The sequence below is a fragment of the Triticum aestivum genome, chromosome 5B (assembly GCF_018294505.1).
Source record: "Triticum aestivum cultivar Chinese Spring chromosome 5B, IWGSC CS RefSeq v2.1, whole genome shotgun sequence".
Lineage (NCBI taxonomy): Eukaryota > Viridiplantae > Streptophyta > Magnoliopsida > Poales > Poaceae > Triticum > Triticum aestivum.
In genome coordinates, this window is record NC_057807.1 from 713,233,122 (window position 1) to 713,304,875 (window position 71,754).

At 43.8% G+C, this 71,754-nt stretch overlaps 4 protein-coding genes across 6 annotated transcripts; 3 read left to right on the top strand and 1 right to left on the bottom strand.

Annotated features, from left to right (window-relative positions):
• The first annotated feature begins 18,473 nt into the window (after positions 1-18,473).
• Positions 18,474-24,739, top strand: LOC123114499 (uncharacterized). 2 transcript variants are annotated; one of them, XM_044535990.1, is made up of 10 exons: positions 18,474-18,734; positions 19,597-21,749; positions 22,203-22,438; positions 22,521-22,601; positions 22,872-23,024; positions 23,267-23,430; positions 23,536-23,683; positions 23,770-23,892; positions 24,094-24,181; positions 24,316-24,739. In XM_044535990.1, the coding sequence occupies exons 2-10, from the start codon at positions 19,703-19,705 to the stop codon at positions 24,504-24,506; spliced, it is 3,231 nt and encodes a 1,076-aa protein (XP_044391925.1). In that variant the 5' UTR covers positions 18,474-18,734; positions 19,597-19,702; the 3' UTR covers positions 24,507-24,739. The 2 variants fall into 2 exon arrangements, with proteins under 2 accessions (XP_044391925.1, XP_044391924.1); XM_044535989.1 differs by having other exon boundaries at positions 19,597-22,438.
• A 5,648-nt stretch (positions 24,740-30,387) lies between these two features.
• On the top strand, positions 30,388-37,441 carry LOC123114500 (transcriptional corepressor LEUNIG_HOMOLOG). 2 transcript variants are annotated; one of them, XM_044535991.1, is made up of 17 exons: positions 30,388-30,561; positions 30,709-30,806; positions 31,303-31,430; positions 32,208-32,449; positions 32,525-32,594; positions 32,693-32,798; positions 33,178-33,227; positions 33,307-33,507; positions 33,589-33,780; positions 33,868-34,077; positions 34,163-34,289; positions 34,374-34,483; positions 34,913-35,062; positions 36,119-36,274; positions 36,368-36,496; positions 36,597-36,794; positions 36,935-37,441. In XM_044535991.1, the coding sequence occupies exons 1-17, from the start codon at positions 30,527-30,529 to the stop codon at positions 37,076-37,078; spliced, it is 2,346 nt and encodes a 781-aa protein (XP_044391926.1). In that variant the 5' UTR covers positions 30,388-30,526; the 3' UTR covers positions 37,079-37,441. The 2 variants fall into 2 exon arrangements, with proteins under 2 accessions (XP_044391926.1, XP_044391927.1); XM_044535992.1 differs by having other exon boundaries at positions 32,525-32,591.
• On the bottom strand, positions 37,414-37,990 carry LOC123114501 (uncharacterized). The gene has a single exon (XM_044535993.1). The coding sequence runs from the start codon at positions 37,950-37,952 to the stop codon at positions 37,533-37,535; it is 420 nt and encodes a 139-aa protein (XP_044391928.1). The 5' UTR covers positions 37,953-37,990; the 3' UTR covers positions 37,414-37,532.
• A 24,793-nt stretch (positions 37,991-62,783) lies between these two features.
• On the top strand, positions 62,784-70,520 carry LOC123114502 (COP1-interacting protein 7). Its single transcript, XM_044535994.1, has 13 exons — positions 62,784-63,232; positions 63,519-63,698; positions 63,806-63,926; positions 64,022-64,064; positions 64,659-64,711; positions 64,816-64,877; positions 65,188-65,340; positions 65,740-65,936; positions 66,319-67,826; positions 68,393-69,340; positions 69,560-69,935; positions 70,017-70,073; positions 70,232-70,520. The coding sequence occupies exons 1-13, from the start codon at positions 63,174-63,176 to the stop codon at positions 70,288-70,290; spliced, it is 3,816 nt and encodes a 1,271-aa protein (XP_044391929.1). The 5' UTR covers positions 62,784-63,173; the 3' UTR covers positions 70,291-70,520.
• The last annotated feature ends 1,234 nt before the right edge of the window (positions 70,521-71,754 follow it).

The window sequence follows — 71,754 nt, forward strand, 5'->3', positions numbered from 1 at the left end:
AGACCCTCGTCCTGGTTCATGTATCTGCAGCTGCAAGCTAGTCCCCGTATTATCAACCGAGGTCCTTTTCAGCGATCCCCCAAACATACTATTCTCCTCTTCCATCGACAGCCTTCCCTCCGTTCTCCCCATCGCAGCCAAAACGGGGCTAGCACCCCCGACTGCTGCAGTCTGGTTCCCGACCTGCACATTGCCTTGCACATTCCACCCATCCCCTTCATGTGATCTCGCCTCCGAGCCATAAGTATGTTCGTGGGTCTGCGGTGTGCGTGCATTGAAACGCCAGCTATGGTCCAAGTTGAATTGCTCCCTTCCCCTCCCGCGACCCTGTTGGGGAACGTAGCAGAAATTCAAAATTTTCCTACGTGTCACCAAGATCTATCTATGGAGAGACCAGCAACGAGTAGAAAGAGAGTGCATCTACATACCCTTGTAGATCGCTAAGCGGAAGCGTTCAAGTGAACGGGGTTGAAGGAGTCGTTCTCGTCGTGATTCAAATCACCGATGATCAAGTGCCGAACGGACGGCACCTCCGCGTTCAACACACGTACAGCCCGGTGACGTCTCCCACGCCTTGATCCAGCAAGGAGAGAGGGAGAGGTTGAGGAAGACTCCATCCAACAGCAGCACAACAGCGTGGTGGTGGTGGAGGAGCGTGGCAATCCCGCAGGGCTTCGCCAAGCACCACGGGAGAGGAGAAGAACTTGGGAGAGAGGGAGGGGCTGCACCAAAGGCATAAGGTGTGTTTGGGAGGCCCTCCTACCCCACTATATATAGGGATCCCAGGGGGGGTGCGCCAGCCCCTAGGAGATCCAATCTCCAAGGGGGCGGCGGCCAGGGGAGGAGTCCTCCCCCCCCCCCAAGGCACCTAGGAGGTGCCTTCCCCTGCTGGGACTCTTCCTTTAGGGTTTCCCCAGGCGCATGGGCCTCTTGGGGCTGGTGCCCTTGGCCCATGTAGGCCAAGGCGCACCCCCTACAGCCCATGTGGCCCCCCGGGGCAGGTGGCCCCACCCGGTGGGCCCCCGGGACCGGTGGTCCCGGTACAATACCGATGACCCCGAAACTTGTCCCGATGGCCGAAACAGGACTTCCTATATATAAATCTTTACCTCCGGACCATTCCGGAACTCCTCGTGACGTCCGGGATCTCATCCGGGACTCCGAACAACATTCGATAACCACATACAAGCTTCCTTTATAACCCTAGCGTCATCGAACCTTAAGTGTGTAGACCCTACGGGTTCGGGAGACATGTAGACATGACCGAGACGTTCTCCGGTCAATAACCAACAGCGGGATCTGGATACCCATGTTGGCTCCCACATGTTCCACGATGATCTCATCGGATGAACCACGATGTCAAGGACTTAACCAATCCCGTATTCAATTCCCTTTGTCTATCGGTATGTTACTTGCCCGAGATTCGATCGTCGGTATACCGATACCTTGTTCAATCCCGTTACCGGCAAGTCACTTTACTCGTTCCGTAACACATCATCCCGTGATCAACTCCTTGGTCACATTGCGCATATGATGATGTCCTACCGAGTGGGCCCAGAGATACCTCTCCGTTTACACGGAGTGACAAATCCCAGTCTCGATCCGCATAAAACAATAGATACTTTCGGAGATACCTGTAGTGCACCTTTATAGTCACCCAGTTACGTTGTGACGTTTGATACACCCAAAGCACTCCTACGGTATCCAGGAGTTACACGATCTCATGGTCAAAGGAAGAGATACTTGACATTGGCAAAGCTCTAGCAAATGAACTACACGATCTTTTGTGCTAGTCTTAGGATTGGGTCTTGTCCATCACATCATTCTCCTAATGATGTGATCCCGTTATCAACGACATCCAATGTCCATAGCCAGGAAACCATGACTATCTGTTGATCACAACGAGCTAGTCAACTAGAGGCTTACTAGGGACATATTGTGGTCTATGTATTCACACGTGTATTACGATTTCCGGATAATACAGTTATAGCATGAATAAAAGACTATTATCATGAACTAAGAAATATAATAATAACACTTTTATTATTGCCTCTAGGGCATATTTCCAACAGTCTCCCACTTGCACTAGAGTCAATAATCCAGTTCACATCGCCATGTGATTAACACTCACAGGTCACATCGCCATGTGACTAACACCCAAGAGTTTACTAGAGTCAGTAGTCTAGTTCACATCACTATGTGATTAACACTCAATGAGTTTTATGTTTGATCATGTTGCTTGTGAGAGAGGTTTTAGTCAACGGGTCTGAACCTTTCAGATCCGTGTGTGCTTTACAAATCTCTATGTCATCTCCTAGATGCAGCTACCACGCTCTATTTGGAGCTATTCCAAACAACTGTTCTACTTGGAGCTATTCTAAATTATTGCTCCATTATATGTATCCGGTCTCTCTACTCAGAGCTATCCGGATAGGTGTCAAGCTTGCATCATCGTAACCTTTGCGACGAACTCTTTTACCACCTCCATAATCAAGAAAATTCCTTAGTCCACTAGTTACTAAGGATAACTTTGACCGCTGTCCTGTGAGCCATTCTTGGATCACTCTTGTACCCCTTGACTGACTCATGGCAAGGCACACTTCAGGTGCGGTACACAGCATAGCATATTGAAGAGCCTACGTCTCAAGCATAGGGGACGACCTTCGTCCTTTCTCTCTATTCTGCCGTGGTCGAGCTTTAAGTCTTAACTTCGTACCTTATAACTCAGGCAAGAACTCCTTCCTTGACTGGTCCATCTTGAACACCTTCAAGATCATGTCAATGTATGTGCTCATTTGAAAGTATTATTAAACATTTTGATCTATCCTTATAGATCTTGATGCTCAATGTTCAAGTAGCTTAATCCAGGCTTTCCATTGAAAAACACTTTCAAAATAACCCTATATGCTTTCCAGAAATTCTACGTCATTTCTGATCAACAATATGTCAACAACATATACTCATCAGAAATTCTATAGTGCTCCCACTCACTTCTTTGGAAATACAAGTTTCTCATAAACTTTGTACAAACCCAAATTTTTTGATCATCATCAAAGCATACATTCCAACTCCGAGATGCTCACTCCAGTCCTTAGAAGGATTGCTGGAGCTTTGCATACTTATTAGTATCTTTCGGGATTGACAAAACCTTCCGGTTGTATCACATACAACCTTTCCTCATTAAAATCGTCGAGGAAACAATGTTTTGACATCCTATCTGCAAGATTTCATAAATAATGCAGTAATCGCTAATATAATTCCAACAGACTCTTAGCATCGCTACGAGTGAGAAAATCTCATCGTAGTCAACTCCTTAAACTTGTCGGAAAACATCTTAACGACAAGTCGAGCTTTCTTAATGGTGACATTTACCATCATTGTCCGTCTTCCTTTTGAAATCCATCTGTACTCATTAGCCTTACGACCATCGAGCCGTTCTGCCAAAGTCTACACTTTGTTTTCATACATGGATCCTCTCTCGGATTTTATGGCCTCAAGCCATTTGTCGGAATCCGGGCCCACCATCGCTTCTCGATAGCTCGTAGGCTCATTGTTGTCTAGCAACATGACTTCCAAGACAGGATTACGTACCACTCTCAAGTAGTACGCATCCTTGTCATCCTACGAGGTTTGGGAGTGACTTGATCTGAAGTTTCATGATCACTATCATAAGCTTCCACTTCAATTGGTGTAGGTGCCACGGGAACAACTTCCTGTGCCCTGCTACACACTGGTTGAACAGACGGTTCAATAAACTCATCAAGTCTCCACCATCCTCCCACTCAATTCTTTTGAGAGAAACCTTTCCTCGAGAAAGGACCCGATTCAAGAAACAATCCATATTGCTTTCGGATCTGAATTAGGAGGTATACCCAACTGTTTTGGGTGTCCTATGAAGATGCATTTTATCCTCTTTGGGTTCGAGCTTATCAACCTGAAACTTTTTCACATAAGCGTCGCAGCCCCAAACCTTTAAGAAACGACAACTTAGGTTTCTCTAAACCATAATTCATACGGTGTCATCTCAACGGAATTACGTGGTGCCCTATTTAAAGTGAATGTGGTTGTCTCTAATGCCTAACCCATGGAAAATAGTGGTAATTCGATAAGAGACATCATGGTATGCATCATATCCAATAGGGTGCAACTATGATGTTCGGACACACCATCATACTATGGTGTTCCAGGCGGTATTAATTGTGAAACAATTTCCACAATGTCTTAATTGTGTGCCAAAACTCGTAACTCAGATATTCATCTCTATGATCATATCATAGACATTTTATCCTCTTGTCACAATGATCTTCTACTTCACTCTGAAATTACTTGAACCATTTAATAATTCAGACTTGTGTTTCATCAAGTAAATATTCTCAACATCTACTCGAATCATCTGTGAAGTAAGAACATAACGATATTCACTGCATGCCCCAGCACTCATTGGACTGCACACATCAAAATGTGTTGCTTCCAACAAGTTGCTATCTTGTTCCATTTTACTGAAACCGAGGCTTTTCAGTCATCTTGCCTATTTGGTATGATTTGCATATCTCAAGTGATCCAAAATCAAGTGAGTCCAAACGATCCATCTGCATGGAGTTTCTTCATGCATATATACCAATAGACATGGTTCGCATGTCTCAAACTTTTCAAAAACGAGTGAGTCCAAAGATCCATCAACATGGAGCTTCTTCATGCGTTTTATACCATTATGACTTACATGGCAGTGCCACAAGTAAGTGGTACTATCATTACTATCTTATATCTTTTGGCATGAAAATGTGTATCCCTACGATCAAAATTCAATAAACCATTCCTGTAGGTGCAAGAGCACTTATTCAGGTTTAATACTAATCTTGATGGTAGAGGGAGCGTGTGATGTTAGATCACATCAAACTTGGAAACACTTCCAACACATATCGTCAGCTCACCTTTAGCTAGTCTCCGTTTTATTCCGTAGCTTTTATTTCGAGTTACTAACACTTAGCAACCGAACCGGTATCTAATACCCTGGTGCTACTAGGAGTACTAGTAAAGTACACATTAACATAATGTATATCCAATATACTTCTATCGACCTTGCCAGCCTTCTCATCTACCAAGTATCTAGGGTAATTCTGCTCCAGTGGTTGTTCCCTTTATTACAGAAGCACTTAGTCTCGGGTTTGGGTTCAACCTTGGGTTTCTTCACTAGAGCAGCAGCTGAATTGCCGTTTCATGAAGTATCCCTTTGTTCCCTTGCCCTTCTTGAAACTAGTGTTCTCACTGACCATCAACGATTGATGCTCCTTCTTGATTTCTACTTTCGTGGTGTTAAACATCGCGAATACCTCAAGGATCATCATCTCTATCCTTGATATGTTATAGTTCATCACGAAGCTCTAGCAGCTTGGTGGCAATGACTTTGGAGAAACATCACTATCTCATTTGGAAGATCAACTCCCACTCGATTCAAGTGATTGTTGCACTCAGACAATCTGAGCACAAGCTCAACGATTGAGCTTTTCTCCCTTAGTTTGCTGGTTAAGAAAATCGTCGGAGGTCTTATACCTCTTGACGTGGGCACGAGCCTGAAATCCCAATTTCAGCCCTCGAAACATCTCATATGTTCCGCGACGTTTCGAAAACGTCTTTGGTGCCTCTACTTAAACCATTTAATTGAACTATCACGTAGTTATCAAAACGTGTATGTACGATGTTCGCAACATCGACAAACGACGTTGGGGTTCAGCACACTGAGCGGTGCATTAAGGACATAAGCTTTCTACTGATCGCATAATCGCTACTATCAACTTTCAACTATATTTTCTCTAGGAACATATCTAAACAGTAGAACTAAAGCGCGAGCTACGACATAATTTGCAAAAGGTCTTTTGACTATGTTCAAGATAATTAAGTTCATCTTATGAACTCCCACTTAGATAGACATCCCTCTGGTCATCTAAGTGATCACATGATCCGAGTCAACTAGGCCGTGTCCGATCATCACGTGAGACGGACTAGTCATCATCGGTGAACATCTTCATGTTGATCGTATCTACTATATGACTCATGCTCGACCTTTCGGTCTCCGTGTTCCGAGGCCATGTCTGCACATGCTAGGCTCGTCAAGTTAACCCTAAGTGTTTTCGCTGTGTAAAACTGTCTTACACCCGTTGTATGTGAATGTAAGAATCCATCACACCCGATCATCACGTGGTGCTTAGAAGCGACGAACTGTAGCAATGGTGCACAGTTAGGGGAGAACACTTCTTGAAATTTTGTAAGGGATCATCTTATTTACTACCATCGTCCTAAGTAAACAAGATGCATAGTCATAATAAACATCACATGCAATTATATAGTTGTGACATGATATGGCCAATATCATATAGCTCCATGATCATCTTGTCACCGGCATGACACCATGATCTCCATCATCGTGTCTTCATGAAGTTGTCACGCCAACGACTACTTCTACTTCTATGACTAACGCGTTTAGCAATAAAGTAAAGTAGTTTACATGGCGTTCTTCAATGACACGCAGGTCATATAATAAATAAAGACAACTCCTATGGCTCCTGCCGGTTGTCATACTCATCGACATGCAAGTCGTGAATCCTATTACAAGAACATGATCAATCTCATACATCACATATCATTCATCACATTCTTCTTGGCCATATCACATCACATAGCATACCCTGCAAAAACAAGTTAGACGTCCTCTAATTGTTGTTTGCATGTTTTACGTGGCTGCTATGGGTTTCTAGCAAGAACGTTTCTTACCTACGCAAGACCACAACGTGATATGCCAATTGCTATTTACCCTTCATAAGGACCCTTTTCATCGAATCCGTTCCGACTAAAGTGGGAGAGACTGCCACCCGCTAGCCACCTTATGCACCAAGTGCATGTCAATCGGTGGAACCTGTCTCACGTAAGAGTACGTGTAAGGTCGGTCCGGGCCGCTTCATCCCACAATATCGTCGAAACAAGATTGGACTAGTAACGGTAAGCATATTGAACAACATCAACACCCACAACTACTTTGTGTTCTACTCGTGCAAAGAATCTACGCAATAGACCTAGCTCTGATGCCACTGTTGGGGAACGTAGCAGAAATTCAAAAATTTCCTACGTGTCACCAAGATCTATCTATGGAGAGACCAGCAACGAGTAGAAAGAGAGTGCACCTACATACCCTTGTAGATCGCTAAGCGGAAGCGTTCAAGTGAACAGGGTTGAAGGAGTCGTTCTCATCGTGATTCAAATCACCGATGATCAAGTGTCGAACGGACGGCACCTCCGCGTTCAACACATGTACAGCCCGGTGACGTCTCCCACGCCTTGATCCAGCAAGGAGAGAGGGAGAGGTTGAGGAAGACTCCATCCAACAGCAGCACAATGGCGTGGTGGTGGTGGAGGAGCGTGGCAATCCCGCAGGGCTTCGCCAAGCACCACGGGAGAGGAGAAGAACTTGGGAGAGAGGGAGGGGCTGCACCAAAGGCATAAGGTGTGTTTGGGAGGCCCTCCTACCCCACTATATATAGGGATCCCAGGGGGTGCGCCAGCCCCTAGGAGATCCAATCTCCAAGGGGGCGGCGGCCAGGGGAGGAGTCCTCCCCCCCCCCAAGGCACCTAGGAGGTGCCTTCCCCTGCTGGGACTCTTCCTTTAGGGTTTCCCCAGGCGCATGGGCCTCTTGGGGCTGGTGCCCTTGGCCCATGTAGGCCAAGGCGCACCCCCTACAGCCCATGTGGCCCCCCGGGGCAGGTGGCCCCACCCGGTGGGCCCCCGGGACCCTTCCGGTGGTCCCGGTACAATACCGATGACCCCGAAACTTGTCCCGATGGCCGAAACAGGACTTCCTATATATAAATCTTTACCTCCGGACCATTCCGGAACTCCTCGTGACGTCCGGGATCTCATCCGGGACTCCGAACAACATTCGATAACCACATACAAGCTTCCTTTATAACCCTAGCGTCATCGAACCTTAAGTGTGTAGACCCTACGGGTTCGGGAGACATGTAGACATGACCGAGACGTTCTCCGGTCAATAACCAACAGCGGGATCTGGATACCCATGTTGGCTCCCACATGTTCCACGATGATCTCATCGGATGAACCACGATGTCAAGGACTTAATCAATCCCGTATTCAATTCCCTTTGTCTATCGGTATGTTACTTGCCCGAGATTCGATCGTCGGTATACCGATACCTTGTTCAATCCCGTTACCAGCAAGTCACTTTACTCGTTCCGTAACACATCATCCCGTGATCAACTCCTTGGTCACATTGCGCATATGATGATGTCCTACCGAGTGGGCCCAGAGATACCTCTCCGTTTACACGGAGTGACAAATCCCAGTCTCGATCCGCATAAAACAATAGATACTTTCGGAGATACCTGTAGTGCACCTTTATAGTCACCCAGTTACGTTGTGACGTTTGATACACCCAAAGCACTCCTACGGTATCCAGGAGTTACACGATCTCATGATCAAAGGAAGAGATACTTGACATTGGCAAAGCTCTAGCAAATGAACTACACGATCTTTTGTGCTAGTCTTAGGATTGGGTCTTGTCCATCACATCATTCTCCTAATGATGTGATCCCGTTATCAACGACATCCAATGTCCATAGCCAGGAAACCATGACTATCTGTTGATCACAACGAGCTAGTCAACTAGAGGCTTACTAGGGACATATTGTGGTCTATGTATTCACACGTGTATTACGATTTCCGGATAATACAGTTATAGCATGAATAAAAGACTATTATCATGAACTAAGAAATATAATAATAACACTTTTATTATTGCCTCTAGGGCATATTTCCAACAGACCCTCCATCGGATAACCTCCTCTTCCTCTCTGAGATTATGCAGCCCCTTTCCTGCTGGTCGTGTTCTCACGTTATCTGCATATAAGAAGTCCCCCCACTCAAAAGCCTTTTCATCATGTACACCATCGCCGCATTCCTCATGCCAGTGCCCAAACTCTCCACAGTTGTAGTAGAAAATTGGCAGCTTTTCATACTTTACTTGATACTTAACTCTCTCTACACCTTTCTTCCCTGTCACAAATCTCTTGATCTTTGCATTAACATCAATCTTGACTCTAACTCTCACGTATTCGTCGAAGAATCCTGCCGGCAGCTTGAGCTGCACCTCCTTAACCTCGCCAATTCGCGACGCAAGACCCTTTACTGCCGGCTCAATGAGAAAATTGTCAGGTAGGCGATGGATCTGAGCCCACACCTCAATCTTGTCCAGCTTGAAAGAGTCAGGGTTTTTGAATCCATCATACTCCTCCAAGATCACTGCCTGATCCCTGAACAGCCATGGACCATCCAGCGTCGCTTTCTTCCAATCTTCAAGACAACCGAACTGTGTCGTAAACAAGTTGTCTTTGATCTTCCTCCAAACGACCGTCTTGGCCGGATTCTAGGCTGCCCTCATATCTCCATACAGTGTGTTAGGGCTAAAAGTTTTTGCTGTGTGAACCCTCACAATCGCCAGCACCTCGCCGATTCCATCATATCTGGGAGCTCCTCTTCCCACACAAAATCGTCATCTTCTTCCTCCTGCAAAGTGAGGCGGGCTAATAGTTTCTCCGTCGTCTCCTTCCCCTTCTCCCTTTGAGATCCCCCACCATCCGCCATGGCCACTTGCCGATCTGCCGGAGATTCAGTGCCGCCTTCGAGCGGCGCCGTCCCCCGCCCTGACAGGAGGCACCCTCAGCACAAGGACCCGATCGCAGCCGACTTCAGCAGCCGGAGATAGGATTCCGGTGAAAATCGCCGAAAGACGTCGAAACCCTAGTTCTCGACTAGGGGAATTACACCAGATGGGATCGCAGCATCTGAGAGGAAGAAAGAAATGGGGGCTGCACCCCTTGTCCAATTCGGACCAGAGGCCTTATGTGAGCACCTGGGAACGCCCTCACGTCGGGAGGAACCCACATGGGCTGGCCCAGCCGTGCGGGAGGCAAAGGCTTGTTTTCTTTTTGTGTTTTCTGTTATCTTTTTTGCTTTATTTTTGTACTTTTTTTATGTTTTAAATATTCTACATATATATACAAAAAACACTCTTCAAAAGCACATTTAAAAAATGTTGAACATGTATTTGAAGAATATTCAACAAGTATTAAAAAAATGTCGAAGGATTATTTGAAAAATATTGAACAAGTAACTGAAAATTATGAATAAGTGTTAAGAATGTTGAGCAAGTATTTGAAGATGTTGAATAAGTAGTAAAAATTGTTGAATGAGTATTTGAAAAAGTTGAACAGGTATTTAACAAATGTTGAATAAGTATTTGAAATCTTGAAGAAGTATTTTAAAATGTTGAATAAGTATTAAAAAATGTTGAAAGAGTATTTTAAAAATGTTGAACATGTATTTGAATTTTTTTAATAATTATTAAAATATTGGAAAAGTATTTTAAAAATATTAAATAAGCATTCATACAATGTTGAACGTGCATACAAAAAATGTTGATCACTTATTAAAAAAATGTTTTTGACATATACGAAAATGTAGAGCGAAAACCATTAAGAAAAGAAAAACCAAAATTGGAGAAGAAAAAAGAAAGCCAAACAAAACATGGAGAAGGAAAAAAGAAAACTAAAGAAATACAACAAAGAAGGAAATAAAAAACCAATGAAAAAAATGGAGAAAAAAACTGAAAATAGAACGGAGAATAAACAGTGAAAACGCGGCTTGTTTCATGTTAAAAATAGTGGCCTACTAATACTCGCTCCGTTCCTAAATATAAGTCTTGTTAACAGATTTCACTATAGACTACATGCAGAGCAAAATGAGTGAACTTGTACTCTAAACGGGGGTATGCATCCAACTTGTTTGCTCATGAAGACCTCGGGCATTTGAGCAAGCCCATCATCGGGCTATACAAGCCAAGTTCTATAATGAAAAATTCTCACTAGTATATGAAAGTGATAACTCAGGAGACCTTCTGTATGAAGAACGTGGTACTACTTTGAAGCACAAGTGTGGTATAAGGATAGTAGCATTGCCCTTCTTTCTTTTTCCTCATTTTTTAGTGGCCTCTTTTTGGCCTTTTTTTATTAAGTCCGGAAACTCAGCTCGACTTCAACAGTATTATGGGGTAGGCTGGGGGCATTTGCCTCCCTCCCCTCCCAGCGCACTTCACCATGTTATATTTATTGAATAGTTCTTATAATCATTATTTATGTCACGTAATACGTAATCACATGTACATGCCCCCCCCCCCAATGTTGTTTGGTGTCCTTGTGGGCTTGGCTGCAACCACGATGGCTCCTAAAGTACTTGGCATAGGAAAGCGACACAATGGCACGGTGAAATCTATGAAGACACCCTTACCGTAAATCTGAGAAAAGTTTGATACCTGAACCATAACTCAACCAAACTCACGTGAGCTGGCTTGACACTTGAACCTAAACTAAACCCACGATAGCTGATCTTCATATCAACAATCTGAGGTTGATGCTTTATCCTTTTGTTCAAGTGCATCTGTAAGCTCATGCACAAGTGCAATGGGTGCGAATAGTATTTGATTTCATCATCTCAGTGTTTGTTGGTAAGTTGCACTTGAACAACACATGCTCAAGAAAGTCATGGTTATTTCATCTTGTTTATCATATCATTGGTTGAAGCAAACAAGATTAATTGTCACAAGCAGAGTATTTCCTGCTAACAGATAATGGCTATGCTTTTTCTAATTAGTGTATCGTGTACATACCCACCCACAATATTTCTTAAGCAAGTTGCAACTTGGATAATGGAATCCAAACCTAAATGGAGCCCTCGTCTGGGACAAAGGAGGATTTCTTCCGAGAAATGAGCTGATTTTTGTTCTTGCCATTACACATGACATTATTATTATTAGGTAAATAATTTGAACAGAAACAAACTCGATTATTCCTTGCATCCATGGAATAGTTAAGCGACTTACAAAATGAATTAGTAGTACTCCCACCACAAATAGACAAACACAAGTACTAGTATAGTGTACATATAAAGAAAAGCATGGAACGCATCAATGCTCGTCGAATTCGTAGCCGGTCGTGGTCACCATCGAATGTGCGTGCGTTAGGCAGCAGCGGTACGCGGCAGAGTGTGCACACTACTGTTAATTAATTTGCAAACTACTGTAATGGACAGATGCAAACTGAAATTGAACCTGAACCGAACATGTACACAAATCGAAGTGGTTCTTTGTTGAGGAATAAAGACCCGATTGTTGTTGTTGTTGTTGCCGGAGCACCTTGCCGGCTTGCCGCAGGAGGACCAGGACCTAGTCAACAGAAAAGAAACAGGCTGGTCAGAGAGAGAGAGAGAGAGAGAGAGAGAGAGAGAGAGAGAGAGAGAGAGAGAGAGAGAGAGAGAGAGAGAGAGAGAGAGAGAGAGAGAGAGAGAGAGAGAGAGAGAGAGAGAGAGCTGCCGGCGGAGGGAGGTGGCGCGACGGAGACGGCCCGGCGACCTCAACCCTAGCGGACGGGGAGGGGCGGCAGCACCGATGGGAGGGCCGGCTCGGGCTAGCTCATGGTCGGAACTGTTGTGCCAAGGAGGGGGCGGTGCCGGAGGGTGACGGCCGGTGGGTGGAGGGTGGGAGGCGGGCGGCATCGCAAGGAAGGGGGCGGCGAGGGGGGAGAGAAAGGGGGGCGGCGGTGCAGGGGAAGAGACAAGGGGCTAGCGCATGGGAGCCTCGGAGGCAACGAACCAATACAACGAACCGGGTTCTACCCACAGTTTCTAGCCCATAATGCATCAAACGGTTTCAGCCCATAACCAACTATACCCAAACTAGTTCCTCTCCTTACCGAAACCAAACCAAACTTAAGAAAGCCTCAGCCCAAAAAGACCTAAACCAATCAAGCCCATAATAAAAACCAACCCATTTAACCCAGTTTTTCTAAAACCACTCCCAGATTTACCTTTACGGCCAACTATAGTTTTATCATGAGTGTCAAATCTCATGCACCCGGGATTTTATCTTTGGAGACACCAAGGCCATCTTCCAAGATAGCCTCATCTACACCCACCAGCCGGCCGCCGGCCACGATGTTGTCGTCATTGCCCACAGTTGTTTTGAACATGACGGTGGTTCAAGGCTCGTCTTTCGGAATTGCTCAGCGACCACATCGCCTAGGGAGAGCCTTGACGGTGTCCAGACCTTCCTAGGCCGGCCCTAGAAGGGCCATGCTTGGGTCATCTACATGTTATGCTCCATTAACTCGATCGTTGACGTGGCCGGATGGGTTGTGTGGGACAACAACAACCCCGAGAAACCCGTCAAAGGCGGCGCGAAGCCCGGCCATGAGGGCCACATATACTACGGCGAGTACCAAAACCATGGCATCGACGCCAATGTCAGCCACCATGTCGAGTGTTGTGTCTTCTACAAGCTCAATTAAGCCAACGAATAGCAAACAGCCATGTGGCGACCACCTGACAAGTTGGTCCCACACATGGGACCACGTGGCAAAGCCAACGAATAGCAAACAACCACGTGGCAACCACCTGACAAGCTGGTCCCACTCCCTACGACGAGGGGACGCGTTGCCGAGAGCCGCTCTCGACAAAGCCAACGAATAGCAAACAACCACGTGGCGACCACCTGACAAGTTGGTCCCACACCCTTTTTGAATCACATCAGTGGAGTAGAACAACATTAATCAGTCAACTACTTGAGAGCTCTTCCTCCATCAAAACATGGTCCTTCAGAATCCCAGCGAGCTTGGTCCAAAAGAAACTGCTCCCTGGAATCTGTCGCTTCCTTGAGCTCTGCCTCATCTTTTGCATTTGTGAAATAAATTGATCTTGTGTGAGATTCGGCAAGTTCGAAACAACAATGTAAGCCTTGCACACATGATAACCAATAACAGACATGTGGATGTCAGCGGGATGTTATGACACGACTAAATTGCCTCCTTCAATAGATATTTTTCAAGTTATGTACTCCTTCTGTTCCTAAATATAAGTCCTTTTAGAGATTTCACTGTGGGCTACATATGGAGCAAAATGAGTGAATCTGCACTCTAAAATATGGCTTTATATATCCGTATGAAGTCCATATTAAAATCCCTAAAAGGACTTATATTTAGAAACAGAGGGAGTAAGTAGTAGAAACAGAGAAAAGATCCAATAAGAAAATTTCATTCCATGAAAGGCAAGCCCCTTTAGTTAGTTCTTAGATCTACAAGTTCAGTTTCTAAGAGTTGACAAGATTAGCTACAACTACATACGTTTTTGCCCTTGGAAAACTGTATAGAATAGAAAGAAAGAAATTAGCTAATCCATGGTATAATCCATTTGGGCACAATAGAAAATAGTTGAAAAAGATGTGAAATGTATAAACGCACTGCCAACATGAGTCTAGCCAACTTCAGGCATCCCATGACGTTACTAGGAAGATCCAAAAGACTTGAAGTATACTCCAAGACGCTGGATCCGTGGAGAACTCTACCCCTCGTACTTAGTCGACTAGGATCATGCACCCTAGTACCCCCCCCCCCCCCTGTTAACTACATAAACGGAGGATCTTGTCTCGTAGACAACAAAAAGAAATTTCTTGGTAGGTACATGTACTCTATACAACACTCCAACCTAATAAACATGGAGGATGTAGGGTGCCATCTCTTCGGAGAGGCCAAACCTGGATAAAACCCTATGTCTTTGTTACCCTCGCTTCTAGATTTAGGTTCAATCACTGGCCCATGTAGCTTTCCCGTGCACGTGCTCAAGAAAGGAAACTCATGTTTGCTAAAAAAAAGTTTGCAGCTTTCGGCTCCACCAAAACTGGATATCAATTATTTATCTTAAACAAATTTTTAATGCAAAAAAAATATGAATTTTATTCTTTCCATAAACTTTTAAAATATTCATGAATTTTAAAAATGTTCATGTATTTGAAAACATATTCCAAAAGTTCATGAACAAATGTTCACGAATTTTTAAAAATACCAAATATTAATATAATTTTAACAAATTTTTAAAAAACATATACTTAAAAATATTCATGAATTAAAATTTTCCATAATTATTTGAAAATTTTAACACTTTAATAATTGTTCGTGATTGTTTCCTAACAATTCAGAAAATATTAGTGAATCTTAGAAAAAAATTCATAAATTATAAAAATTATTCATGAAGTAGAAACTGTGAAAAAAAATTAAACACAAAAGACAAATAAAATATGAAAATAAATGGTAAAAATTTAAAGAAAAGGCACTAACTAGAAAATTGCCAATCTGCTCCTCTCATATCGAATGGCAGACTGCATCCCCGAGTGTAGAAAGACAAATAAGCCCACATGATCAAGCAATAAAGTGGCGCTGTTTCTCAAAAGACAAAAAAGCCACGAAACATCCACAAATACAAGAGGGAAAAAACCCCCATCTGTGAAAAATGGAGCGAGGTGTTCCAAAAAAAATTGGTGCGAGAAGGCATATATCAGCTATCTTCCAAAAAAGTTTCAGAAATTTACGAATATACGGGGTAGGGGTCTTCTTCTCCAAACAATAATGTTTTGTTGGCCCGTTGAAATAAAAAGGGATAATGTTGCTGATTACATACATTATCTGCTTCGGCACTGATTACTTAGTACGTTTTCACATATTATTAGTATACTCCAACAACAAATGGTTTGTTTCTTTTGGCGCGGGAACAACACATGTTTTTTTTGGCGCCGGAACATCAAATGGGTTAACATATGATTTTCCTGAGGATGGATTAATATATGATTAGTGCTACCTACCGGGCATCTCCTCAGTTTTGAGTAGTACTCCATAAGTAGTAGTACCTACTTGTGCTTAACATTTTTGTTTGTTTTGCAGGCAGTATAATGCATACAGAAGATGTACTACATATAGTAAAAAGAAGTATTGAGGGACAAATTTTTCTCCCCTAGCCCGAGACAGCTAGGGTAAACCCCATCCTCCAGACTTTACCAGTGAGCCCGTGGATTCGCCATCACTTTTGAGGAGTGGTGTAATCACTTTAGCTTCCTCAACAACCATGATGGCATCCATTATGTTTATGAGTTTACTAAACCGCACCCGAGGTAATCCTTCTACCAGATGAGTCGCCATGGCTCAAGGCAAAGAGCTAGTTGCATTGAAAGTCCCACTATACGTTATTTCTATTATGTTATCACTAACTCATTGTAGGCATGGGGAGAAGTTTCTAATGTGAACGATGAGAACATGCTAGTTCTTGGGAAAGTAGCAAACCTTGATGTCGGTTATTCTCCCAACATAGAGGAAATACTTTTGCTACACCTCGCACATCAAGCAAATCATGCGCAAGAAAATATCATCTGTGAAGGCGTGATTACCATGTTGGCCAACTTCCTTGTCCTCAATTACAAACACCTTCATCCCATTGTCGGTAACAACCTTGCTAATATTCGTGTTCTTATTTGGAATGGTAGTAGTTCATCTGGTGGTCATTGCATCAAAATTCCTTTTGTTATTTTAATTTACATGAATTTTAAAATGTTCATATATTTTAAAATAATAATGAACTTTTATACTGTCCATATTTAAAAAAAATCATTCACACATTAATAATTGTTCATGAATTTAGTTCTTTTCCTAAGAATTGAAAAAATATTCATGGTTTTTAAAAATATTCATGAATTAGAAACTGTGTGAAAAATGAAATACAAAAAACAAATGAGGGAATAAAAAGAAAAAAATAAGAGAAAAGAAAAGGCGCTAAATAGAAGATCGACAAACTGCTCCTCCCATACCTAATGTTAGACTACACCCAAGTGCACAAGGATAAATAAGCCCACATGAACAAGCAATAAAGTGGCGCTTTTTCTCGAAAAGAAAAAAGCCCACGAAACATCCACAGAAGAAGTGTGAAAAAAAACACCCCATATATGCAAAATTGTGATAAGGCAGAAAATCTTGCCTCTGGATCGTAAACCTCGTATTGAACCCGCAAAAAGAAACCGCGGCAAGGCGTGCGTTGGCCGTCGGTGTATTACTAGGTCGCAGAAATTTATGAAGGTATGGGGTGGGAGTCGTCTTCTTCTCCAATTAATTAAGCACGATAATGTTTGTTGTCTGACCCTGAAAAAAAAGATTACGTTTGCTGCTGATTACACACATAAAATAATTATTTGGTTCGGAACTGGTTACTTACTTATTCATATATTAATATTATTAGCAGTATATGTACTGCAGTATACCCCAACAGCAAATGGGTTACTTTATGATTTCTTTTTGAGGATGGATTAATATATGATTAGTGCTACCTACCGGGCATCTCCTCATGTTTGAGTAGTATAAGTAGTAGTACCTACTTGTGCTTAACATTTTTGTTTTGTTTTGTTCTGTTTTGCACGTACTATAACGCATACAGAAGATGTACTACATATAGTAAAAAAAAAGTAGTTAGGGACAAAAATTTCTCCGCTGGTCCCAGATGGCTAGGGCAAACCCTCTCCTCTAGGCTTCACCGGTGAGCCCATGAATTCGCCTCTCCTCTGCCTAACACTCCGGCAGCCGGTGGCGAGGAGGGAAATGCCAGTGCCTTTGCTCTTGTTAATAGATTATCAGGCTAGAGGTTTTTAGTCCTCGCGGGTGCGGTGCTTTTTCGTCGAGTTTGTCTTCCGGGCTTTGATCCTCTCGAGTCCGTTCGTTTGGACGTAGTCGCCGGAGTTAGCTTACGATTTCTTTTTTAGGATGGATTAATATATGATTAGTGCTACCTACCGGGCATCTCCTCGTTTCGAATACTAATAGCGTTACCTACTTCTGCTTAACCTCTTTTTTTCGCATGTAGTACACCGTATACAGACAATGTATTGGCAATACAACAAACAGTACAAATAATAAACATTACATTCAGATTCGTAGAGAATCTAGCGATGACTACAAGCACTGAAAGCGAGCCGAAGACAGGGCAGTTGCTTATTAGGTTTGCTGTCAGTAAAGATAATTTTTTTTTGAAGGAGATGACAATGGACGATGTTACTGCTACTAGAGATTGAGGAAAAGTGATTAACAAAAACACCTTGGGTTTCGTGATGATGCGCTTTACCGATCAACTACGCCTTCTTCTTATGGTGTACCAGTGCATATAATAAAGTAATTAGTCGATGGATGGATCGCTTGAAGATTTAGCAATTAAGACAGAAGACGTTAATCACCTGCATAGTAATACAGAAAGGAATCTGCTAAGCACCGAACAACAACGTTCGGTACGAGCCCATGACAACCCCGAACGCTTTCGACGACGAGTGAGTCTAGTGACACGACATGAGAATGACAACTTTCGTGTTTTCGTTTATTTTTCGACGTAAAAATTGCCGCGCTTGCCCCTGACTCGCCATCCTCTCGCTCCATCTCCGAAGAATTGAAATGTCAGTTTGTCATGCTTAAAATCCGAACGTTTCTTACTGCGGCACCGCAGGAAAAACAGAGGAAATAATAATAATGAGAAGAGAAAAGGAAAGAAAAGAAAAGATGCCTCCTGCCTGCCTGCCTGCCTCTCCAGTCCTCCTCTTGGTCTTCATCCCCTTCCTTCCTTCCTCCTCCCCCTCTGCCGTCTGTGCATCCAATTTCAAATCCGCTCCTCCTCCTCTCCGGCCACCCGGCCTCAAGCGCGCCCACCACCAGTTCTCGCCTCGCCGCCGCCGCCGCCGCTCGTCTCTGGTGGAGCGGACCGGCGACTTGGCGGCGCGGAGCGGAGCGGAGATCCACCCCGTCCGGACCTGCAACTTCCTTGGACGGTAAGGAACCCTAGCTTTCTTGGATGGTATTTTCTGACCGCTAATCCCAGCTTTCTTCGGGTCAATAGATATTCCCCTGATTGCCGCCCCCACCACCATCCCATGTTTATCCACCTAGGGTTTACTCCTCTTCTTCTACCTTATCTGCATCTGTATCTACTGTGTCTATGTATGTATTTTCTCCCCACTCGCCATGCTAATTTAATTTGGGGGCAATCCTAATAAAACCACCGATGGATTCATTCATTCATTCTTGTTTAATCCCCTTCCACCACCAATCTGCATACACACACTCCAGCAACCCATGCTTACTTGACTTTGACTCCAATCCATTCATGGCAGACTGACTCACTTGCTTTGATTGCTTGCTTCCTTGCACACATCAATCCACCCACTGATTTTTTCACCTGATACCTTTTTTCCTATGTATGTATTTATATCTATCTATGCATGCAACCTACTCCATTCCTACCAAGCAAATGGAAACAAACTGTGGAAGGAACATTACCCAATCTAGTCTAGTGTATAAGTTACATACAGACTTGTATAGTTTCAGGTTTCCCCTCTTCATCCATTTCCTAGTGTATGTATACAGACTTGTGTACCTTGTTGCCAATACTCTATTTTTTCAGTGGAACATTATCTCTTGCTTGCTTGCTTGCTTGCACACACTCTGATACTACTTGTGTAGTTTGATTGATGTATGCTTTCTATGTCTGTATGGAACCTAAACAAATACGCCGTACAAGGAAATGGTCAAATGGAAGGCTTGTGTTGTTCCAGCTGTTCCTTGCAAATGATTAAGGACCTTGTTTGTTTTTTGGCTGCAACTGACATACATTCTTATGCCTGTTTACTCCAGGTCAGGCTCACGTTTCCCCTCCTGCCCGCTGACTCTTCGACGCACTGCTCGCAAACAGAAATGAAGCGTCAATGATATGAACCGCAACAACAGTTGACAGAGCGCCATGGATCCCAGAAGGGACGCAGCTGCTGGCTCTGCGCCCCAGAGAGCCATGCACGCGCCACTGGTTTCGTCGTCCACCGCTCCTCCCCGTGTTCCAGAGTACCTTGTGCCGGGCGCTGTCAAGCCCGTCCTCAACTACTCTATCCAGACCGGGGAGGAGTTTGCCCTCGAGTTCATGAGGGACCGCGCCATGTCCCAGAAGATCCTGGCCCCTGGTGCGTCCGGAGATCAGAATGCTGCGACAAGCGGTTATATGGACTTGAGAGGGATGCTTGGTGCCAGCCACACGGCATCAGAAACTGGACCTGATATATTCATGCTTCAACCCATTGTTGATTCGCGGCACAAGGAGCCCGAGAGAAAACCTGTTGCTGCTCAGGTTCAGAATAGGAGCAGGCACTCGTCGACCAGGTCGGTGCCGCGAGCTCTGTCAGGTGGTGATGGCAGTAGCCGGGGACTGTCTCATGGCTATGCTTCCTCTGATGCTTCCGATGCCTCAAAGAGAATCAAGTTCCTGTGCAGCTTTGGGGGCAAAATCTTGCCCCGGCCCAGTGACGGGAAGCTTAGGTATGTTGGTGGTGAGACGCGCATAATTCGAATCAGCAAGGACATTTCCTGGCAGGAGCTCAGACAAAAGACGTCTGCCATCTTCAATCAGCCCCATATCATCAAGTACCAGCTCCCTGGTGAAGATCTCGATTCTCTGATCTCGGTGTCAGGCGACGAGGATTTGACAAACATGATGGATGAGTTTGCCATGATTGAAAGTGAAGGAGGTTCTCAGAAGCTCCGTGTTTTCCTGTTTTCGTCGCTCGATTTTGACGATAACCTGGGTAGCATGGATGGCGATTCTGAGCTCCATTATGTTGTTGCTGTCAATGGAATAGATGTGGGATCAGGGAAGCCTTCAAGCGGCCATGGTTTAGCAAGCACATCCGTGAGTATGATGGATCAGTTCATTAATCTCAATAACGATAATGATCAGTCAAACCCAAACCAAGGCATGTCAGATTTTCATGGTATGCGTGGGCCATCTTTGGTGCCTGCTGCTACTGTACCAACTCCAACACCGCCAAGTTTATCCAGTGATTACACTGCAAATTTACAATCTTACCAAGGGCAGGAAATGCTGTACGCTCAGAGCTCTAGAGACAATTTCTATGACACTGAGAGACGCATCTCTATGCCTCTATCTGCGCCCTCAGATTATGGAGTGGCCTCTCAGTATGCGCCACATTCTGGTCCTGCATCTCTGGCAACTCCTGACCAGCGGTCTTATCAGGATGGCTTCATGATGCAAGGTTCTACAAATGATGCAAAGCAGGCTTCCAAGAACACGCTGCATCAGAAAAGTGAAGTGGACTACTTCCAAACCCTTGAGAATTTGAGTGCTCCTGTGCTGCACAATGATCTGTCTGTTTCAAATAGCATGCATTTGGAAGTGCCCCCTGCTTCTTCGGCTCAAGAAGGCCGGACATCTTTTCTTCAACCAAGTGACAGTGGAAAGAGCCTAGAGCCTAGAGAGTTAAATGAAGATGACCGCCAGTCCTCTGGTGGAGCTTTTGCATCTGGATGTTCTGAATTTGAGTCTGACATGACCGATCATGGGTTCACGGATCCACAACCTGCTTCCGGGCGGACCTTCCATTCTGAACGAATCCCTCGGGAGCAAATGGAGTCCCTGAATCGGTTGTCAAAATCTGATGATTCAGGTGCTCAGTTTCTAATACCTCAGTCTCAGTCTGGTGTGGCTAGAGAATCCATTGCAGAAGCTGCTGATTCTGTCGAAGGAGCTGAAAATACAAATTCAGGGGCCCCATCACTGAACCTGAATGAACCGTCTAGCGATGATTCCCTAGCACAGTTTGAGAGAAACTTTGCCAAAGCTTTACCACGGCCGAGTCAATTTGGTATAATCATACCTTCAGAAGAATCAGATGCTAAAATGATGTCTGAAAATCCTGTGGTTGAACAGCAACAGGCCAGTGAAAAGAAGGCAGTGGATGTCCCCAACATCATGAATTCAGTTGAAAAGACTCCAGCTAAAGGTAATTTGAAAGCCACTACCACCAATAGAATGCAAAGTGCTAAGAAGCAGCTGGGAAGTGATGCTGCCATGGCACGTCGTGTTAGTTGGGAGGCTCCCAAGCCCGCGCCCCCCAGTGATGTTAAGCATGATCCTGCTGTGCCATCGTCCACCAGCACTGCTGGAGCTGTTGCAGATAGTGTATCTGCAGCTGCTAACTCAGAGAACAGAGATTTTTTTGTTGATATCAATGACCGCTTCCCCCCTGATATTCTTTCCGATTTCTTTGCAAAGGCGAAAGATGCAGCACAGTCATCAACTCCTTTTAATGATCCTATTCTTAGCTTGAACATGCCAAACTATGAGCCTAAGAACTGGTCATTCTTCAGAAATCTTGCAAAGGATGAGTTCCCGAGCAAGAGTAATGACCAACAAGGCCTGGCAAAGATTGACGAAGGGATGTATGCATTCGCAGGAGCAGATAACGATGCAATCAGCATGAAGGGTTTGAATCCTACCTACAATTTTGATGCTGAGAAGAAGGCAGAGCCTTCCATCATAGTTGCTGACGTTAGCAGCATGCCTCCAGCTTATGCCACGTCACATATTGACCATCTCCCAAAGATGGAGAGGAGTGTTGAAGCATTTCAAGTTGACAATCCATATCAACCTGTGGTGGACAATACGAATCTGCCTGCTCCAGATTTCGAGGTATGCATGTTTAGTAGAAGTCAACTGTCACTTTTGTCATCACACTGTGTTGTCATATTTATGATTGTTTTCATGGCTTCAGGAACCAAAGTTTGAAGAGGACAGAACTGCCGCACAAGTCATGGATGCTTCTCTTCGAGATTCTGATTTTGAACACTTGCAGGTATGGTGGTTTTGTGTTGGAAGAAACTTAACATGTTTGGCCTAAATTCTCAAACAGAGTCATCTAAAGCCGCATGACGTCGCTATCTTTATTCATTGTTGTCGACATGTTTAAGTGTTATTACTAGCTCTGGACAGACAATATTAGCATTTTCTGGCCCAATGGTTCTCCCAACCAAAGGACACATGACAACCTCTGTTACGAGCATGACCAGTGACATAATGCCAACAATGCTCACTTTTATTCTGTTGGGAATAAATATCTTAACAGATTATCAAGAATGAAGATCTTGAGGAGCTTAGGGAACTTGGTTCTGGTACTTTTGGAACTGTTTACCATGGGAAATGGAGAGGAACTGATGTGGCTATCAAGCGCATCAAGAAAAGCTGTTTTACAGGACGATCATCTGAGCAAGAAAGGCTGGTAAGCTACTGAACCTGTGTTCAAGTTGTGTGTTAAGCATGGTATTTGTTTTCCCCATTTTTCTAGCATATAAACTATATATGACACTAGGCTCTGAATATTGAAGGTAGTTGCAGCATTACTGAACATAGCGTTCTTGAAATCTGTTACTCGTATCATCAATGCGGTGTTATATACTACAGCTGAAATTTCAGCAGAAAGGAGACTGTAATGATGCTCTAAATAAACATTGTGGTTTCTAGGCACAAGAATTCTGGCGAGAAGCTGAGATTCTGTCAAAGCTTCATCATCCAAACGTCGTAGCCTTCTATGGCGTGGTGAAGGACGGGCCGGGCGGTACCCTGGCGACTCTGACCGAGTTCATGGTTAATGGTTCTCTTCGGCATGTCTTGCAGCGGAAGGACAAGTAAGCAAGCTCTTGCTGGTGTTTTCCTTGTATTTGCCCTTGTCTGGATCTAATAAAACGTATAAATAGCTAAGCAAAAAAAACTTCTCTTGTATAACCTGAAAGGTGTCCTGATCTCCGCAAGCGGCTGATCATAGCGATGGACGCGGCGTTTGGGATGGAGTATCTGCACTCAAAGAACATTGTGCATTTCGACCTGAAGTGTGACAACCTGCTGGTCAACCTCAGGGACCACGCACGCCCTATCTGCAAAGTAAGCCTAGTTTCCGTTCCATCAACTTAAAAACAGTGTTGCGGTGAGCACCTGTTGAGTAAATTTACTACTATCGTTGTGTCCAGGTGGGTGATTTTGGGCTGTCCAAAATCAAGAGGAACACCTTGGTTTCGGGCGGCGTGAGGGGGACGCTCCCCTGGATGGCACCAGAGTTACTCAACGGGAGTAGCAGCAAGGTGTCGGAGAAGGTAAGACCGTGACGCGTCTTTCTTTCGTAGATATTGTTCTGGTGATATCTATCTAGGCGTGGCCTGTTCCTGGTTGATTGGACCAGAGTTGAGAGAGTTTGGTTAGCAAGAAGTTAGTTAAACTTAGCAGTGAAATCAATAAATAAAGTATATAACAGGGAGAGTGTTTTTGGTTTTTTGGCATATATATAATGGATGCAGGTAGACGTGTTCTCGTTCGGTATCGTGTTGTGGGAGATCCTGACCGGGGAGGAGCCCTACGCCAACATGCACTATGGCGCAATAATAGGTATATATGCCGATGATTCTCTTCCTGGAGCTGCCTTTCTTCTTCTTGTCCACTTTCTTTGTGATATATATACTACTAGTTAGTGTTTATGTAAATAAACTTTGGTGCTTTGGTTGATGGATCTTGCTTGGCAGGTGGCATCGTGAACAACACGCTGCGTCCGCCGGTGCCGGCCAACTGCGGGCCGGAGTGGAGGAGGCTGATGGAGCAGTGCTGGTCGCCGGACCCGTCGCAGCGGCCGGCCTTCACGGAGATCGCGGCGCGGCTGCGGTCCATGTCGGCTGCGGCCAACCAGCAGGCCAAGGCAGCGGCGGCGGCCAAGTAGAAAGAAGAAAAAGAAATCGCCGGCTGGGGCTGGGTTCTGCTTCTGGTGATCGGTGGAGTCTGCTGTATGTATTGTCTGTCTGTCTGTCTGTTATAGAGTTGCGCGTTGTGAGTGTAAAAATATTGGTGAGATGAATGAAATGAAATGAATCATGTCCTCGGTCGGGTGTAAAAATATACACACACTATGTACTATTATTATAAACAAATAATATATATTATTATCTCTATATATATAAGTGGATCCAAAATGGCATTTTGTTTGTTTGTTATTTATGGGGTTGGATTGTGTGCTAAAGACTCATTGTACCGCTCCATTCGTCCATTTTACAAAGTATGAATGAAATCGAGTGAATTGTAGAAAACATCGATATTGAAGACTAGGGTTGCAGAAACCACACTTCCACAATTTTGTGTCAAAAAAACCACTAATCCTGCGGCTATTTTTTGTGTGCAAAAAACACTAGGAGATCACTTTGGTCATTTTAATGATGATTATGACACGTGGGTCCTGCATTTGATGACGTGGCATAACAGTTCGTGATAGCCGACGGGTATACGAAACAGTCCTTGTAATTTTACAACGAGGCCCTTCAATAAAAAAAACAAAAAACGGCGTATGTGCGGTGAGTGATGCATGTATGAACTCGGGGTGATTTAGAACTTGAAAATGTACTGTTAAATTGGGGATGAAAGTGACATGTAGAAATAGGGGTCAGTTACTAGCCTGTAGGTCTTCCTTCCACCCAGCCCAAGCCCAGACAAAGAGTACAAGCTACAGTTTGGGTGTGAAAATGAACACATCTATTTTTCCTTTTGACATTTCCAAGAAAAACATTTTTGATGCGCATGAGCATATGCTTTGCTCCCAAGAGCCGAATTGGATTTCCGTTAAAACTTCACAAACAGAACAACCACAACAGTGTTGCTGCGGCTACAGTCTTTACCTTCTCAGACACCTTGTTGGTAGTCCCGTTGAGTAGTTCTGGGGCCATCCATGGCAATGTGTGATAATAATGCGAGTCACACACTTCCAAAACGACAATTTCCAGTAATAAATTTCAGCATGTTGTATATGTTACAAGAAAAAAGAAATGGGGAAAGAAAACTATCACCCGCTTATTTTATTTTATTTTTGACATTCAACACCTCCTTTATTAAATAGCTACAATCGTAGCATCAGAAACAATCAGGGGGACAATTGCCCCCGGGGCTGCCTCCAGCCAAACACCAGGAGGATTAAATTTAACTACTCTAGCTAACTCAAGAAAAAAGAAATGGGTAAAGCAAACTATCACCCGCTTATTAAGTTAACACACAAGTATTGATGTGGGTTCAGAAGCTTACTTGCTCGAAGATTGGCCTGAGAAACAATTTTTCTTAAAGTGCTTAATATCCACATCAGTTCCTCTCCACTTTCCGTGGTACACCGTCCCGAAGGCGCCGGAACCAAGGATCCTGACCTCCAGGAGATCTTCATTCTTGATAATCTGTTAAAATACCTTTTTAGTTTCAAAGCCCCAACAGAATAAAATGAGCCACGTAAAACCACAAGATGTTGCATATATAATACCAACACATTAGAATACACCAACACATCACCTGCAGCTGATCGGTGAGATTGATGATGGGCGCGTTGGTCTGCTCCGCCATGCCGCAAATTGGGTTTGTGAAGGCGGAGAAGTCGGGAGTATTTATGGACGAACGTAGACCCAAATCCAAGTCCATAAATCCCCCGACTTCCACGTACAACGAGAAAGGTGCTTCAAAGACGGCACTGTCCACGTCCATAAAAGTCGGGATCTTTTAGGGCAGCGCGGATGGAAGATTGCGGGCAAGTCGACAACCTTGTGGGGTCCACCAGTAGTAGAAAAATGACTTTACGTGAGCCCCATTAGTCCCGATTTGGAAACTAATCGGTACTAATGTAACCATTAGTGCCGGTTCCAACGACTAGGGGGGAGGGAATCATTAGTACCGGTTCGTAACACAAATCAGGACTAAAGGCTGGTGGCAGACTGGGGCCCCACGAGCCCCTTTAGTCTCGGTTCGTGACACAAACCGGGACTAGAAACTCACCTTTAGTGCCGGTTTGTGTCATGAACCGAGATTAGAGGCTCCTATATAAACCCTTCGTCCAGCCGGCGAGCTCTTTGTTCTTCCTCTTTCCTCTCCTCTCTGTTTTTCCCCTCTTGCTCGAGCTCATCCTCCATTTTTACCAAAAATTATCAAGATTTGAAGGCACCCCATCATCCAAGTGTTCACAAAGGTTAGCAACTTTGTCCTTTCATCTCTCATTGCTAGGTTAACTCTTACGATGCTCTATAAGTATAATGATTTATGAGTTTTAGTTTGGGAGTAATTATATGTGATAGTTTCTTTGATTTTATATGCAATTTGAGCTCAAATTATGCATATGTAGGTGTGGTTTACTTAGTGCTTTTCCGTCCCCGTCCTAACCACCGTTGATCGCCCGCACCGTCCCGTCACCGGCACCACCACCTTGGTGAGCCTCTTGTTCTTATCCTTTTTATAAAAAAAATCATGTTTGTGTGATTTAGCTAGTTACTTGTATAATTTTCTTACCTGTACGTTGTTTGTTATACATAGTGGCATGGTTTTGATATCCGTCCCCGTCGGCCCTCGTCCGATTTATGATTCGGATGTGGTATATTCTCTTTTATAACTATTTGTTACATTTCGTGTTTATGACAAATTATGCTCATCAAGTTGACATTGATATTTTTATCTAGGAGGTATGTGAACCGGAAATTGCAACCGACCCTCTTGTCAAGAAGTTAAATTTAGTTAAAAAGAAAACGAGTATTTGAAATAAAAATTGAAAAGAATTGAAGAAGAGAAGATGAAACTCGAGTTGTATGTTGTCGATGTCGTCGATGATCACAAGATCAAGATGAATGCAATGCGCTTGAAGATTAGAAAGATTAGAACATATGTCATTGATAGTGAGGCTTGGTATCATTATGCTGTTGGATCATTTGTTATCTTAATTGCGATCTTGATCGCATTTGTTGTTGCATTTAAATGTTTTAACCAGAGAGTGTGTATGTTATTTTATGAGAATAAGTGTGTATGAACTTTATGTATGAACTTGTATTAATTTGGTCTTTTCGGTGTTGTGTAATGAAGAGCCGACAATGGATGTACGATGACCGATGCTCTCGCCAGTTCATTAATGGTGTGCATACTTTTCTGCTTGCAGCAGAGGCAAACAAGCGGGCGGATGATTTTATGTGTTGTCCATGTGCTGACTGTAAGAATGATCGAAATTACTCTAACTCAAAAACTATTCACGTCCACCTGTTTGAGTCTAGTTTACCCAGCAATCTCTGTCATGATTCCCCAGAGTCGCAGCTTATGCCGAAAAAGATAACGAACAAACTCGTCAGGACTCTTTGGATGCCCTAGAAGAGGAACGCAATTTCGCTTAAGGATGGCAATTTTATCCATGGACATGGATATCCATGGATATCCGACCCGAATGGATAGGGTTTGGATGTGCTTTTGTGTCCATGAGCGGCGCTCAAACCCGACCCGATTGTTCGTGGGTAGGGCATGGATATAATATTCTACCCATGGATATACCCAAACCCGACCCGATAGTATGACTTAATGGGGAAAGATGTGCTATCCCTACCCCACAGTCACATGTCCCACGACAATTTTACACTTTCTTTTTATCTAAAACATGCATAAGAAATTACACAATTCCCATCGTAACTTTTATGAGTTGACATTCAATCCCCTCCGTAACATACTCCAATGCCCCTTTCCTTATTTTTATCTCCTTAAATGACTCGTCATTCTGATCTGTTAGAAAAATACTAAATGATCTTAGGTTGTTAGTGGATGTTGATTTACCATAAGTGAAGCCTAGCCTGCCACGAGGTGAAGAATGGAAGAGTTTATGTTAATATTGTGTTATGTCTTATTTATATGTCTCGAGAGGACCCAATGGATATCCAGTGGGTATGGATATCCATCGGATTTGGACATGGACAAAGTTTTTCACCTATGGATTTTTTCATGGGCGGGCAAAAACTGTCTTCATGGATATGGATATGGAATTCATATTGTTCAACCCGATCCAAACCCGACCCATTGCCATCCATGATTTCGCTGCAGCACGATCTGCGATATATCAGCAAGACATATGCCGCTAGAATGCGCAGTCGTACTTTCCAGGAGGATGACTTAGTGTTCCGTCTGATACAAGAACAAACAGGTATGCATAAGCTTTCACCTCCATGGAAAGGACCCTTTGTTGTCAGCAAGAACCTCAACAACGGGTCATATTATCTCATTGACATACGTAAACACAACAAGTCACGTACCTCTGAAGAAGAGACCCTTGGGCCCTGGAATATTGCACACCTTCGACCATATTATAGCTAGAGCCATTGGCTCCAGTTCTTTGTACATACCTAATGTATATATTTTATGATCAATATAATAAAGTCGGCACCCTCGAAACTCGGGACTTCTGTCGTTTCGTCTCATATATTATGCATGAGTCTTTATTTTTTGATAATAGGTCATTTGAGGGCTTCCAACTCATCGAGTTTAGCTATTAACAATTTAACATCCCTCTTGACCCGGCATATGCCATTATGAATCTTGGTTAAACCTGCATGTCTGCTCGATGCTACTCCGCAAATGTGATCCAGTGTATTCTTGATAAGTCAATCAATATTGACCCTGAACTTGTCAAGGTTAAAACGCCCGCTTTAGTCATGTGAGAGCCTATTTACAGAAAGCGAGGATAAACCATTGGCTATCACGCCAGCTTCATTGAAGCAAGACATGAGCCTCGAAAGCCGGTCTTTTTTGCCGTGCCTCGAACGCCGGCTTAATACTTATGCAACTTATTTATTCCACTTAATTATTATGCCCCTATATTATATTATGTTTTACAGGAATTGATTTGTCCTAGTCAATTACCGGATTAACCAGAGAGATTTGGGTTATTATTCCTTCGCCGGGTTATAAACATAAGGGTATACTGGATCGCACCGTGTCTAGTTAAACATTATGATGACCTTGGTGAATCCCACAACCAATGTTATCGTCTATCCGGAGATAAGCCGTTAAGCCGGGTTGACCACATAGTTGGACCTGCATGGGCTACCAATGACGGGGCTAAATCCGACAATATCTCGGATAGAGGGTCCCAAGCTGGTGATCTTGGCTAGGAAATAATAGGATGAACACGAGACACAGTATTTACCTAGGTTCAGTCCTCTCGAAGAGGTAATCCCCTACGTCCTGCTTTTGCTTTATTGATTGTGATGAAGTACAAAGTACATGTTGATCTACGTCGAGATCGTACGAATGTGTCTAACCTCTCTACCCTATGGACTAAACCCTCGGCTTATATAGGGACCGGGGTGCCTAGGGTTATATGTAGGCCAATTAAATACATGGATAAGTTTGCCGATGATTTGAACATGTGTTGAAGTGTGAGTCAAAGTCTTGGGAGGATTTCATCTTGAGCACGACAGGGTCCATGATAAACATGACCCATTCCTTGATAGTCCGGGGTCCTCGGCCCGACCCATTAATTGTGAACAGATGATGATTAAGTTAAGAAAAAAAGGGGTTAGATGATGATTAAGTTAAGAAAAAAAGGTGAATTTATGTACATCCAGCTTACAAATTGTGAACAGATGAATGGATACTAGAATTGTATGATGAAATGAAATGATTCACGTGTGGTTCCTTTGTCGGACGGCGCAAGCAGTTGAGGTGGGTAATAAAACGAGGACGACAGCCCAAGCCGGCCGGCAGGCAGGCTGGTGGGACCCACACGTCGGCCACCCCCATGTTCGGTTGCCAGTTGCCACCTGCTTTGCTATGCTACGCTACTCCTCTCGGCCCGGCCCGGCCCAACCCTAACCCGGCAGGCACCGCGCGGCTCGCAGAGGGAGAGAGAAAGAGGGGGCGACAGCGCAGCGCGGCGCACCAACGGAAGGAAGGAAGGGAGCGGCGCCGGCCGGAGCCATGGCACAGAGGAGCAACTGGGAGGCGGACAAGATGTATGTATCCAATCTCCTCCTCCTCCTCCTCTGCTTCCTCTCTCTCTCTCTCTCTAGTTCATATGGAATCGAATCGAATCAAATCGAAATTGATACTGAGTTCAATTCAATTTTGGGGGATTGGATTGTCCTGATTGGGGATTGTAGGCTGGACGTGTACATCTACGATTACTTGGTGAAGCGCAACCTCCACAACTCCGCCAAGGCCTTCATGAACGAGGGCAAGGTCGCCACCGATCCCGTCGGTACGCACGCATGTTTCTATCTTGTTCCCCTTCCCCTTTCTGAGGGAGGGAGGGAGGGAGAGAAGATGCATCTTCTTCTTCTCTAGTGACCCCAGTAGTATAGCTAGCTAATAATAGATAGATAGATAGATAGATAGATAGATGCTCAAACCAATCCCCTTCATTGGGGGAAAGGAAAACAGACACAAAAACAAGCAAGGTAACCATTTATAGATGTGCATCTCCCTCTCTGCCTGTGTGTTTTCTTTCCCCCAAGCCACTCACCACAACACAACAGATATACTATGTCCATGTTTTCTTTCCTCTCACCACACCACCCCAGGCAGGGCAGGTGTTTTGGTTGGTGTGAATTTTGGGTTGGGTGGCCTGTACAACCAGCATTACAACCAGGAGGAATATGTACCAGTACTACTAGTACTAACTCATGTGTTACCTACTTATTAATGGCTAATGCTTGTCTGCTTTCGCTTCCGTTCCCTTCCGTTTCGTTCCGCAGCGATCGACGCCCCGGGAGGCTTCCTCTTCGAGTGGTGGTCCATCTTCTGGGACATCTTCGACGCCAGGACAAGGGACAAGCCCCACGACGCAGGAGGGCCTGGGGCCGCCGCACCGCCTTCTATGGACGTATGTCATAACTCCCTCCTCCATGCCCAACTTCTTTCTACATTCCTTCACTTATTTTTATTATTTTTATTATTATGCCTTGCCCTGCTTTTAACTAGGATTTACTATTTCATATCATCCCACACCACACCTGTACCTGCACGTTGATGTTACTAGGTCAAACAGGATGTGCTATAACAATGTTTATTCTTGGCCTGCAACGGTAATAATGTGTGACTTCAATACGGATTCAACCTCTCTTTCTTGTTTTGCTAAAATGCTATTGGTAGCTACCTCTTCAGCTGAGCATCCACATTTATAATTACCCGTTCCATTTTCGCTGACATTCTATTACTTACTAGCTGGGAAGCAACCTACCATTCTACCTTCTATATGCTCCTCTATTATACCTAGGCTGTATGTACACAGGCTTATCCTTACTGCCGTGTCATCCGATGCTACTATGGCCAAGTCACATTGACCTCAAAGTGGAAAAAGAGAAACAGAGCGCCCCCAACACGATGCATTGACTATTTCAAAGTGGAATGCGACATGCATAATCTGGCAAAGTAAAACTGACCACTGAGTGTGACTAGTGCACTGACACTGAATTAGGCCGTAACATGGATACTGCATGTTGTAACTTACTGCCAATGCTGCTGTCTTTTTTTCCTATCTGTGAAATGTGAATGTGATATCTGCATTCTGTATATCAAGTTTAATGGTATGTCAAGTCACATGTGCTGCTCATTGTATATGCTTTTGTATTTATTTATGGAATTCTTTGTGCTGCGCTAGATGAAATCAAGGGAACACCAGATGAGACTCCAGCTATTGCAACAGCAGAATGCCCACTTGCAGAGAAGGGATCCAAATCAACCGGCCCTTAATGGTGCTATGAACTCTGATGTATCGGCTGTCCTGGCCTCTAAATTGATGGAAGGAATGAGGAATCACAATCCTATGGACTCTGAGGCATCACAGCAGCTCTTCGATGCAAATAGGATGGCTCTTCTCAAGTCAGCAGCTAACCAAGCTGGGTAGGTTTTTAGCAATTCATTCCAGCACCAACTAAGCGTTGGTGAGTTTTCTGATTAATCCTTTTGTCCACTCAGGCAACTTCAGGGCAGCTCAGTCAACATGGCAGCTCTGCAGCAGCAGCTTCAGTCAAGAAACCAGCAAGTTGTAATGCATACTGTCCTCTGTAACTCATTTCTATCCACAGTTTCGCTGCACCTGCTTGCTGTTTCTTAATCCTAATATTCCACTCAACTATTTTCAAGGACATCAAAGGTGAAGGTGCTATTCAACAAAGAACAATGCCTACAGACCCTTCTGCATTATACGGAGCAGCGATGCTCCAATCAAAATCTGGATTAGCCGCTTCTGGTGAGTAATATATCCTGAGATGATATACGTACTGCTGCTCATTGTGTCTCCTGATGTAGAAAACACATTGTACTGATGGAAGACCCATTATGTGTCCATGCCGGGTGTCCTAGTGAAAATTGCATCACGAGTTCTTTTGTTTTTGCCCATCAGTACCCTTTCGGCTTGCTGTGGCTAGTATTATCATATTCATACTTGAGTGTTTGTTGATTTAGATGTGAGCATGCAACTAGTTTGCTTGTGTCCATTGCACATTAAACTCACGACAAACACTCTGAAATTAAATTGGACTGAGATTTGTAAAACCATATGACAAACAATATAAATAGTTTCAGTAAATGGTCGAAGGTGTTTTTCTGATCCATCTTCCTCCACTTAGGACTAAATCAAGGAGTCGGGAGTGTGCCACTGAAAGGCTGGCCGTTAACAGTGAGTTCGCTGACATCTCTTTATACCCTTTGTTTACTTCTCTTTTTGAAAGCTTATCTGTTTTGTTGTTTGCTAAAAGGTCCCAGGTATCGATCAACTCCGGTCAAGTTTAGGCGCACAGAAGCAGTTGATGACATCTCCAAACCAATTTCAAATCTTATCACCACAACAGCAATTGATGGCTCAAGCACAGACACAGAATGAGCTTGCTAGAATGGGTTCTCCAGCTCATTCTGGTTCACCAAAGGTTCGGCCAGATGAGCACGAGTATATGATGAAGGTCAGTAACTCACTATTATGGCACCTTATGCAAATCATGCATTTTATAATTGACTACTATACAATATTTGCAATCTGTTAGTTGAAGATGGCCCAGATGCAGCAATCCTCGGGCCACCGGATGATGGAATTGCAACAACAGCAGCAGCACCACCAGCAACAGCAGCAGCAACATCAACAGCAACAGCAACAGCAGCAGCAGCAGCAACAACAACAACAGCAACAGCAGCAGCAACAACAACAGCACCAACAGCACCAACAGCAGCAGCAGCAGGTGGCCTAAGTTACCTTGAGATGTTTTTTAAGTTCTATAGCTCCATACATGTGATACCTAAGCGTGCCCATTATTCTTGATATCCAGAATAGTAGAAAACGGAAGCCAACTTCTTCTGGGCCAGCTAATAGTACCGGCACAGGAAATACCGTTGGGCCTTCTCCACCCTCAACTCCATCAACTCATACTCCTGGTGGTGGAATACCAGTAGCTAGCAACGTGAACATTGCGCAAAAAAGTTCAATGGCTTGTGGCGCGGATGGAACCAGTGGATTTGCTTCATCCTCAAATCAGATGGTACTATTATTACGTGCATACTGCTCTACTGTTTCAATTTTTGGTTGTCAGTTTGTTGTGCTCAAACAACTTCTGTTACTGACAGGATAATTTGGATAGTTTTGTTGATTTTGATGATAATGTCGATTCATTTTTGTCAAATGATGATGGGGACGGTCGAGACATATTCGCTGCATTGAAGAAAGGGCCCTCAGAGCAGGAGTCCCTGAAGAGTAAATATTTTAAGCTTTTGAGCTGTACTGCAAACTTCAGCCCTGAAAAAGTATAATCATTATAAACCGTTCATTCTTTTGTAGGTCTTTCTTTGAGTGAGGTTGCTAACAACCGTGCAAGCAACAACAAGGTTGTTTGCTGTCACTTCTCTACAGACGGGAAGTTACTTGCTAGCGCCGGTCATGAGAAAAAGGTAAGCTGTGTAAACTCACAAGTAGATGCGAGTTAACAATTTATTTTGTAAATTCCTTGCTTGTGCCAGAGCGTTCAAATAATTAAAAATCAGTTTCCTTCTTTTAAGAATATTAGGATTTTATAAGTAGAATTTACCTTTAATATTGGCACAAGATTTCATCACCGTTAACAGTACTTGTTATTGCTAACTCCAGTCACGATTGTTTTCAGTAATAAAATATTTATCTCATATTTCTTCTGCCGTACCGTACACCGGCACCTGCATCTTATTCTGTTTATTGCTGGAGATGCAATATTACCCTTTCACCCACCTTGACCTGCAATGTTGACATGTAATTTTGTTATTGCTTTGCGTCTCTGATAGAAAATTAGGCCGTTGTAAAGCAGTTTATATTTTCTTATATGTGATGCTTCTATGGTACTGTAGGTCTTCCTCTGGAATATGGACAATTTTAGCATGGATACTAAACCAGAAGAACATACAAACTTTATAACAGACATAAGATTCAGACCGAATTCGACTCAGTTGGCTACTTCATCTTCTGATGGAACTGTTCGACTATGGAATGCAGCCGAGGTATTTTCTTCTAGTTTTTTTTTATATGTGCTTCTCATTAGTAATTCTTACTTTCCTTATTTGCTGCAAGTTCCGGCCTTTTGGTGCTTTTCACTGCCTACCATTGACACTGAAATTTAAACTTTTGCACTTTGATTGTGGCAAGAGATCACTGCAAACTTGAGTTACAAACTCCATAGAAGGGGAATACCATAGAAGGTCTTTTATAGAGGAAGTGTAAATCATGCTCTCCTATTTGTTAGTGTAAAAGGGGAACACCTTTGTCTCTTTTTCAGTAAGCGCCAAGCTTCTGTAACTCCATGGAACACTTATATCTTAAATGCAAAAACCTCAACGGAATATCTAAGACTTACTGGTACCTTTAATTGCAATGTTTGATTAGTCAAAGCATGTGGGTACTTGCTAGATGTAAACTATATTCTGCAATCTGAAATAATATTGTGCCAGGACATGATTTGTCGTGGTTGTCCAAGAACATTTACTTATGGCATAAGCTACTATACAGGACCTTCAGGCTGTCTAACCAATTTAAATTCATTGGGTAGAAGCTGATCTTAAGGTAAAGCGGTCTAGTACTGTTCATGATTATGGAGTCCAGTCGGTTGACACAACTGTTCAAGTTTAGGAATCCAGACTCCAGTAATCAAATTGCAAGTCAAGTACCGTTCATGATTATGGAGTCTAATGGGTTAAGGCTGATCAGAAGTTAAAGTGGTCTGTTCTTTGGGCCAGACAGAAATTGATGATGGATTTAGTTTGATTTGTTTATTACAGAGCGACCCAGTAACCCTAGTTCTTTTGCTGTCTGTCGTTTTTTGGTACACATGATTGTTGATTGGACGCAGACAGGTTTAGTCAGATTGAGCTTGAACATAACATATATGTTTAGTATACAGCTGGTTGATCTAATTGTAGGAAACCAAACTTCACGCATTAATTCGCTAATCATGTGCACATATTGATGATGTGACTGATTTTTTATGGACCTATGTTTCACTTCACCATGTTAGTATTGACTGCCAGATACCTAAATCCATTATTTTCTTCATTTTGCAGCGAACCGGCGCATTGCAAAACTTTCTTGGGCATTCCTCCCATGTAACATCGGTAGATTTTCACCCGAAATTGACAGAGATTCTATGCTCGTGTGACGACAATGGAGAGATCCGGTTCTGGACAGTTGGTCAAAATGCGGCTTCACGCGTGTCCAGGGTTTGTCTCTAGCGCATGACGTTTGTAGATGTTTTGCAGCCACATAGTTTCAGTGACAATAATAATACTTGAACTGTACATGAATGGATACAGGTGAAACAGGGCGGTACTGGTAGGGTGAGGTTTCAGCCTCGGATCGGAAAGCTCCTTGCCGTGGCAGCAGGAAACACGGTGAACATGATTGATATTGACACGGACACGAGTTTACATTCGCAGGCAAAGGTAATCAAGAATTGCACGGTGGTCATGATGTTTCTTACAGGTGTTTGTGCAACGTGAGGAGGTAGTTGTTCACCATTGAAATATTTTTAAAATGATTTAGGTTCACACTAGCGAGGTAAACTGCATCTGCTGGGACGAAACGGGGGAGTATCTGGCGTCGGCGAGCCAGGAGAGCGTGAAGGTGTGGTCGGTGGCGTCAGGGCAGTGCATCCACGAGCTGAGGTCGCACGGGAACCAGTACCAGTCATGCATATTCCATCCGAGATACCCGAAAGTTTTGATCGTTGGTGGTTACCAGGTAAGCAAAGCATTGACATGGTTGCTGCAAATTCTGAATAATAATGTTCCCGTGCAACATAACAGAGACAAATTAAACCTGGACAGTTGGGTAACGTTTATTTATATATACATGTGGTGTGATGTGATGTGATGATGCAGACGGTGGAGCTGTGGAGCGTATCGGATAACCAGCGGAACGTGGTCGCGGCGCACGAGGGGCTGATCGCGGCGCTGGCGCACTCCCCGCTGACGGGGTCGATTGCGTCGGCGAGCCACGACAGATGGGTGAAGCTGTGGAAGTAGGGAGAGAGATTGGTTGTAAAGACGAAGCTTGTGGAGGGAGAGATTGGAAGTGAAGCACAAGGCAGCAAGCAAATACATGCATGCTACGTAGTAACTACTAGTAGCTTTTGACCTTTGTTTACCTTTGTCCGTCTGTTGTGGAGGGAGGGATGTACCTAGTCTACTTATGTTACCTCTTACCTGGATGAATGGATGAATGAACCAAGCAAGTTTGCAGGTGAGTAAGAAAGGAGAGAGAGAGAGAGAGAGAGAAAGGGTGGGTTATTTTGTGTAATTAAACTGCGGCGCGGCGCGTTGTCGATCAATATTAATATTAATTTTAGTGCAAGGAGCTGTGCTGTTTAATTAATTTTATTTGACTCATTGGAGGAGAGAATTGTTGAAAGAGAATGCAGAATATATGCTTGCTTGTTGCAACCAATCTATGGATAGTGCTTAACTAGTTGCCTAGTAATTAATCATCATCCGATGTCGACGACGATGATGATGATTTTGATGCTGCCGGTGACGGCGCGGGGCTGAAGGCGATGCCGCCGGCTCCTCGGAGGGGGTGAAGAAGGTCCGGCAGCGGCGGCGGCTTGGGGAGATCGTCGGGGTTGGGGTGGTCGGGCGGGATGCCGTTGTCGATGCTCATGATGCCGATGCCGCCGGCCCCGGCGCAGGCGCTGGCGCAGGACATGTGGCACACCACCACCCACCCGGTGCACCCCTCCAGGCACGTGTCGCGGCACTTGTGGGCGTCCCCAAGCTGCGCCGTCGCCGGAGACGGCCGGCCGAGCAGCGCCAGCAGCAATACCAGCGACATCGCGGCCGTCATGCTCCTCCCGCAAGCCCTGCTGCCGCTCGCATTCGTCGTCGTCGTTGTCGTTGGCATCTGGTTCGCGGCGAGCTAGCTCCGTCCGCCTGCTAGCTGCTTTATATATGCATGCGTTGCGTTGCCTTGTCTTGTTTATTTGGGGACGGGTGATGGAGAGGATGGATTCATGACCACCGTAACGTCCGGGCGTTCACCAACTTAGCCAGTAAAATGTTTTGGGAGGGAGGAGTCCATCAATTCAATTACCATGCGTTAGTTATGCGTTATGCTATTCCTTACTTGCCTACCTAAATAGCCAGCCCAGCTCAGCTGCAAAACTCACTACATTTTTTTTGCGAGGTAGGAGTAGATTTTCGAGTGCAGTGATTGGGTGCCCAGGCTCATCTCCACCAGTCAGAAAAAATTCAAAAACAATACTAAAGAAATTCAAAAAATTCCAATTTTTTTTCATCGTAGACGATTTATTGCGTGAGGTTCGCTCCAAATATTAGCTTATTTGGATATCTGAGTAGCTCTCAGCAAAAAAGAAAAATTAGGTCAAAACAGTACATGAACAGTAAACTGTTTTACAAACCCCGAATTTGTTTTTTTTTGCCGAGAGATGCTCAGTTGTCCAAATGATTTGAAAATTGGGGCGGACCTCACGCATCAAATTTTCTACCATGGTTTTTTTTGAATTCTTCTAGTATTTTTTATATTTTTTATTCAACACGGGTGCAGATGAGCCCGGGCTCAGAAAAGGATTTTCGTAGATCTTCTTCTTTCTTTCTTTTTTTGTGAGAGAACTTATGATCTATTCATCTTCAATCATGACAATACAACGAACACCATAAATAATAAAAATTACATCAAGATTCGTAGACCACCTAACGATGACTACAAGCACTGAAACGAGTCGAAGGCGCGCTGCCGTTATCGCCCCTCCCTTGCTGGAGCCAGGCAAAACTTATTGTGTCGGGAAGTCGTCATGCTAAGGCCTCACAGGGTGCGCACCAGAACAACAGCCGCCACTGATGAAGTGTAGCGAACGACAACCAAATCCGAGCAGATCCATCAAAGATAGATCCACCAGAGACACACCTCCACACGTCCATAGACGATGCTAGACGCACCACCGGGGCGGGGGCTATACGGGGAGGACATATTCCATCTTCAGGGAGCCGCCGTCGCCTCGCCTTCCTGAGCAGGACATAAACCCTAACAAAAACTCAAAGAACCATCTAAAAATGGAGCCCCCCGTTGGCAAGGGCCGGAATCCACCGTGTCCCCATGGCCCCAAGGCCATAGGAAACGAGGCGGATCGCCTGCAACGCCGGCAGGAGGCAGAGAAACCCTAATCTTTCTTGGGGAGGAGGACAGAGGAGGCGGGGCTCTAGATTTTCTTCTTTCAACATCTGCAAAATTCAGTTGACACAACTAGCTACGCTACAGGCCACCCAATCTGAGTTAGCTAGGAACTGATTTTCAACTGTTGCTTTCCTACGTGGGGCTGCATGCATGCTATTTGTATCATTTGTATGTGTACTTGCGAGCTACCACTGCATACAGATATGCATAATTGCATTCTTGTGGGTCAGTTGGTACTGAACTACTGATGATGACATGTTAACATGCATGATGCTGCATATCTTGCAGTAGCTTAGAGTTCTCTACCTACACGACACAGGGGTCCAGTCCACTCCACGAAAGCCCAACATTTGAAATGGATATTTCAACCATACATCATCCCCAACCATGCCTTTTTTCCCTTACTCCCTCTAACCCCTTTGGAACAAAGGAAAAGCGTAAAAATTGTATGATCAAATTCGTATGGAAGAAAAACCCTACGGTGCTGTTCGAAATAAATAAAGGAATGGCTCATCAAGATCCCTATGAAACTAGGAATTTTGCAGGAAACAAACATGAGGTAGGTCTTACCTCAATTCAGAGGTTTATGTGGGAAACCAAGTAAAAAACTATTGATCCAGTTTATGTGGAGACCTCAAACTCGGATCAAAAACCATAACAATCCGAGGGGCAATACATCTTGTCAAGGCAAGAACACAGAAAACACACACGCACGCACGCATGCGCGCGCGCGCACACACACACACACAAGTATAAGATTACAACACAACGCATTCAAGGCATCACTAGCAGAGAGGAGGCTGTTGGGCAGCACATCATGCAGAGGCAGCAAATGAGGTAAGCTTCAAAGGACACCACCACCAGAAGACCAAGCCTGAGAGACGATATAGTCCTATGCATTTTCTAAGAACTTTTTGGTAACTTGTTGTCAAAGGGGGAGAAAAAATGTATAGATCATAGGCTTCGAGAGAGAGAGAGAGAGATTTGCTTTTGTTCTCTCTTGTCTTCTTGGTTGAACTTCGTTTGCTTTGATTGCTTGAGATACTATGCTTTTACCTGTGAGACATTGATGATCATGTGTTTGATCATAAGCTACACTTATGCTTGTTATGATATTATCTTACTTATCCTTATATGATCATTCACTTTGCTTGGTGATGAGTGCATGTATTCAATCTTTATTATTTTGAGCGCTCCATCAAGATGTATGTGGCATGGAAGAGTAACCCATGAGCCTAATCCCTTGTGCATTTGCAGTCCAAAGCAATGCACAAATTTAGGGGGAGCTCTTGCTTATCACATACTTCTCAAAGCGACGATGTTTTTCAATCTTATTATCATTTGTCGAAGCTTTGATCTATATGTTGTCATCAATTACCAAAAAGGGGGAGATTGAAAGTGCAACTATCCCTAGGTGGTTTTGGTAATTCATAACAACATATAGCTCATTGAGCTAATACTATTCCAAGATAAATATTTCAGGAAAGCTCAATGAATGGCATGGCATGGATGATGAAAGTGGATCCCTCAAAATATTAAGGACAAAGGATTGGCTCAAGCTCAAAATCTCAAGACTCTTCATTTTACATTTTAGTGATCCAAGATCACATTGAGTCTATAGGAAAAGCCAATACTATCAAGGAGGGATGATGTGTTGCTTAATGAGCCTCTTGCTTCATGTGCTTAGTGATATGCTCCAAAACCCTCCAATACTTTCTCACATCCACATATGACCTAAACCTAAAGTCAAACTCGGCACTACCGATTCTTTCTATCCGGCGCCACCGAGTTCAGATGTCATAGCCACTGCCACAAACCCTAGGCAAATCGGTCTCACCTATAGGGATCTCGGTCTCACCAAGATGGGATTGTAATCTCTTTGTTTCCCTTCGTAACGTTTCGGTCTAACCGAAGTGAGCGACCGGTCCCACCGAGATTGCAATGTAAACTCTCTGTTTCCCTTTCGTAACTTTTCGGTCTCACCGAAAGAGCGAATCGGTCCCACCGAGTTTACCTGACCAACTCTCTGGTTAGCTAATTACCAAATTCGGTCTCACCGAATTTGTGTAATCGGTCTCACCGAGATTACGTTATGCCCTAACCCTAATCATATCGGTCCTACCGAGTTGCATGTCAGTCCCACCGAAAACCCTAACGGTCACTAGGTTTACTAAATCGGTCCGACCGAGTTTGATGATTCGGTCCCACCGAGTTTGGTAAATTGTGTGTAACGGTTAGATTTTGTGTGGAGGCTATATATACCCCTCCACCTCCTCTTCATTCGTGGAGAGAGCCATCAGAACAAACCTACACTTCCAACTTACCAGTTCTGAGAGAGAACCACCTACTCATGTGTTGAGGCCAAGATATTCCATTCCAACCATATGAATCTTGATCTCTAGCCTTCCCCAAGTTGCTTTCCACTCAAATCTTCTTTCCACCAAATCCAAATCCTGTGAGAGAGAGTTGAGTGTTAGGGAGACTATCATTTGAAGCACAAGAGCAAGGAGTTCATCATCAACACACCATTTGTTACTTCTTGGAGAGTGGTGTCTCCTAGATTGGCTAGGTGTCACTTGGGAGCCTCCGACAAGATTGTGGAGTTGAACCAAGGAGTTTGTAAGGGCAAGGAGATCGCCTACTTCGTGAAGATCTACCGCTAGTGAGGCAAGTCCTTTGTGGGCGACGGCCATGGTGGGATAGACAAGGTTGCTTCTTCGTGGACCCTTCGTGGGTGGAGCCCTCCGTGGACTCGCACAACCGTTACCCTTCGAGGGTTGAAGTCTCCATCAACATGGAGGTACGATAGCACCACCTATCGGAACCACGACAAAAACATCCATGTCTCCAACTGCGTTTGAATCCTCCAAACCCTTCCCTTTACATTCTTGCAAGTTGCATGCTTTATTTTCCACTACCTATATACTCTTTGCATGCTTGCTTGAATTGCGTGAAGATTGCTTGACTTGTTCAAAGATAGCTAAACTCTGTCAAAGTCTAAAATTGGGAAAAGGTTAAGTTTTTAATTGGTCAAGTAGTCTAATCACCCCCCTCTAGACATACTTCAAGGTCCTACAAGTGGTATCAGAGCTTTGGTCTCCATTCGCTTTGATTTCCATAGCTTTTGATGGTCATAGCCTTGGTTTCACAACCTAGAAGAGTATAGCGTCTAGCGAGAGAAATTATCACCGTAGAGGTCCTTACTTTGATGGCACCAATTTTGCTAGTTGGAAGCATAAGATGAAAATGCATATTCTCGGACATAACCCCGCCGTTTGGGCAATTGTGTGTATTGGCTTGCAAGGTAAATTCTTTGATGGGAGAGAACCGAACCGTGAAGCTAGCGCGGATGAGTTGAAGATGTTGCAATACAACGCTCAAGCTTGTGATATCCTCTTCAATGGCTTGTACCCCGAAGAATTCAACAAAATCAGCCGTCTTGAGAATGCAAAGGAAATTTGGGATACTTTGGTTGATATGCATGAAGGTACCGACTCCGTCAAGGAATCCAAGTTGGATGTGCTCCAAAGTCAGCTTGACAAGTTCAAAATGAAGGATGGTGAAGGTGTCGCTGAAATGTACTCTAGGCTTGCTCTTATCACAAATGAGATTGCCGGCTTAGGAAGTGAAGAAATGACCGACAGATTCATCATCAAAAAGATCCTAAGAGCATTGGATGGAAAATATGATATTGTGTGCACATTGATCCAAATGATGCGAAATTACAAAGATCTCAAGCCAACGGAAGTCATTGGAAGAATTGTTGCTCATGAGATGTCACTCAAGGATAAGGAGGAACTTCACAACAAGTCAAGTGGTGCTTACAAAGCCTCATGTGAAGCCCCCACATCATCAAGTGAGAAACAAACCTTCAACAAAGAATTGAGCTTAATGGTGAAGAACTTCAACAGATTCTACAAGAGTAGAAGCAAAGAAAGAAGCTCCAAGTCAAGGTCCTACAATGACAAAAGATCTTCTAGTCGAGAGCGCAATTGCTACAATTGTGGGAGACCCGGACACTATTCCAATGAGTGTACGGCACCCTACAAAAGAAGAGAAGATTCTCCCAAGAGAAGAAGTAGAAGAGAAGAATCACCACCAAGAGAGAGAAGGAGTAGAGATGATCGTTATGAACGAAGACCCTCACGCAGAAGCAAGGATTCGGAAAGGAAGGACAAGTCATCAAAGAGCTACACAAAACGAAGACATCAAGCTCATGTTGGTGAATGGGTATGCGGCTCCGACTCCGACGATCACTCCGAGAGAAGCTATCACTCTGACTCCGAATACACTCAAGATGAAGGTGTTGCCGGTTTAGCACTTGTGTCAACCAACTCCTACGACATATTTGAATCACTAAATGAAGGAATTGGAAGATGCTTCATGGCCAAAGGTCCTAAGGTAACACACCCCGAGTATGTTGATTTTAATAGTGATGAAGATGACTTGCTAGGTGATGATGATTTACTTGTTGACAACTCTAGTGATGAATACTATGATGAAACGTCAATTAATCATGCTAATCAAGATGAAACAAATGACAATGATAAGGAGAAGATTGAGCGTCTAACTAAAGAACTAAACACTCTTAAGTTAGCTCATGAAACTATCTTCGAAGATCATCGAGAACTTTTAAGGGCTCATGAGAAGTTACGCTTTGAAAAGCTCAATCTTGAGCAAGAGCATGAGTTCTTAAAGGCAATCAATGATGATCTTCGTAAGAAAAGTTCTTCTTACATTGCCAAGCGTTTACTCTTATCTACTTACATGCCTCAAGTCAAGTCTAATAACAAGAACAAGAAAGATTCTTCTTCTAGTAGTAACAATAACAATGCTAAATCCAATATTGTTGCTTCTAGTAGCTCTCTTGATTCCACTAATGATTCTCTTAGCCAAGTTACACTTGAGCAAGAAAACAACTTATTGAAGGGAATTATAGATAAAGGTGTATACAAGAGCCTTGCCGGGAGTAAGCAATTTGAGGAAATTGTACGCAAGCAAGGAAGGCACCGGAAGAATCAAGGTGTTGGTTTTGAACGAAAGTTCAATGCCAATGGAGTTGAGTGGGAAGAAGATCAATACCCCAAGACGAAGTTTGTTCCTCAACAAGAGAAGTATGATCCTACTTCCTTCAAGGGAACACAAGCACAAGATGATCTTCCACCACAAGACCACAAGAACAAAGGCAAGGACAAGCTTCAAGAGGAGATTGATGCATTTGAAGAAGCACCTAAGGCCTTGGTCAAGTGGGTTCCCAAGACTACGTCAAGTTCTACTTCATCAAGCACAACTACTACACCAAGGATTCCCATCAAGATGATGTGGATCCAGAAGAAGAAGAACTAGAGAGTTCTTGAGGGTGACTCCGCCAACATTTTTCACTCATATCATTATGGCAAGGACAAGTGCAATCAACTTCCATATCTTGCACTAGTTCAAGGAGTCACAAACCCTCATGTTGGTAAGGCAAGGGACAAGGTAACCTAATGTCTTCATGGACATCATTTTGTGTGTGCATCACTCTATGTCTATGGATATTCTTGTTTGTTCCTTGTGGGACTAACCCATGTAGGTATTGAAAGTGCAACTCACTCCAAAGGATTGCTCCAAAAGATCTACATCAACATTGAGCATCCACATCTTCAACACCTACATGAAGTCATCATCGACAAAACCCAAGGTTAGTTTATCCCTCTAAGGGGGGATCTCACATCTAGGGGGAGCTTAACTCTAAGAATTGATTCTAAGCAACTCTAATGATGTGAACACATAAATGCTTTATGTAAAAGTGGTAACCCCACTTGAGCTTAAACGATGAGTATGACCTATGATCAAATGTTCTCATTTGACTCCTAAGTCAATAAACTCATATATAGATGACCTAGTCATTGCCAATTGTTTGATAGATGCTAGAATTGGTTGTGCATGCTTTGGCACATATTTCATTAGTCATTTTATTGTGTGAGCATGTTGGTTGCATATTTTACTCATTCGAGGACATCCACTTGTTGTTTTGATTGATTGGTTTCTTTCTCTTTGGCCAAGTGGATGGACAAGAATGCCTAAGAACCTTCTCTAGCCATCTATGCTTTTCTCGTCTCAAACTCTATTCATGCTACATCACAAAATTTGATCAAGTCAGATTCGAACCACTCTGTGTGAGGAGCACTCGGAGTCCCCGATTCGTCATAGACTTAAACTTCCAAAACTTCTTTGTGATTTTCGGTCTGACCGATTCCTCCATTTCGGTCATACCGAGATTACTAAGTCGATCTAGGTTTTCAATCTCGATGCAACCGATTTGAACTTTTCGGTCACACCGAGTTGTTCCACTCGGTCACACCGACAGTGTCGGGCTATATATTCACACGGGCAAAATTTGGAAAACTTTCTCCGAAACTCCTCGCCCGCGCATAGCCCGCTCTGCCTACTAGGTCTACGAATCATCGACTTCGTCGCCAGCCGCCTCCAGCCGCTGGTCTCCGCCGTCGTCAACGGAATTCTTCTGCGCCGTTGCCGCCGTAGCGAGTTCACCGCCAAACTAGGATATGAACTCGATCACAGTGCTATCCTCGTCTGATTCTCAGCACATTGTGTTCGTAATGCATCTTGCCACGATTGAAACACCTCTATCCAGTCAAAACAATCCTTAGAATAGTTGTGATTCGAAAATTTATGGTTAGGTTTCCGCCGAAACCATCTCGGACCCACCGGGTTGAAAAACTCGGTCTCACCGATTTGGCTAACGCCATTGCACTAGTAAGTCTCGGTCTGACCGAGAATTACAAATCGGTGTGACCGATTTTAGAACTTTGTGAAACACTAGCAGTCTCGGTGCCACCGAACTGTGACTCGGTCTGACCAAGTTCACTAGTTTAGGTTCCAAAACTGCTTCGGTATCACCGAGTTTAAAAATTGGTAGATCCGAAATGCTTTCTGTGGAAAACTAAAACTAAGTTTTTTGAATCATTCTTTTGCAAAAATCTCTGCATTTTGTGATGCTCATCCACTCTACCTCATCTATAACTATTCACAGGGTCAGCAATCAGTGAGAGCAGCATGTCAGACCAAAGTGACAGCCAGAACAGGTCAGAAGAGCAGGTTCACATGAGTGAGGGAACTAGTCCCTCTAGCAGCTCAGATGAGGGGAGCAGAAGCACTCCTAGTAATTTGCCCAAGGCTGCCACAAGGACAAGAAAGAAGAAGACCTCAGAGTCTGAGGATGAGGATTATGTGGCAGTTGAGGATGAGGCCAGTTCAAAGAAGAAGGTGCTCAAGAAGGAGTACAGCTCAACAGTAGTTAAGCCTGGAATGAAGATCAAAAGGCTAGTAGGTAGACAACCAATGTCCAAAGCCAGAGTCTCCACTCAAGTTTCTTTGGAATCCCAACCCAAAGAGCCTGCTGCTGCTGAAGGAAAGAAAAGGAAGGAAAGGGTCAAGAAGACCATGGCTAGAGTGATTGAGAAGCCTTCTGTGATGGAGGAAGAAGAAGAAGAAGAAGAAGAAGAGGTTGCTGAACCAGCACCCAAGGCACAAAAGCTGATGGGTGATGCCATAAAATCAGGGGCTGCAACTTCAAAGCCCAAAGCTGCCCCTAAGCCCAAGAGTGCACCAAAGAGGAATACCAGGAGTATACCAGCAGCTGAGAAGAACAAGGCCCCAATGCCTGAGGTTGATGCTGAGGAAGATGAAGAAGGGCAGGTCCTAAGGAAGCTCAAACCCAAAATTCCAGACCACAATGATGCTCATCCTGTGGCTGAGAACATGAAGATCAGGAGAGATCAAGGGTTGAGGCTATGGAGAGAGGCAGATCCATATGCCACCAGAAGAAGGGTTGCTGTAGATTACAGGTTCCACACCAAGGAGCAGCAGGACTTCTATGAGACCATCTTATTGGATAAGAAGCCCATATTTGTGATATGAGATGGGTCAACTGGACCTACATGAAAGAAAATGAGGAACACTATCCTGAAGTGTATGACAACTTCAGTGCGTGTGGAGTTGCAGATTTTGGTGGGAAGAAGCTCACAAACTGGAATGATGAGCTCATTATGCAATTCTACTCCACAACACATTTCTATCCAGATGGCAGGATAGTTTGGATGTCAGAAGGAACGAGATACCAATCAACCATAGAGGAATGGGCAAGTCTGATCAATGCCCCAAATGAAAATGAAGATGACTTGGACATTTATGCCAAGAAGAAGATGGGTCACAACTCAATGTCACAGATGTACAAGGAGATCCCAGATGATGCACTTGAGACTTTCAAGTTTGGATCAGTTCATTTTCTTCTGTCAAGGCTGCCTACGATCAACTGGATCCTAAGGCACACTCTGTTGCCCAAATCAGGTGACCACAACATGATCAGAGGGCTTGCAATCAATTTGCTTCACATTTTTGATGTGCCTCAGAAATTCAAAGTCATGAGCCTCATAGTTGAAACTACCAAGAGGACAGCAGCAGACCAGAAGAGGAGCTGTGGATATGCCCCACAGATTCAGGAGTTGATTAACTCAAAGATGGGCACAGGGAAGTATCTGTTGGATAAGGAACACATGGTTCTCTATCCTGACTTTGAGGACAATCAAGTTGTCATGACTGAGAATGAACCATCATCAGTACAAGCGCAAGAGAAGAAGGAAAAAGCAAGGAAAGAGAAGGCTGCCAAGATGCCAACTCAAGCAGAGGCATCTGATTACTTTCTGAAGAACAAGCAGGAGCAGCTTGGTTATTTGATAGCATCAACTCTACGGATTGAGAAGGGGTTGGCCACCCTAACTCAAAACCAGGAGAGCCTGGAAAGAATCATGGAACAAAAATTCTATGATTTTGATGTCAAAGTAACTGAGATTCAGTCAGCTGTGGAGTAGCTACAGGATGACATGCAGGAGAGGAAGGGCAGAACAATGACTGATGCATTTGCTAGAGTGCCACGAGCTCAGAGATCAGCTGCAGAGCCAGTCACCAGAGTCACTTCATCAGCTCCAGCTACAGCTCTAGCACAACCAGCTACAGCACCAACTCCTTCAGCTTCTTCCACATCGACTGAAGCCTTCGTTCTTGGAGTTCTCCGGACACCACCACCAGAAGACCAAGCCTGAGAGACGATATAGTTCTATGCATTTTTTAGGAACTTTTCGGTAACATGTTGCCAAAGGGGGAGAAAAAATGTATAGATCATAGGCTTCGAGAGAGAGAGAGAGAGATTTGCTTTTGTTCTCTCTTGTCTTCTTGGTTGAACTTCATTTGCTTTGATTGCTTGAGATACTATGCTTTTACCTGTGAGACATTGATGATCATGTGTTTGATCATAAGCTACACTTATGCTTGTTATGATATTATCTTACTTATCTTTATATGATCATTCACTTTGCTTGGTGATGAGTGCATGTATTCAATCTTTATTATTTTGAGCGCTCCACCAAGATGTATGTGACATGGAAGAGTAACCCATGAGCCTAATTCCTTGTGCATTTGCAGTCTAAAGCAATGCACAAATTTAGAAGGAGCTCTTGCTTATCACATACTTCTCAAAGCGACGATGTTTTTCAATCTTATTATCATTTGTCGAAGCTTTGATCTATATGTTGTCATCAATTACCAAAAAGGGGGAGATTGAAAGTGCAACTATCCCTAGGTGGTTTTGGTAATTCATAACAACATATAGCTCATTGAGCTAATACTATTCCAAGACAAATATTTCAGGAAAGCTCAATGAATGGCATGGCATGAATGATGAAAGTGGATCCCTCAAAATATTAACGACAAAGGATTGGCTCAAGCTCAAAAGCTCAAGACTCTTCATTTTACATTTTAGTGATCCAAGATCACGTTGAGTCTATAGGAAAAGCCAATACTATCAAGAGGGATGAGGTGTTGCTTAATGAGCCTCTTGCTTCATGTGCTTAGTGATATGCTCCAAAACCCTCCAATACTTTCTCACATCCACATATGACCTAAACCTAAAGTCAAACTTGGCCCTACCGATTCTTTCTATCCGGCGCCACCGAGTTCAGATGTCATAGCCACTGCCACAAACCCTAGGCAAATCGGTCTCACCGATAGGGATCTCGGTCTCACCAAGATGGGATTGTAATCTCTCTGTTTCCCTTCGTAACGTTTCGGTCTAACCGAAGTGAGCGATCGGTCCCACCGAGATTGCAATGTAAACTCTCTTTTTCCCTTTCATAACTTTTCGGTCTCATCGAAAGAGCGAATCGGTCCCACCGAGTTTACCTGACCAACTCTCTGGTTAGCTAATTACCAAATTCGGTCTCACCGAATTTGTGTAATCGGTCTCACCGAGATTACGTTATGCCCTAACCCTAATCATATCGGTCCTACCGAGTTGCATGTCAGTCCCACCGAAAACCCTAATGGTCACTAAGTTTACTAAATCAGTCCGACCGAGTTTGATGATTCGGTCCCACCGAGTTTGGTAAATTGTGTGTAACGGTTAGATTTTGTGTGGAAGCTATATATACCCCTCCACCTCCTCTTCATTCATGGAGAGAGCCATCAGAACAAACCTACACTTCCAACTTACCAGTTCTGAGAGAGAACCACCTACTCATGTGTTGAGGCCAAGATATTCCATTCCAACCATATGAATCTTGATCTCTAGCCTTACCCAAGTTGCTTTTCACTCAAATCTTCTTTCCACCAAATCCAAATCCTATGAGAGAGAGTTGAGTGTTGGGGAGACTATCATTTGAAGCACAAGAGCAAGGAGTTCATCATCAACACACCATTTGTTACTTCTTGGAGAGTGGTGTCTCCTAGATTGGCCAGGTGTCACTTGGGAGCCTCCGACAAGATTGTGGAGTTGAACCAAGGAGTTTGTAAGGGCAAGGAGATCGCCTACTTCGTGAAGATCTACCGCTAGTGAGGCAAGTCCTTCGTGGGCGACGGCCATGGTGGGATAGACAAGGTTGCTTCTTCGTGGACCCTTCATGGGTGGAGCCCTCCATGGACTCGCTCAATCGTTACCCTTCGAGGGTTGAAGTCTCCATCAACGTGGAGGTACGATAGCACCACCTATTGGAACCACGACAAAAACATCTGTGTCTCCAACTGCATTTGAATCCTCTAAACCCTTCCCTTTACATTCTTGCAAGTTGCATGCTTTATTTTCCGCTACCTATATACTCTTTGCATGCTTGCTTGAATTGCGTGAAGATTGCTTGACTTGTTCAAAGATAGCTAAAATCTGCCAAAGTCTAAAATTGGGAAAAGGTTAAGTTTTTAATTGGTCAAGTAGTCTAATCACCCCCCCTCTAGACATACTTCAAGGTCCTACTATCGGCATGAGATTTCTCCCCATACCTATTGTGAAGGAGACCAGTCTATCGGATTACGGGTTCCGCAAACCCTTAAAAGGTTCGAACTCTGGGGTGCACGCGAGGATCTCAACCTACCCATCTTGCCTACTCGCAATCCTCCTAAGCCTAGCGCGTCGGGCTCAAAGAGACAAAGAGACACGGTAGATTATCCTGGTTTGAGCCACCTTGTGGTGTAATACCCTACTCCAGCATTTTGGTGGATTGCCTCGAAGGGCTGAGGATGAACTAGTACAGTGGATGAATTGGCCTCTGGAGGTGAGGTGTTCTTGAGCTCAAGAGAGCTGGTGAGGTGGTCGGGTGAGAATGGATTCGATCCGACCAGATCTGAACTGGATTCGAACTAGCTTCTCACTGGATCTGAACTGGACCCCCCTTCTATGGTGGTGGCTAAGTCCTATTTATAGTGGCCTTGGTCCTCTTCCCAAATGTTGGCGGGAAGGGATCCCACAACGGCCGGATTTGAAAGGGGACAAGCAGTACATCCTATCCTGACTAAAATGGTCTTCGCCTGCGAAAAGCCTCTGGTGGTGACGCTGCGGTGGGCTCGGTGATGACCTCCGTCCTGCCGTCCTAGCGGTCTTGGTATAGTTGCACCAAAATGGAAACCCTTAGCCGATTCCTCGGGACTCCGCGCCTGTGACTTGCCTCCCTTGCATCGAAGAGGAAACTGGCGCTCTGTGCCCGCTGGCGCCCGCCTGACCTTGGTAGTCATGGCTCACGTCAGCTGAGCCTCGTGAGGTGCACCTTGCATAGAACTCTCCGCCCCTCGGGAGCCAGCCTGAGGAGGCTGATTTCCTCGGGGGTCTTGGTGCCGTCCGCCTCGCGAGGCTTGGCCCCTCGCGAGGGTCTTGAGTCGTTGATGCTGAAGCTGGGCCGTACCAGGCCGTTGATGGAGCCACACAGTGGGCCGCAAGAAGTCAACTTTGAATAGCCTCATATCCAGTACGCCGACAGTAGCCCTCGGGCTCAAGGCGCGCTCGGACATGGCTTCTAGGCGAAGCCAAAGGACAAGTGCGGAGCGCCGCGGGCCCTAACCGCCTGCGGCCTTGATGATGCGTGGCGATTGATGTGACGTGGGCGTCTCCACTTCCCCATGTTGCCTCGGCAACTGTTCGACTTGACGGGACGATGCGACATGCAGAAGATCATCATGGCACGAGGTCGTGGAGGCTGGCGGTTGGTCTTCCTCAGCTATAAATGAGGGGGAGGGGCAGAGCCCCCTAGCTCATCTCTCCTTCATCTTCTTGTCGCATGTTCCTTCTCCTTCTCCGTCTTGCTTCCATGACGTCGATCAGGAGGTTCTCGGCGGCCGAAAAGGGTAAGGCCCCTAGGGAGGGGCCTGATCCTCTCCCACCGAAGAAGTGGCTCCGCCTTCCTCACAACGCCAGCGCAGGACGAGAGGTGACCAGGCCTTGGCAATCGAGCACCTAAATCCATAGTCCCACGCCATGCCACCGCACCTAAATCCCCATCTTCCCGGACTTAGGGAGCAAATCCAGTAGTCCAAGGGAAGGGATGCCCCACATTAGCAGGTCAAGATCATATTGAGGTTGTGCAGAAAACATTAATGGAGGATCAACATGCTTCCTCTGGTGGTATTGTTTGTGGCTCCGGGCAAAGAATGCGGGTAGCAGATGCATTTGGATCTTGGGAGAAGGCTGGAGGGTGAAACAAAGGTTTCTATTCCAACCCGAAAGCAGTCAAGTCCTTAGACCCGTTTAGGGCCTACCGACGGTGTTACGGCCCTTGGGTGCCTCAAGCCACTGGAAGTCGGCCCACCAGGCCGGCCGGAGCCCCCTAGGGTGCTACATGACCCCAGCCATCAACATGTCATGTGGAAGCTCTACAAGGACGAAACCGGCATCTTTGCGTACAAGGTAAGAAGACCAGATATCCAGGAGGGTTCTCTAGCTGCCTTAGTTGACTAGGATTCGTGTAAACTCTAAGCCTCAACGCCCGTTATAAGCCGAGTCTAGGCTAGCTGCTAGGGCACTTTAAAATCCCTCGGTATACCTACGTTCCTTGAGATCAACCCTATACCTAGTACACCCCATCAATCTGATATAACAAGACTAGGAGTAGGGTTTTATCTCCGGAGAGAGGACTCGAACATGGGTAAATCTGTCTCATGTTTCCTCTCTGGGCTTTCCGACTAGTCGTGACACCCTACTGAGGGGTCTACCGCATAATTTCCTGTGTTTTTTGAATGGCAGTCTCCTAAGAACCAACTTGTGGATAGTTAGGAGGGAAGTGATACCCCATCGCACTTGGGATCAAACCCCAGGTTTGATACTTTGGTGTCTCATAAAGGCTGAATATTCTTTTAGTGGTAGACGACACTCTCGTCAATAGCGAAGCACCTGTGGTGATTTCGTCATCTCAAGACCCGTCGGCTTAGTCTTTCAGAGGTGCTCATAGAGGGGATAGGGTGTGCGAGTATGTTCGCCTAAAAAATGGCAGCAAACGGAGCCTACAAACTCAAAAGACTTTGCATCTCAATTGCATAGATAACCGATCAAGAGAGTCCTTAGCAGGAAGACCGAGTAAGACACTAAATATGCATAGCTAACTAACACTTGCAGAGTATATACTAAGACCTCTCATAGTATATTATACTCCCCCAATTTCAAAATAAGTGTCTAAACTTTAGTACAAATAACTTTGTACTAAAGTTGGTACGGAGGGTGTACTTAGAATCATAGAATTTGTAGAATCGCAATATGAAGTTGTGACAATATTTATTTGGCACTATATTTTCTCGTTTTTGCACTATGATATTTGTATCATAGCATGGTACTCCCTCCGTCCGGATTTATTAGGTCTCTCAGCATCACAAGCATGTCCCCTTTTATAAGGCCCCGCTTTGAAAAGGTGCATGCATGCAACCATTTCATTGGTTGCATTGAAAGCTATTGTTGTTAGTGTCATGGCTGAAAAGGTAATACACTTCATGCGTGCTTTTTCATTGGTTGCATGCATGTGAGAGAGTGCATTGGGAGTGGAATAGAAGAATTAATGTGAGCAAATTACTATGTGTCTTGGTCTAAGAGAAGTTGTCTTTAGGCCTAATAAACCCGGACGAAGGGAGTACTACTACCACACATCACATCATTAATTATAGTGGTACATAATCTTTTCCTTAGGTGGCACTGCATGCTATACTTGCACTGTGAGCTTAATCTTGCCAGTCAACTGTCAGCTGGCTATATAGTACACCTCCATAAACAAGGAATAATTGCTGCATGCATGACATTGCTTTTGGAGTTGTTGTGCACGGATCGGATTAGGGCAATTAGTGACTGTATATATAAACAACGCGTCTATTTGAGTAGGTAGGCAGCGCAGGCCCCTAAAAATTTGCATGAAGTACTCCGTCTAGTCCTTTTTAATATAAGTTTTGTTCGAAGTCAAACTATCTCTAGTTTGACCAAACTTATAGAAAAAATACCAACATTTACAATGCCAAGTCAATATTGTTAGATTCATTATGAATGTAGTTTTATAGTATATATATATATATATTTGGTATTGTAGGTGTTGGTATTTTTTAACATAAATTTAGTCAAACTTTGACACAAATCTAATATGTAGAGTAAAAAGGACCGGACGGAGTATTAAAATGTCCACGGAATCAATCAAGTGGCTAGCTAGGTAGCACGTGTGATGCAGATGCAGGGCATAAGGCGTTGTTTGCTTTCTTCACCAACCAATCAATCAAGCACAGGATTAGAATGAGATGCCATCCAACCAAATCAATGTAATTAATGTATTTCCGTTATTAATTAGGAGAAGAGAAGAGAATATGAGACACTAATAACACAAGTCAGGCTCACATGTCGTTGTTTTCCTCAATGGTTTGTACTCTACATTGTAGTAGTATCTTGTTTAGTAATTAAGATGCAACAGTTGTTGGGGAGCTAGTAATTTAGAAGACTCACATGTTGGAGTGATTAACAATGGATGGGCTAGTAAAAAAAAGGCATATGCATGATTCCCAAATAAAAAGTAGCTAGAAATAAAAATGAAAAATAGCAACGGCATCACCACCCTAGCCACTAGCTAGAATTAATCAAGCAATAATTAAGGTATTTAATAAATAGAGGCACCGACGGAGCCAGCCAGCCAACAATCAGCAAGTGACAGCAAAAAAACACAAGCTCGAACCAAAAAAGGAGGAGGCAAGTTGGGCCCAACCCTAGAAAAATGTGTGCACACGCACGCACACAAGAAAGTAGTACTCCCTCCGTCTCAATTTACAAGTCCTACGCGTATACCTAGGTTGCCAATTTGACCACCCTAATATAAATTATATAACACAAAAATTATATCTTTTGAAAATAGAACATCTGAAGTTTATATTGGTATATTTTTTGTAATATATGACTTGCATTAGGTTGGTCAAATAGACGACCTAGGGGTACGCGCATGCCCTGTAAACTGAGAGAGAGGTAGTACTAGTAGTAGTAGAAGAAGAAAGAAGATAAGTAAATATGGAGGAGAAGATGGCAACCACCGGCTGCCCTCCATGATTTTGATTTTGAGTTGGTTTGACATGATCATGTGCATCATTATTACTACTACTTCACCCATCAAGCCAACAAGAATAAACATAAATTATTAGCCTCCCAACATGGCATCATGCATGCTAATTGAGTAGACTAGTAGTATCTACTTGGTCTTGGTCATAGCTCAGTTGCACTCCTACTACCTTTTTCAGATGCTATACTAGTACTCCCGTTAAGGTTGAGGGCAGATTTCACATGGAGTGTCAGAGAAGTGGCCGGAAGCAGCTCATAGTTTAACTTAATTGGCCTTCCCAAGTGAGTTAACTAAGAATTTGAGATCAGGATGTCATGATCCCTTGCAGGGGCAACCATAGACCTGACTGTTCCATCAGCAAGCAAATCCACGTCTGCTGATGCTGCCTGCAAAGAATATAAGCTACTACCCATGCATCTAGCTGTCAATGAAAACCAAACCACTCAACCAAATTAAAGCCATCAAGCAAAGCAAAGGAAGCTTCTTCCTTGGCTATCCCATCTCTCTCCCTTAATCTTAATCTCACCAACTTAATCAGCTAACCACCCGAAATTACCAACATAACCTCCACCCTCCCTGGTAATCTGGTATACTACTAGTAGTATGCTTACATGGCATGCCACATGCTCCTGATTGACATGACATTGACATGAAGGATGCCGGATATGGTATATTTCGCATCATTCTTTCAGTATGTCATTCTCCTGATTGGTTGATTGACACGGGTGCTAATGTGCATGTATGCAATGATATTTCCATATTTTCGTCTTATCAGACCACATGGACTTCCACCGTCCTAATGGGCAACGGTTCAAGTGCTTTTGTTCGTGGTGTTGGCACGGTCGATCTAAAGTTTACTTGGGGAAGATCGTGCGGTTGAAGAACGTGCATTATGTCCCCCCCCCCCCCCCCGTTCAATATAATCTTGTTAGCATATCTCTTCTGTGTAGAGATGGCTACAAGCTTGTCTTTGAGTCGAATAAATTTGTAATATCCAAGTGTGGAACTTTTGTTGATAAAGGCTATGAGTCAGGAGGCATGTTTCGTTTATCCTTGTCAGATCTCTGCAATAAAGTTGTTAATCATGTTTGCAACAAATAGTGAATCAAATATGTGGCATTCACGTCTCTGTCCTGTTAACTTTGGTTGCATGTCGTGGCTAGCCAAGTTGAATTTAATCCCTAGTTTTACCACTGTCAAGGGATCTAAGTGTCAAGTTTGTGTGCAAGCTAAGCAACCTCGTAAATCTCACACGACTACGGAAACGAGAAATCTTGCACCACTAAAGCTCATACATTTAGATCTATGTGAAATGAATGGTGTTTTGACAAAAGGTGGGAAAAATATTTCATGACGTTAATTGATGACTCCACTAGATACTGCCATGTGTATCTTCTGAAATCTAAGGATGAGGCTTTGAACTTTTTCAAGATCTATAAAGCTGAAGTGGAAAATCAACTTGATCGTAAAATCAAGAGGCTTAGGTCCCGCTCGTGGTGGATAGTAGTTTTCCAATGAATTTGATTCTTTTTGTGCAAAACATGGTATAATCCATGAGGGGACGCCTCCCTATTCACCTCAGTCAAATGGGGTAGCCGAAAGAAAGAACCGCACTCTAACTGATTTGGTTAACGCCATGTTAGACACATCGGGTCTCTCCAAGGCATGGTGGGAGGAGGCGATATTGACTGCATGTCATGTCCTAAACCGAGTTACCACAACGAACATCGGGTCTCTCCAAGGCATGGTGGGGGAGGCGATATTGACTGCATGTCATGTCCTAAACCGAGTTCCCACAAAGAACAAAGAGATAACTCCATTTGAGGAATGAGAGAAGAGAAAGTTAAAACTCTCTTATCTACGAACCTGGGGTTGTTTGGCGAAACTCAATGTGCCAATTCCAAAGAAACGCAAGCTTGGACCAAAAACTGTGGATTGTGTTTTCCTAGGATATGCTTTTCATAGCATTGGCTATAGATATTCTTGATTGTAAAATCTAGGGTATCTGACAAGCATGTCGGTACAATCATGGAGTCGAATGATGCAACTTTGTTTGAAGATATCTTTCCCATGAAGGATATGGCTAGCTCATCAAATCAGGAGATGCCTAGTTCATCAAATCAGGAATTAGTTCCAATTACTGAACCTACCATTTCACACTTTGAAAGTCTTGTGGAGGAGAACCATGAAGTTCCTACTAGGAGCAAGAGACAGAGGACTACAAAGTCCCGTCGTGATGATTTTCTTGTGTATCTCATAGATGACACTCCTCGTTCTATTTCAGAGGCATATGCATGTGAAGACACTGACTACTGGAAGGAAGCAGTTCGTAGTGAGATGGATTCCATCTTGGCAAATGAAACTTGGGAGATCACTAATCGCCCTTATGGGTGCAAACCTATAGGGTGCAAATGGGTATTCAAGAAAAAGCTTAGCCATGATGGTACTATTGAGAAGTACAAGGCACGGCTCATGGCCAAGGGTTACACCCAAAAGGAAGGTGAAGACTTCTTTGATACTTACTCACCCATGGCTCGACTAACCACTATTCGAGTACTACTCTAGCTGCCTCACATGGTCTTCTCGTTCATCAAATGGATGTTAAGACTGCTTCCCTAAATGGAGAGTTGGATGAGGAAATTTACATGGAACAACCAGATGGGTTTGTAGCAGATGGTCAGGAAGGAAAAGTGTGCATTGCTGAAGTCTTTGTATGGACTTAAGAAAGCACCCAAGTAGTGGCATGAGAAGTTTGAAATAACTTTAACATCTACAGGCTTTGTTGTCAAGAAGCTAATAAATGTGTGTACTATCGCCATGGTGGGGGCGAGGGAGTTATCCTTTGCTTGTATGTTGATGACATACCGATTTTTGAAACAAATCTGAATGTTATTAAGGAGGTCAAGGATTTCCTATCTCGTTGTTTTGAGATGAAAGATTTAGGAGTGGCTGATGTTATTCTAAACATCAAGTTGTTGAGAGATGATGATGGTGGAATTACATTGCTTCAATCTCACTATGTGGAAAAGATCTTGAGTCGCTTTGCTATAGTGATTGCAAGTCCTCTCCAACACCATATGATGCTATCGTGCTGCTTTGAAAGAACCGAAGAATTGCTAGAGATCAACTGAAGTATTCTCAGATCATTGGCTTTCTTATGTATTTAGTCAGTGCTACAAGACCTGACATCTCTTTTGCTGTTAGCAAATTGAGCCGATTTGTTTCCAAACCGTGAGATGATCATTGGAAAGCTCTAGAGAGAGTTATGCATTATATTCAAAGGCACTGCTAATTATGGAATTCACTACACTTGGTACCCAACGGTGCTTGAAGGGTATAGCGATTCAAACTGGATCTCAGATGCTGACGAGATAAAGGCCACGAGCGGATATGTATTCACTCATGGAGGTGGCGCTGTTTCTTGGAAGTCTTGCAAGCAGACGATCTTAACGAGTTCAACAATGGAAGCAGAACTCACATCACTAGATACAACCACGGTCGAAGCAGGTTGGCTTCGTCGGCTCTTGAATGACTTGCCTGTTGTTGAGAAACATGTATCGGGTATCCTTATGAACTACGGCAATCAGACTATGATCACGAAAATGAGCAGCTCAAAGGATAACATGAAGTCATCAAGACACGTTCAAAGAAGGTTAAAGTCTCTCAGAAAAATGAAAAATTATTGCATTGGATTATATTCAAACGTCTAGAAATTTGGCAGATCCTTTTACTAAGGGTCTATCACGTAATGTGATAGATAATGCATCAAAGGAGATGGGTATGAGACCCACAATATGAGTTGTTCATAGTGATAACCTAGTCTATGTGATAGGAGATCCCGTGAATTAGATGTGGAAGACAACCTGTTGGTCAACTGAGAAGAGAGTATCCTTACTATTAACAATACCACTCCATGAAGATGCAATACTCTCCTAATCTGCATGACATGTTGATGTATATCTTAATGTGTTCTAAGTGGCTCACTGAAGCAGAGATGTTGTCATGCAGAACATCTTTTGAAGAACACACCTATGTGAGTCTGATTGTTAAACGTCGCAATCTATGAGAGTAAGGTGCTCTCTTGTAAACTCATGAAAGGTCTTGGAGTATGATGCATAAACTCCACCCGCGGGGAAGACCCACGGTATCCTAGTATTGGTCAAGGCTTTGTGTGAAGCTAGATTCGCAGAAAACTTGCAGTTCAAGGCCCAGTCCACTGTTCAAGTTGCTTACTAGTGTAGCATAGAGTTCTAGGTGGAAGTTCAACTTAACAATCTCTACTGCAGTACCGGTATATAAAATAATGTTATGGAACCATAGGCAAATTTTGTGTGCCTCTAGGATCTGGTGGGGGATTGCTGAATTTTTTTCTATTTTGGGCCAGCCCAATAGCAATTTCAGAATTTCATAATAAATCCTAGAGGCTCACACAGTCCATTCGTGCAAGGCAAGAGGTGGAACTAAAGTTAGTCCCACATTGCTAGTCGGTGGAAGTTGGACCTCCTTATAAGAGAGGTTGTTTCCCCACATGTATGAGCATGAGAACAAGAGAGACATTCACGTGCGCTCCTCTCCCGCCGCCCGCCTCGTCTCGTCACGACACACACAGTGCGGGTTGCGGGAATGAGCTGAGCCGATGGCTATTCACCTCCTTCTCATGTGCCTATAAAAGGGAGGTCGCTCCTCTCCAGAGAGACACACCAGAAGATCATCTCCCTCTCGGCACCAAGTTCCAATCTCTGAGCTACTGCTACGATCTTCCTCATCCCGGCTTGCAGCGTGCACCATAGGTCGGGACAGTAGGCCTCCGAAACCCCACCTCTTCGAGTCCTGTACGGAGAAGGGTGATAAGGTTTTTGGGGAGCGCTCTGCGCGACTACTGACCGGTTCATCATGGACGCTCTGAACACCGACGACCACTTCCCCAACGACGACTTTTCCCCGACGTTGACAACCTCTTCGACGACATGGCTGGCAAGGATGTCGATCCCAAGACCAGTGCTTCTGCTGCTGTACCGTACGTGTTCATACTCTTTCTGTTTGAGGTTCTGCCATAGTTTCTTGCTTTAGTGTCTGCTCTAAATATGTTTGGTTCTACTTCATATACGCTGATGCTATTTACATTCTCTCTGTCAGATCGCATGCCTTGTTTAATCTCTGCTATATTAGTCATGCTTTATCTAGTATTTCTGTTAATAAAATCATATGGTAAATTGCTCATATATCCAACAGGACAGTCATACCACTGGCCCACCAGAGATCAAAACCCAGGTTTGACACTTTAGTGTCTCATAAAGGTGGAATATTCTTTCAGTGGGAGGCGACATTCCCGTCGAGAGCGAAACACTTGTGGTGGTGTGTTCCGCAAAAAAAAGAATGCCAGCCTCCAAGCGGAGTCTATAAACTCAAAAGGCTTTGCATCTCAATTGCATAGATAACCGACAAGAGAGTTCTTAGCGGGAAAACCGAGCAAGACACTAAATATGCATAGCTAACGCACACTTGTAGGAGTATATACTAAGACCTCTCATAGCATTATAGTGCCATGTTATTTGTTAACTTGTAGAATCTCAATATGAAGTTGTGCACATGATTTGTTTGGCAGTATATTTTCTCATGTTTGCACTATGATATTGTATCACAGCATGATACTAGTACTGCCACGCCCATCACATCATTGATCGTAGTGGCACATAATCTTTTCCTTAGGTGGCACACACTGCATGATATAATTGCACTGTGAGCTTTCTTGCTAGTCAACTATATATATCAGCTGGCTATATAGTACTACATTGCGATACCCCGCAAAAAAAGGTACATTGCGATAAACAAGGAATAATTGATGCAAGCAAGCATGCATGACATTGCTTTTAGAGTTATCAGTGCAATAAGTGATTTGTATAAACGATGCTTCTATTTGAGTAGCTAGGCTAGGCAGCACGGGCGCCTAAACTAAAATGTGCAAGGAATCAATCAAATGGCAGGTTTGATGTACGGCATAAGATATTGTTTGCTTTCTTCACCAACCAGTTAACCAATCAATCAATCAATCAACCGCCGGATTAGAATTAGATGCCATCCAATAAAATGCATGCAATCAATTAATTAGGAGAAGAGAAGAGGAGGCACTAACACTGTCCTCCCAGTGGTTTGTACAATTGTAGTAGTATCTTGTTTAATTAGGATGCAACACTGTTCTTTCAATGGTTTGTATAATTGTGGCATCTTGTTTAATTAAGATAGAATCTCATCTTGTAACCAAGTTAGCAAGCTAATTCATAAAGACTCTCACGGCGGAGCACTGAGAGACTACATACAGTGGTTAATTCCAAATTAAAAGCTACTCCCTCTGCTCCAAAATAGATGACTCAACTTTATACTAACTTGAATACAAAGTTGGGTCATCTATTTTCGAACGGAGGGAGTAGAAAATAAAAATAAAATTAGCAAACGGCCTCACTATCTTAGGCCCTCGCTAGCTAGAATTAATTAAGCAAGCAATTAGTTACAAATAGAGCCACCGACGGAGCCAGCCAAGAATTAGCAAGTGACAGCAAAAAAACACAATCTCGAAAAGAGGTGGGGCCCAACCCCAGGGACGTGTGCACTCGCACACACACAGAAGAAAGAAGAAGAAGAAGAAGATAAATATGGAGGAGGAGGAGGATGGCAACCACCGCCTCATCCTCCATGATTTGATTTGACTGACATGATCATCCTCTTCATCATCATCACTTGACCCATCAAGCTAACAAGAATTAATTAGCCTCCCAACTTGGCATCATAATTATTAGAGTATGTACTACTGCTTGGTTACTGCAGATGATATGCCAGCAGTCAAAGGTTCAGACTTCACATGGGGTGGGTGCCACTGCCAGAGAAGTGGCTCATTGTTTAACTTAATTAATCAGCCTTCCTAAATGAGTGAATAATGTAGACCCAATTAAATCAGAAATTGGGATGAGGGTGTCATGCAGATCCCTTGCAGTGGCAACCATAGATGGATCTGACTGTTCCATCAGCAAGAGCAAGCAAATCCACATCTACTAAATACTGATGCTGCCTGCAAAGAATATAGTTGAGCATCTACCAGTACCTATCTAGCTGTCAATCAAAACCAAACCACTGGACCAAATTAAAGCCAGCCATCAAGCAAAGCAAATGAAGCTTCTTCCTGGGCTCTCCCTCCCTTAATCTTATATAATCTCACCAACTTAATCAGCTAACCAGTCAAAATTACCAACATAACCTCCATCCTCCCTGGTAATCTGGTAGTAGTATACTACTACTAGTAGTAGTACTAGTATTGCTTATATGCCATGCCACATGCTCCTCATTTATTATTTTGTCTGTCACTCTGACTGAGGTGATTTGTAGTTTTGCTCCCATTCCATTTCCCTTCCCAGGCTGTCTAGGGGAATCCAATGCCATCTGATCGATCTTAGGTTGTTGGCACTTGATCTAAACTACCTAAATAAATGATCTTTTTTTTAATCTCACAATAATGGAGTGGAGTGGAGTGGAGTGGAGTAGCTTGAAATCCTAATAAAACCGCCGAAAATCACAACTGGATTTGTTCCCACCCTTTAAACCACTGATTAAAGGGCCATTAGTACAAGGAAGTTCACCCTCAACAAACAAACAAACAAACAAACAGCTTCAGCTTGGAGTCTTGAAGTCTTGGAGATGGACTGCACATCCTCCATTTCTTCTTCTAAATAAATATAAAGTCCTCTCTCTCACTAATCAGAATCAGGAGCAGAAGCAGAGCAGAAGCACTCTCTTCCTCCCCCCTCTCCATTTTATTTATTTATTTTACCCTTCCCTCCTCTGATATTTATCCCATCCTCTCTATCTATCTATCCATCCATCTCTCTTCTTGATTCCTCTTCTTCTTCCTCTGGATCCTTGCATTTGCTCCTGCTCCCCCATCCAATCCAGGGGCAGGGAGATTCCCACTTTTTCTTGGCCGTTTTTCTTCTACTAACACCGTCGGCTGCCGCAAGATCTGCACAACTGAAGCCCACCGACGGCGACGGCGGCGGCGATGAGGCCGGAGACGCGCCTCGACTCGGCGGCGTTCCAGCTCACCCCCACCCGCACCAGGTAACCTTCCATGCCTCCCATACAATACGGATCTGCGCCGCCACCAAAGCTCTGCTCTTTTCCTTGTGCTACACCCAACTGCCCTTATACTTCTACCACTAGATCCAATCCAACCTTACTTATCGCTGGATTTGTGCTCTCATTACTGCTACTCCTATATCGCATTGCAATCTGCAACCCCCTTTCCTTTTTCCTTTTTGTGTGTTGGTGTGTTCTTCTGTCGGCGGCATCAGCGATTTTTATGTTTCTCCCCCACTTTTTTATTTTGTTATTTTATTTATTGCAGGTGTGATTTGATTGTGATAGCGAATGGGAGGAAGGAGAAGATCGCCTCCGGCCTGCTGAATCCCTTCGTCGCCCACCTCAAGGCCGCCCAGGACCAGATTGCCAAGGGAGGCTACACCATCCTGCTCGAACCGGATCCGGCGGCCGACGCGCCATGGTTCACCAGGGGCACCCTCGAGAGGTTCGTCTCGTCTTTATCTGTAGGTGTCTCGTGTTTGTCTGCCAGTTTCTGACGGCGGCGGTGTTAGTGGCTCATTTGCGTGGTTGCTTCTTTCTTGTTGGCATCAGGTTCGTCCGTTTCGTGAGCACGCCAGAGGTCCTGGAGCGGGTGACCACGATAGAGTCCGAGATACTGCAGCTCGAGGACGCCATCGCCGTCCAGAGCAACGAAAATCTAGGACTCAAATCTGTAAGTACACAATTGTAATCTGTAATGTACTACTCATACTTACTTGACACTGACTGCAGAGTGAGTGATGACTTGTTTCTATGCCTTTGTGTTAGGGAGAAGCCCATAATGGGAAGCCGGTGGACTCCTCCATGGAAGGTACAATAGATAGTTACATACTACCGATTTCATTTCATTTCTGAATGTTGCGTCGCGCACTCACAGTATCCACGAACAAATCTTCGGCAATGCCTATCCGTAACCGAAAAAATCCTCTGCCGTGCGTTGCATTGAGTTTGGACCACGGAAACTTTTTCTATGGCGACCGACCGCACCGCACCGCTGTTTTAGAATCTATCTATCAGTTATAGAATTTGGTGCGGTGTACCATCAGTCACAGCTGTTGAGTTAGCTAGCAAGTTAGGTGCATGATAGTGGACGCCTTAAAAGTATTATTAGGGTGGCTGTACTTGTACAGGGGAAATGACAATGTGTCATGTTTGATTGACGACCTATCTTTTATTCGCGTTTATTATGCATTGTGTTCTGCTTTTTTACCTAACTTATATTGGAAGCTGATTATTCTGTAAGATGGATCTAACCATCATTAAGTGCGCAAGTTTTCAGGACAATTCGCAACTACATAAAAAGATTCTGTGGGAATTATATATGTTCTTTTATGATAGATGAACTGGAACATGATTTCGCGTCCCTTTTTCCGTTGGTAAATTTACCTGGCATGTCCCTTTACAGGTGGCAAGACAGGGTACAATGCTGATGGTGATAAGGCACTTGTTCTGTACAAGGTAAGGTTGTATGGATAAATTACAACTGCATTTTTTTTCTGTAATAAGTGTGTCATGGTAAAAGGGTATCATAATTAACTCTGATGTTCTTGTATCAATGGCAGCCTGACACACATCCAGCATCCCAACTGCAGAATGACGACGGAGTACATGAGGAGCATTCAAAGTATTTATATGCATAAGCCCCCTTTTTCTCCATGATGTTTTCCTTGAAGACGTTTTATCTCACATTTCTGTCTTGTTTATATGAAAAAAATCTGCACCGTCATAATTCTTTTTTTCGTGGAGTAACATATGCTTTTATCTAATGAACGATTGCTCACACTCATTCTATTCTAAAATTCAGCTCTTTGTTTACTTTATCTCCACTTTTTCGGATGATGTCTTATTTTTTGGAATTTCTTTCTTGGAAGAAGTATTTATCCGCATCTTCGTAAGGTGTTAATCGAAATATATATTTTTACAATGTTTTGCAGAGTTCAGCTTCTCAGAGTGCTGGAGACTCGCAAGACTGTCTTACGTAAAGAGCAGGCTATGGCCTTTGCACGTGCTCTAGCTGCTGGGTTTGATATAGACAACCTGATATATTTGATCTCGTTCGCAGAGCGTTTTGGTGCTTCACGCTTGATGTAAGTACGGCCTTCTAATGAATAAAGTAGTATCATGCTTGATATATCGGATAATTGATAATGTGAGCCTGAGGCAGATAATTAATTTGCGCCGACTCCGTATGATAACTGCATAACTTATTGCATTCCATTCTGATGCTAATTCCGACGCCATTTCAGATTGTTGAATGTTATTGCAATGCACAATTAGCACATCATGCTAGATAATGCACACAGTTCCATTGCTGTACAACTGTACTTGGTCCATGTCTTACTTTACTACTGTACTTGAACCTTTTCTTGATCAACTGGAACACACCTCCATTGATTGATCTCCTTGCCATGTTTAACTGTTAGATCTAAGTAATTTCTGTGAGTGCATAAGCGCTAACTTCGTTGGTGTTCGCTATCAATTTATAGGAAGGCATGCACACAGTTCATTGATTTGTGGAGGCAAAAACATGAGACTGGACAGTGGATTGACGTTGAACCCGAAACAATGTCTACACGCTCTGAATTTCCTCCCTTCAATGCTTCTGGGATTATGTTTATGGGAGATAAGGAAACAATGTCTGTCTCTAATGGAGATACAAATGGCGAAGATGCTGCTAAAGCTGGTATGTTGGTGCCATGACATAACTTACTTTCCAAATGCTCACTTTGTTTAGCATTTTATATCTTTGCAGTTGATAAGCGGATTTTGTTATCTGCATGATTGTTCACTTTATTTCTTCCATACCGCCACATTTTATTTTAAGTTTTTGTTATCTAAACATTGTGATCCAGATTATTCCTAATATACAGCCGCCTTCTGTTTATTTTTACATGGCAAATTTTCTTCCAATTTGAAATGGCCCTTTTGCCTGGTAATTGTGCAGCCATATTGAATTTGTACCATTTCTTTTGTCAATCCGCATGCACAATTAATTTGTGTTTCTCCTTTGTTTTACTGTGAGAGGGAACTTGGATCTGAGGAATCGTTTTTCCGTTGCTTGACAGATCACAGGTCACATCACCACCCAGGAGCTCCCCATGAGTACCATCATGGCCCATATCAATCAGGATATCCACCATGGGCAATGCATCCACCTTACCCCATGCAAGGCATGCCACCATACTACCCTGGGGCAAACCCATATTACCCTCCTCCCTATCCCCCAACAGATGATCCCAGGTACAACCACTCGGAGAGGAGACCATCAAGGAAGCACTCAGCAGACAGCAAGGACTTCGACAACTCCGATGATGAAAGTGACGACCAAAGCGGTTCAGAGAGGGAGAGTTCTCATGGCCGCAAGTCCAGTAAAAAAGGCAAGCGCTCGGGCAAGAAGAATGTAATTGTCATACGCAATGTAAATGTAACATCAAAGAAGAAGCACAGGTCATCAGAGAGCGAGTCACACTCAGGCTCAGATATGTCATCAGAGGATAGTGATGATTCACACAGGAAATCCAGCAAGAGGAATCATAAGCGCTCGAGTTCGAAGAAAAAAGGGGGCAAGAAAACCATTGAGTCTGAAGATGAGTACACCAAGGATGGAATGTCTAATGGGCAGCAAGATGGAGATCAAGGAAACTGGAATGCGTTCCAGAACTTCTTGCTCAGAGATGAAGAGAAGACAAGAGATAATAATGACGCGGATATGTTCGCCAGTGAAAGAGAGCCACCACCACCACCTAGGAGGAGAGAGACCACAGGAAATATGGGCGATCCTATTCTTTTATCCGAGCGGGGTTCTGCTGATGTCGATGAGCGAAATGGAATGCCTTTCAACACAGCCAATGGGAGAATTAGGGCCAGGCAGATGATGTCTGGTGATGAACTTATGATGTCTGGGGAAGGTCGGAGCTTTGTGGATGGTGACATGAAGGAGATAGAAGCCGGAGGTGGGGGATACAGAAGAGGGGCAAATGATGACTTCATGGTTTATGGACATGAAAACTCAATGGACAGGGGGAGCTCCTTGGACCCCCTTGCTGAGGGGCATTACAAGAGACCCACTCTGGAGGAGAAGAAGAATGTACACGGTGTGGATGAGTCCATGATACCTGTTACCTCCAACTCACATGATAACCTTGGAGCTGACGGCCGTACTGCCATTGACATAGATGCTGAGCTTGGCACAAGTGTTCAGAAAACATCGGATGCCAAGGCTGGAGGTGAACTTTTCTATGAGCCAGATGAATTGATGCCAGAGCGTGGCTTTGAAGATGTTTCATTTGGATATGATCCATCAATGGACTATGATAGCCACATGCAGATTCATCCTGACGTCGGCGTTGAAGATGCAAATGCAGAGGATTTATCAGCTTGCGTCGACGATGAAGGAAAGATGCCAGCAAAAGTCAAGAAGCTTAGAGGTTCACAGGAGGGTTTGGATAAAAGAAGGAAGGATGCCTCAGCAAGGAGACTGTCAGCGCCCAAAGGCCCACTAACTGATGCGCAGAAACGTGCACAAAACCTACGCGCGTATAAAGCGGGCCTACAAAAGGAAAAGAAGGAGCTGGTATTGATGCATTACTTTCCATTTTACCCATTGAATGGTTTATTCGTTTCTTCTATCTGTGATTTATACCTCACGAGACTTAATTAACTCATCTTTTAGTATCCTCCTTTGGAGCTTGTCGCTTATCTTAAATGACTAAGTTGAATCTATATACAAACAGAGTGCTAGAGTATATCTTTTGGTACGGCAAAATATTAACCCCCTCTCCCTCCACCCTCCATGCACAGACCAAGGCTTAAATGCCTTTTAGACACATTGTTTCCTGCCCCTGTTATTGGTATAGCCAAAATGACTAATATTAACAAACTGATACCAACTTGTCAAGATGAGATACTTTTTGCTCGAGGTAGTATGAGCTCTTAGTTCGAATTTTCTGGTCTGGTGTTCTCCTATTTTTTGTTTTCCAAGAATCTTTTAACTGTTTGCTATAAGATAATTTTAATGTAAAAAAAAATGGCATGCCCTCGCTTGTTCTTTTGATAGGTTTCTTCTTAATATCAGTTACCGCAAAAGAATTGTAATTTTCTGCTGGATTGCTCAAACCTGTGTTTTTCTCGTATTTTCAGGAAGCAGAACAGATTAAACGGCTCGAAAGGCTTAAGCAAGAGAGGCAAAAGAGGATTGCTGCAAGAAGTGGCGCATCTAATCCAATATCAACACCGCCGCAAGCTAAAGCAAAACCTTCTCCAAAGGTTTCTCCCAGTACCCACAAGAGTTCCAAGTTCACTGACGCTGAACCAGGATCCTCTTCGCCTCTAAGAAAAATTATTCCTGCCAGAAGCAGTACCCCAGGGAGTGATCCTCACAAAACAGCCAAAGCAAGCAAACTCGGCGGTGACAGCTCAAGTGCAGTGAGCAAGTCAACCTCATCACTGGCTGAGATCAAAAAGGAGAAAAGTGGCAGAACTGAATCGTCGATTGAGCGATTGAAGAAGCTTGCTGAACCTAAAAGCAATGCTTCGACTGACCATCCTTCGAATCCCAAGTCAGCGAGCGCGGATCACCCGCGGAGAAGAAGCTTGCCGTTGCCGGAAGATGTGCAGACCAAGAAAATCTCCGCTATAATGCAGCTCGACGAGACCAAGTCGGCAGCCCTACCAGAGCTGAAAGTCAAATCCCCCCGAACCCCTGCCGCTGTCGTTGTGAAGAACAAGGCGGCGGCTAAAGTAGCAAAAGAGGCGCCACGTGTTGGACCTAAAGCACATGCTACTTCAGAAAGTAGAGATGGAAAGAAATCGTCCAACGGTAAAGTTTCCAGGGTAAGCAGCAGTGATGACAATGTGGTGGTTGAGAAGACCGTCGTGATGCTTGAAAACGAAGTGGTCTCTACGCCTCCTGTTGTTCTACCTCCTGGAAGAAGTGCGGAGAGCGAAACTCGCAGCGATGACCGAATGGACTATCCCAGTCTGGAGCAGGAGTATGTTGCCATCAGGGCTCCACCTTCTCCCGTTGATCTTCCTGAAGATGCAAATCCTACCATCCATGCATCTGACAGCCAGTTGAATTCCTACGAGGTATGTATGATTCAACACTAATACTTCCCCTGTTCATTTACCATATGCTGTGTTCTTTGGGGTATCTGTTTTGCTGTTTCTCTTCATTAAGTACTTTTTAGCTCAGATTATATGTGCGGAAAAATGCAATGCTATTCCCACGCTGTTAAATCAAACATTGCTTTTAGATTTGTTAATTCAGACGACATTGATAAGAGAATTACTGCTTGTTATGGCTAGGTGGATGTGCCTGAGTACAAGAAGGATGAGCTTGAGAAACCAGCCCCGTTGGCTCCGATGGAGGAGAAACCTTATGAGGCCCCTTTTGCCAGGGTAACATCATTGGAGGATGCTTCAAGCAAGACTCCTGCTTACAACCACCACTCGTTACCTGCGCAGGAACCCGAGACACTTGCGCGCGCAGCGAGCGTGAGGGCACGCGTGCCTGAGCCTGCTGCATATGCAGTCTCAGCCGAGGAGACACATGGAGAAAATGGCAAGCCTCGAAGCAAAGAACCGAAAGGCTTCAGGAAACTGCTGAAATTCGGCAAGAAGAGCCACACCTCAACGATGGATTCCGATGCATCGTCGGTCGACGAAGCCCCTGCAGGAGATGGTAATCAATAAATCTGAGATTATACACTATTGCAAGCGGTCGCTCATTGCTGTAACTAACCGCACTTCATGTTTCATCCAGGTTCGATGCTGAAAAACCTCATTTCGCAAGACGACTCCGCGGGCTCTTCATACAAAGGTTAGAACATCACCATGCATATAAGATTCATATATAAGAGAATTGCTCAGTGATGAAACTAGAATAAGTTAGTTTTGTCCCCGAACAGTAGTATAAATCTAGTTTGTTTGGGCGAAAATGAAATGAGATAAATGTACATGTCTACTTTAAAAATGCAGCTTCTCGGTCCTTCTCCCTGCTGGCGCCGTTCCGCAAGAACAAGGTGGTCGTGCTGTGAGGATTTTCTTGTACTATTTTTGTTGTTGTTGATGAGGCCGGCCAACAGCTTGATTGGGTATCGATTGAGATTATTAGTTTGTTGATTTCTTCTAGTAAATACATACGTACGTGCATACTATTTCGTATATATATACTTGCACTGTACGCTGGTCCTGTGTTGTTTGTAAGCAGTATGTGTGATCTGTCCTTTACATTGTATTACAATCTACACATCAACTCTTGCTCGCATATACTTGTGGATCGGATCGTATTGATCTGAAAAGCGGCGTATTAGTTCTGGTGTATATATGATCATATATATACGGTGAAGAATTACTTTCATGAATTTTTACGCCCTTTTTTCCAAGCTTTTTTGGATGGAGGGAGTAGTAGTTAAAAAAAACATTTTTGAACTCCGCAACAATCAAAAAAACATTATGGGGCGGAGGGAGTACTTGCGAATAGGAAGAGCAAATATTCCAAACAAAGAGGACGTCCTGACAACATGTTATTAAGATGCAAATAAATTTATCTCTTTGATTGAAACTATGGATGATTAACCTTTTTTGTAGCCACTTGGCAGGCCAAAATAATAAAACATGTTCACAGGTTAGCGTGCCTATGCAGAATGCTTTTGAGGAAATTCATACAGAATCCTTTCTCAGTGTGCTTGCTTGATCAAATAACTAAAAAGAAGCATATGCAACAGTAAAGAAAAGAAGCTATTACCCATGTAAAGATCAAGTGATTTTTGGTCCCGAGTCCAATCTAGTTTCAAGTTGTTTCATAGATCCAAAAAAAATATTGGCGGTATGCTCAGTAAAAAGTTGTAATGTTTCTGACAGACAAAAGACCAACTGAATAAGCATGGGTGCACAAAGATGAGTGAGAAGTGGCTTCTAAAGGGGTGGAATGTGTTGCTTCTGAAGCCAGCTGGACTCAAAATTGGAGCTTTCAAGCACTTTTAGGTTTCGTGATTCCTCAAGACAGTAAGTAGAGAGTATCCTAAACTGAGTAAACACTAGTATCCAGAATAGTTATTTGCTTAAGCTCAAGTTTGACATGTATGATATTGATACATGTAAGAAGCAGAACAATGCCAAAGCCACAACCTCAAATCAGGAACAAAAATACAACACCCAGCGGCCATATAAACATCTAAATTTATATACTGAGCATTCATGGCAGTTCTAGCAACAACATCAAAATCAAGGAGAGATAGCTAGGTCAGATTACACAAATAGGTTCCATATTCTGAGAAAAGAACAAGTGATAAAATGTCGGAACTCTTAAGAAAAAGTTGCAGAAGCTTGTAAAGCTATACTTTGAAGTTGAAGCTTTTAAGAAAAAAGAACATCCGGATAACTGTAAGGTAATGACTACTCATACTGATGTTCAGAATAACTAATCCACTCTCCAAGAAGATGATGGCAGATAATGATTATAATGATACCACTACAAGAATAGGAATTTGCATTTCATA

Coding starts and splice junctions, on each gene's coding strand:
- LOC123114499 (XM_044535989.1), top strand. CDS start 19,703: ATGGATCCCAGAAGGGACGCAGCTGCTGGCTCTGCGCCCCAGAGAGCC. Junction 23,025..23,266: donor CATCTGAGCAAGAAAGGCTG/GTAAGCTACTGA, acceptor TGTGGTTTCTAG/GCACAAGAATTCTGGCGAGA. Junction 24,182..24,315: donor GCACTATGGCGCAATAATAG/GTATATATGCCG, acceptor CTTGCTTGGCAG/GTGGCATCGTGAACAACACG.
- LOC123114500 (XM_044535991.1), top strand. CDS start 30,527: ATGGCACAGAGGAGCAACTGGGAGGCGGACAAGAT. Junction 33,781..33,867: donor ACCAACAGCAGCAGCAGCAG/GTGGCCTAAGTT, acceptor CTTGATATCCAG/AATAGTAGAAAACGGAAGCC. Junction 34,078..34,162: donor CTTCATCCTCAAATCAGATG/GTACTATTATTA, acceptor TGTTACTGACAG/GATAATTTGGATAGTTTTGT.
- LOC123114501 (XM_044535993.1), bottom strand. CDS start 37,952: ATGCCAACGACAACGACGACGACGAATGCGAGCGGCAGCAGGGCTTGC.
- LOC123114502 (XM_044535994.1), top strand. CDS start 63,174: ATGAGGCCGGAGACGCGCCTCGACTCGGCGGCGTTCCAGCTCACCCCC. Junction 65,937..66,318: donor CGAAGATGCTGCTAAAGCTG/GTATGTTGGTGC, acceptor GTTGCTTGACAG/ATCACAGGTCACATCACCAC. Junction 69,341..69,559: donor GCCAGTTGAATTCCTACGAG/GTATGTATGATT, acceptor TGTTATGGCTAG/GTGGATGTGCCTGAGTACAA.